The 61,136-nt window shown below is 37.9% G+C and overlaps 2 protein-coding genes across 3 annotated transcripts; one reads left to right on the forward strand and one right to left on the reverse strand.

The window, feature by feature from the left end:
- Nucleotides 1-31,227: 31,227 nt before the first annotated feature.
- LOC115211103 (probable RNA polymerase II nuclear localization protein SLC7A6OS) lies at nt 31,228-42,535 on the reverse strand. 2 transcript variants are annotated; one of them, XM_036501903.1, is made up of 5 exons: nt 42,354-42,535; nt 40,542-40,859; nt 38,169-38,477; nt 35,840-35,933; nt 31,228-31,429 (listed from the first exon to the last, which is right to left on the reverse strand). In XM_036501903.1, the coding sequence occupies exons 1-5, from the start codon at nt 42,510-42,512 to the stop codon at nt 31,383-31,385; spliced, it is 927 nt and encodes a 308-aa protein (XP_036357796.1). In that variant the 5' UTR covers nt 42,513-42,535; the 3' UTR covers nt 31,228-31,382. The 2 variants fall into 2 exon arrangements, with proteins under 2 accessions (XP_036357796.1, XP_029635863.1); XM_029780003.2 differs by lacking the exon at nt 31,228-31,429 and adding an exon at nt 33,294-34,583 and having other exon boundaries at nt 35,840-35,932; nt 38,171-38,477.
- A 1,127-nt stretch (nt 42,536-43,662) lies between these two features.
- On the forward strand, nt 43,663-59,989 carry LOC115210736 (mitochondrial inner membrane protein OXA1L). Its single transcript, XM_029779445.2, has 10 exons — nt 43,663-43,688; nt 44,388-44,484; nt 47,065-47,238; nt 48,667-48,874; nt 49,816-49,959; nt 51,421-51,506; nt 52,923-53,087; nt 54,833-54,937; nt 56,278-56,437; nt 59,712-59,989. The coding sequence occupies exons 1-10, from the start codon at nt 43,678-43,680 to the stop codon at nt 59,861-59,863; spliced, it is 1,302 nt and encodes a 433-aa protein (XP_029635305.2). The 5' UTR covers nt 43,663-43,677; the 3' UTR covers nt 59,864-59,989.
- The last annotated feature ends 1,147 nt before the right edge of the window (nt 59,990-61,136 follow it).

Below are 61,136 nucleotides of genomic sequence, written 5' to 3' on the forward strand. Positions count from 1 at the left end.
TTTTTTATTGCGTTTTACTACATAAATAACTGTGGTTATTTAGTGATTGGTGTTTTCCACAGGGACACTGCTTTTGCATTTGTATTACAGTCATTCTTCCTGTGTGAATTTTGCTGCCACTTTCGCATAGACTGGTGGCTGCTATATAAATAACAGACTCATGAAAATGTCTTCAAGAAGACTGGTTTAGTCACAGGCTGTAGATTTACTTCTGCCTTTATAACATGTAAAGAAAACTTTGTTGGAATGTATGCAGCACGTGTACTACAGCAAGCAGTATCATGTGTAGTTTTAATACTGAGATTGAAAAGCAGGAGTGAATTATGCCTACCTAATCTACAAAAAAATAAAATATTTTGCATTTTGTGCATAATAATCAGAGTAACCTTCATAATTTTATTGTATATTTTGCCATAAAAGGAAAATGCTACTATCAATCTATTTTATTCAGGGTAGGCACTGCCCACCATGCCTACCCAGGTTGCACATCCCTGGTTGTAACTGATTGTATGTGTTTGTTACTCTTTACTCTCTCTCTCTTTTACTTGTTTCAGTCATGTGACTGTGGCCATGCTGGAGCACCGCGTTTAGTCGAGCAAATCAACCCCAGGACTTATTCTTTGTAAGCCTAGTACTTATTCTATCAGTCCCTTTTGCCGAACCGCTAAGTTACGGGGATGTAAACACACCACCATCGGTTGTCAAGCGATGTTGGGGGACAAACACAGACACACAAACATATACACATGCATACATACATATATATATACATATATACGATGGGCTTCTTTCAGTTTCCGTCTACCAAATCCACTCACAAGGCTTTAGTTGGCCTGAGGCTATTGTAGAAGACACTTGCCCAAAGTGCCATCCAGTGGGACTGAACCCGGAACCATGTAGTTTGTAAGCAAGCTACTTACCACACAGCCACTCCTATGCCTATGTTGTATATGTTTTGATATTAACTGTGGTTATTTAGTGATTGGTGTTTGCCACAGGGACACTGCTTTTGCATTTGTATTACAGTCATTCTTCCTGTGTGAATTTTGCTGCCACTTTCGCATAGACTGGTGGCTGCTATAGAAATAACAGACTCATGAAAATGTCCTCAAGAAGACTGGTTTAGTCACAGGCTGTCAGATTCTAATCACTAAATGACTGCAGTTGACCATGAAGTAGTGTCTAGACATCTGCAGGAGGCTTAGACACCTGATATCAGCCATTCCCATTACAATGGGATACAGCCATAATCCCATTCAGCTCAACTGAGTGGGATTTATATGTAAGTGTCACTTGCAAAAAGTCATTCATTTTCTTGAAGAACCAGAGAGCATGCTTTTGATTTGTCATGGCTTAAAAACTGCACCTTTATCAAGTGAAGCCGTGTGGAATGAATAAATAATTCAAGGTTCAGTTAGTTTAGATCTGATTGCAGGATGTTTATGAGACATTGTTTCAGCAACAAATTGAATTTCGACTGTCTCCAGAGAACCATGAAGTGAGTCAATATCATGTTCTGGAGATGTTTTTCAGATGAAAAACTTGGTCCTATTTATCACATCACTGACATCTTGAGAGATATTCTTTTATTCTATTCCGATGAATATTTTGCTATTCAAATGGATACTGATGCATGACAATGAGCTCCAAGCATATTTGTGCATTCGGTCAAGCAGTTTTGTTCTGATAAAATTTGAAAAAAAAAAAAAAAGCCCCAACCAATGTTCTACCTCTACTTAATCAACTAAGCAATCTCTGGAATGAAGCTGATCGTAACATCAAAGCTTAGAAACCATTGAATCTGTTCGAAGAATTCTGTGAACAAATTCCCATTTCTCATTGCCAGTGCTTCACAAATGTTACGCACAAAATCATTGGGAGAAAAATGATATCACATGAGATATTGACATGTGAATATAATATTTTGCTCAACAAGAAACTTTTGTATTTGTAATGTATTCAAATAGGGTGTCTCCATACCATTTTACCATAAGAGAAGTATTTGCTTCTTAGCATTTAAAATATGTCAAACATATTTTAACTTTCCTAAACTTTGCTTAATATCTCTTTCCCTTTCTCTTTTACTTGTTTCAATCATTTAACTGCAGCCATGCTGGAGCACCACCATTAGTCAAGCAAATCGATCCCAGGACTTATTCTTTGTAAGCCTAGTACTTGTTCTATCGGTCTCTTTTGCCGAACCGGCAAGTTACGGGGATGTAAGCACACCAGCATCAGTTGTCAAGCGATGTTAGGGAGACAAACACTGACACACACATACATATATATATATATATATATATATATATACATATATACGACGGGATTCTTTCAGTTTCTGTCTACCAAATCCACTTATAAGGCTATGGTCAGTCCAAGGATATAGTAGAAGACACTCACCCAAAGTGCCACGCAGTGGGACTGAACCTGGATTCATGTGGTTGGTAAGCAAACTACTTACCACACAGCCACTCCTATGTCTATTTATTTTATTTTATTTTATTTTATTTTATCTAGTTTCAGCTCACGAGCTGTGGCCCACTTTTGGTTCTAAATATGTGATTCCATGAATTCTATAACAGAAATATAGTTTAACATATGATTAAATCTTTGTTTTTTTTTTGGTGGGGGGTTAAGGATAGAGAATTAGATAATGCAGGTTTAGTTAATTCATTTATCTCATAGGTCATAAAATTATGCAAATTCTAAAAATTTGCTGAATGTTTTAAACCCATGGTAGCCACTGGATGTATGACCCATCTGAGTCTATGGGTTTGTGTATGTGTGTGTGTATATATTTGAGTGTGTGTGTGTGCACATGTATTGTTGTGTAAGGCATATAAATTATGAATAGTTGTGTGAAGATGGCATAGTTTAGAATTGGTGAATAGAAAAAAAAAACAGCAAAAACCAAACAAACAAACAAAAACTCAGGATGTTGGAAAGTGTACAATAGTGGAAAAGATCAGGTTTCATATATATCAAAGATAATTATGAAGATGTGTTGCAAAGGTGAGAGAACAAGCTTTTCATTCTTTAAGTATGGAACAGGATAAAAATTATGGAATCTGGGATAACAATTTCCTTTTATTATTTTAACATTTTAAAATATCTTTTGCATTTGTTTTTAGATTTATGCTAATATAAGTTGGAAAATTCTTCAAATATGAATATACTGGGGGTGGGCAAAAGTAGACATACAGTTGCTTAATATGGGTGGAATGTTCTTTTTCAATCCTTCTTCATTTTTAAACCTCAGCGATTCAACTAAGCAACTGTGTACCTACTTTTGCTCACCCCTTGTAAGGTACAGTTGTTGTATGATAATTTGCTTTACCTTCATAGGCCTAAATTCTTAAACCTTCTTTACCACCCGGAACATTAGTTAATTCCATGCTTATTTAAAGAATTGGTTTCTTTAACCTATAAAGCGCTGGGATTTGCACTTACATAGCATGGATTGCTGAGCACATTTTGTGAAAATGAGACTATAAAAAACAAAAAAATAGTTAAAATATTGGAGATGTACTTGCCTAGCAAGTGACCTGATCTTAGATCGTGTGCTGAAACAAAAACAATTGCAGTCTGGAAGGTGTTTATAAGCCATTTAAAAACACACAAAAGCCGTTAGATTCACTTCAACATTGAAATTTAATTTAAGATGCAGCACGGAATTTTGTCAGTGAACAGATTGCAGTCTCAAAGCGATGAAAATATTTTGGCAAATTAAATTTAAATGTTGAATCTAACGGTTTTTGTGCGTTTTTAAATGGCTTATAAACACCTTCCATGCTGCAATTGTAGCTAAAATATCTTCTTAGTCTATATTGGTGGCAAGTTTTACATCATCTGAAAAGTCATTAGTTGAACTATTAGTCCTCTTGCATTCTGAGGGTATGGGATATTCGAGCATTTGAGTAACATTAGACTCCAATGAATGCCCATAAATTAAATGCATCTATATGGGCCACAATCGTGGCCTGTCGTGCTTTGTGTGTTACTATATATATTTTTTTTCCATCTGCCATGTGAGTTATCTAATATAAAAGAGCATCTTTTATCTTTTTTGCTTGTTTCAGTAATTGGACTGCAGCCATGCTGGGGCACTACCTTCAAAGATTTAGTCAAACAAATTGTCCCCACCCTACCCTCTAGTACTTACTTTTTTAAGGCTGGTACTTACCCTACCAGTCTCTTTTGCTGAACCACTAAGTTATGGGGACATAAATAAACCAACACTGATTGTCAAGCTGTGGCGGTGATGGGGACAAACATAAGCACACACACACACACAACGAGGCTTCCTTGCTGTTTCTGTTTACTGTATTCACTCACAAGTCATTGGTTGGCTCAGGGCTATTGTAGAGGACACTTGCCCAAGATGTGGTACAGTCGGACTGAACCCAGAACCACATGGTTGCAAAGCAAGCTTCTTAACCACTCAGTCTTGTCTGTGTCTATACAAAATTTTCTGAAAAAGGAAAGTTATACAACATATCACAATGTTTCTGAATCAAATAATTCTCTTTCTCTTTTCTCTTTTATTCGTTTCTGTCATTTGACTGCGGCCATGCTTGAGCACCGCCTTTAGTCACACAAATCGATCCCAGGACTTATTCTTTGTAAGCCTAGTACTTATTCTATCAGTCTCTTTTGCCAAACTGCTAAGTTACAGGGGCATAAACACACCAGCATTGGTTGTCAAGCGATGTTGGGGGGACAAACACTGACACACAAACATATAGACACATACATATATATATATATATATATATATATATATATATATATATACACATATATACGATGGGCTTCTTTCAGTTTCCGTCTACCAAATCCACTCACAAGGCTTTGGTCGGCCCGAGGCTATAGTAGAAGACACTTGCCCAAGGTGCCATGCAGTGGGACTGAACCTGGAACCATGTGGTTGGTAAGCAAGCTACTTACCACACAGCCACTCCAGCACCTATATAAGAAAAAAAAAAGTCATGATGATCATGATATTTCTAACCTTAAGTTAAAATAACTTTGAAAATTTTAACTCTGGGAAAATATATAGATCCAGCATCTAAAAGACCATTATTTTGGCCTGATTAGATTTCATTTAGTTCAACCTTTTAGCGTTTTAACTGACTGTATTTGACCCAAACATTCTACATGTTTTATGTCAAAACCGACCTGATCCAGCCTCTCACACCTTCCCTACAATGTCATTGTAAAAATATACAAACACACCATTAAAATCTTGAAGCTACAAGATTTCATGATTCATTCAAAACTATGTGAATAAATAAGCAATATATCTGACAAAGAAATCTGAGTAAAATTTATGCATTCTTTGTTGTATCTTAGGAGGGTCATTATGCCAATAATAAACACACACTGGTTCTATTTTACTTCTTTATTTGTCATTTGGTTGACTATTTAATCATTTAACCAATCAATTGTTTGATTAATCATTCAGTCAGTTAGTCACCCTATCAGCTAAGTTTGTCAAAGTTCTTTTGTTGCCAGTCATGACATCATCAATGACATGCCCTCTCCTACTCAAAGTCTGCTTCAGGTCTGTCTGTCTCCTAGTTTATAGGTTCTGTATTTATATTTTTATATGTATGTGAGTGAGAAGGGGAGGTGAAAAGAGAGAGAAAGAGAACATCATCATCATCGTTTAACGTCCGCTTTCCATGCTGGCATGGGTTGGACGATTTGACTGAGGACTGGTGAACCAGATAGCTGCACCAAGCTCCAGTCTAATCTGGCAGAGTTTCTACAGCTGGATGCCCTTCCTAATGCCAACCACTCCAGGAGTGTAGTGGGTGCTTTTATGTGCCACTGGCATGAGGGCCAGTCAGGTGGTACTGGCAATGGCCACGCTCAAATGGTGCTTTTTATGTGCCACCTCCACAGGAGCCAGTCCAGCGGCACTGGCAACGACCTCACTTGAATGGTTTTTCATGTGCCACCAGCCACAAGTGCTAGTAAGGCTAGTAACATGTGTGTGAGTATGTGTTCGTGAATATATGCACTTTCCTCTGTGTGTGTGTGGATGGGAATTTGTGTGGTGTAGTGGATTCTATAAGTGTGTGAGAGAGAACTTGTGTGTGTATGCATGCATGCACATTACTTTTACATAATTTTTCTCATACTCTAATACCTATTTCTTTACTACCCACAAGGGGCTAAACGCAGAGGGGACAAATAAGGACAGAGAAACGGATTAAGTCGATTACATCGACCTCAGTGCGTCACTGGTACTTAATTTATCGACCCTGAAAAGACGAAAGGCAAAGTCGACCCCGGCGGAATTTGAACTCACAATGTAATGGCGGACAAAATGCTACAAACCAGCTCGCCGCCTTTTACTCTAATACTAGTTTGGGAATTTATTCTGAATATTATTCCAGACCCTTACTCCCATTTTTTCCTTAGTTTTCTAATTTGTTACCAACCCTTCCTGTTTCTGGCAGTTGTTAGCATTGTTATTGACCCATGTTCTAGCTGTCTCCTCTTCATTTTCTTATATTTTACCTATGTTCTTGTTGATTATCTCCCTTCTTTACTGTCCAACATCTCTTACCTCTCTTTACTCTCTTTTACTCTTTTACTTGTTTCAGTCATTTGACTGCGGCCATGCTGGAGCACCGCCTTTAGTCGAACAGATCGACCCCGGGACTTATTCTTTGTAAGCCCAGTACTTATTCTATCGGTCTCTTTTTGCCGAACCGCTAAGTGACAGGTACGTAAACACACCAGCATCGGTTGTCAAGCAAAGCTAGGGGGACAAACACAAACACAGACACACAAACACACACACATACACACATATATATATATACATATATACGACAGGCTTCTTTCAGTTCCCGTCTACCAAATCCACTCACAAGGCATTGGTCGGCCCGGGGCTATAGCAGAAGACACTTGCCCAAGATGCCACGCAGTGGGACTGAACCCGGAACCATGTGGTTGGTTAGCAAGCTACTTACCACACAGCCACTCCTGCGCCTACCTTGTGACTTTTCTTTATACTTCACTAGTTTAACCTCTCTCTCTCTCTCTCTCTTTCTCCCCCCCCACTTCTCTCACCACTGCAAAACATTCCTCTCCAGCAAAGTGTATTGCCTGAATTGCTACACTTCTCTTACTTTTAGCAAATCATTTTATTTCACGTTTGAACTGCTTACATAAACAATCTGATTGAGAGGCAGCATGCACGATAACAAACTACATTGAAGCTTGAAGATAGTTAACTAGACTGAAATTTCAATTCTTCACTTGCAGAACCTATGTGTGTTTCTCTCCCTCTCTCTCTCTCTCTCTCTCTCTCTCTCTCTCTCTCTCTCTCTCTCTCTCTCCTTCTTTCTCCCCCTCTCTCTCCCTCCTTCCCTCCTTCCCCATCTCTCTTTCCCTCTCTATCCCTCCCTCACCTCCCTCCTTCTCTCTCCCTCCTTCCCTCCTTCCCCACCTCTCTCCCACTCTCTATCCCTCCCTCACCTCCCTCCCTCACCTCCCTCCTTCTCTCCCCCTCTCTCCTCTCTCTCTCTCTCCCTCCCTCCCTCCCTCCTTCTCTCCCCCTCTCTCCTCTCTCCCTCCTTCCCTCCTTCCCCACCTCTCTCCCACTCTCTTTCCCTCTCTATCCCTCTCTCACCTCCCTCCTTCTCTCCTTCTCCCCCCCCACTCTCTCACTCATTCCCAAAATTATTTAAAAACAAGACTAGAAATACATTATTTAGAATTAGACTCTTCTGTACACATAACAAAACCAACATCTGAATAACTTGACTGAACTCCCAGAGCTGGTGATGATTTTCCAATGATTTTGCAGTTCTTTGCATCATCTTCATTAGAAGCATACAGTCCTTCTGGGGTCCATTTTCAACATACATCAAAGAACACTTCATGTGAAAGCAGACCTCACCAGATAGTGGCCGTAGCCGGTCCACGGCTTATATATAAATTTAAGAGTGGAAAATTACTGTTAGACAAAATCTAATCTCGCATTGAAAAAATATGTTCTCTATTGGTAATACATTTATCTGAAAATTATCATAAGAGATTGGCTTCTGAAGTGAAGTTTGATATGAAGAAAGAAGACTTATTGGTAATGTAAGAAGATGCAGGCAGAAAACCATTAACACATCATCTTTATTTAATGCCCTTGTTCCATGTTGCCATCCATTGGACCAGAACTTCTGTTTTTTAAGAATTACTGTATTCTAATGTGTATAAGGAACCCCCTAATTTTGGGGGTTTAAAATTTGGAAAAATGGTTTTGTAAAGGATTATAATATTATCCATGTATAAGGAACTCCCATATTTTTTTAACCTAATTTTTGACAAAAAAAGGGTTCTTTATATACTATTTTAATGTGTAAATTTGAGATCATTTATCAAAACATTTCGTTTTTGGATTTGGTTTGCAAGATTCTTTATATGAGTTTGTGTGTTGAAGCATATTCTGTTGTGTCTGGGGAGAGTCATTTTCTTTTTGTGCCTTATGATATATATAATATAACACACTCACCAGTGAGTGTGTTATATTATAAGGCACAAAAAGAAAATGATTCTCCCCAGACACAACAGATTATCAAAACATAATTTATATGGATGGAAGCACTCCGTCGGTTTTGATGATGAGGGTTCCGGCTGATCCAATCAACGGAACAGCCTGCTCATGAAATTAACGTGTAAGTGGCTGAGCACTCCACAGACACGTGTACCCTTAACGTAGTTCTCAGGGATATTCAGCGTGACACAGAGAGTAACAAGGCCGGCCCTTTTGAAGTACAGGTACAACAGAAACAGGAGGTAAGAGTGAGAGAAAGTCGTGGTGAAAGAGTACAGCAGGGATCACTACCATCCCCTGCCGGAGCCTCGTGGAGCTTTTTAGGTGTTTTTGCTCAATAAACACTCACAACGCCCGGTCTGGGAATCGAAACCGCGATCCTATGACCGCAAATCCGCTGCCCTAACCACTGGGCCATTGCGCCTCCACTATAATTTATATATATGCTTTGGCCACCGATATTTTATCAAGGTGCAGTCCACTGATTCTCCTTTTGACCATTATTCTCTTCTGGAATGACCACAGGATGATAAAAACTGCTGTGTTTAATTAAACATAGGCCATTTCACAGGATGTCAACAAATATACCACAAGAAAAGCTGTTATGTTAAAGTACAGAGAGGTTATTATTACATATTCAACATCTGTCTGGCATGTAATGAAAATTATGTTCAATGTACAAGAATTTTTTCCTTTTTTGTCTGCAACCACTTTAGCATTGCAGTAGCATGTTTTTCTATCTAAAAAGCTTTTAAAGTAAGAATTCTGCCAGCATGCTACCGGAAGGAGATGCCTGTTCTCTGGCTAAAAATTATCCTCTCCTTGTTATTTTTATTTGTTGGGATGAAATTCATGTTCTGATGCCAGCTACATGCTTACCTGGCAAAATGAAATTTTATACAGATGGTACTTTTATTCCAAGACTTTGCAGCATTAAGAATCTCAATGGTAGGTCAGTTTGGAATATTATATGAACACTTCTCTTGACCTAATTCCACTCACTCAAGTACATCTTAAGGCCATCAACAAAAAACATGTAGGTGACATGAATTTTTCTTTCATATGCAGATCCTATAGCATTGCCCTTTGCATTTCCTTAACAAGACTGACACAGAGTAAGGGCGGCAAGCTGGCAGAATCGTTAGCACGCCGGTCGAAACGCTTAGCGGTATTTCATCTGTCGTTACATTCTGAGTTCAAATTCTGCCGAGGTTGACTTTGCTTTCATCCTTTCGGGGTCAACAAATTAAGTACCAGTTACGCACTGGGGTCGATGTAATCGACTTAATTCTTTGTCTGTCCTTGTTTGTCCCCTCTATGTTTAGCTCCTTGTGGGCAATAAAGAAATAAGACTGACAAAGAGTCACTACTTGGATATAAAGTATTAGAGACAGGTTATCACCCTCAAATATTGTTGTCAAATTCTGTTAGTGACTATAGTTGTAGCTTCAGGTCTTATTGATTGCTTTGTAGATTATGTCAGTCTCTTACATAATGGCATCAATTATAGCAACTGGAACTTGGCAAGGCATAGTGGTTCTATTATGTGTAAGAATGGATGTGTCTACACACATATATATATGCATCTGTATTTATTTATGTGTGTGTATTATCCTTCATTGAGGAGCCTCAACAAAAGATGTAAACATCCATTAAAAAACCAAAAGACTGGTACTTCTTGAATGAAGTCCCTTTTGATATTTGTTCTGCATTGAGTCACAAAGACACTCCATTGTCACTCTTCACTTTCACAACTAAAAACTAAAATTGCAGTGAACCAGTTATTGGCCAACCAGAAACCTTGTTTGCAAATTTATGAATAAAATAAAAATAATCCCTTCCCAATGTTTAAGTAAGTTATGTCAATTTGTTTCATCTTGAAATATATGTTTGCTCTAATTTCTTGAATACTCACTGAGTTTTGTTTGCACTAGCTGTATAAACAAGTATCATATGTGCATATGTAGGAATGGTTGCATATGTATATATTTGGCTTGTTTCCTGGTTTCCACATCCTATAAGAGACCGAGATCACAACATTCCCCCTGAATGGGGAGTCTGTTGCAGAGTTCAAGGTTAACAATATTGAGGGAAGGAAACAAATTAATTAAATTGATCCCAGTATTTCACTGGTATTTTAGTTTACTGACCCCGAAGGGATTGAAAGCAAAGTTGATCTCTGCAAGATTTGAAACCAGAATGTAAAAAGTTGGAGGAAACACCACTAAGCATTTTGTGTGACATGCTAAAGATTCTACCAACTTCACGCCTTTTGAATTATAGTAAGAAGTTGAAATTGTATGGGAATTATTGAAGATAGGGGGTTCTCGAGTGGTAAAATTATTATAAGTGTTTGGTAGGACAAAAGATAGTGAGAATATAAGGATAGGATGGTAGAATGTGTTTGAACTGGGTTGACTCAAAACATGTAATAAGGGTGGGAGGAATGACAAAATGTTCAATGGTATTTCTAAGAAAATGTTCATCTTCCATGTGGGTTCCTGAGTCTTGGATGCAATTGTTGTAAAGCAAGAAATCAGAACTTTTAAAGGGGATTTACTTGAGTCATAAAGAGGAAATGGATCTTTATTTTACTTGTTTCAGTCACTGAACTGGAGCCATGCTGGAGCACCACCTTGAGGGCCTTTTAGTCAAACAAACTGACCCTAGTACTTATGTCTTGTTTTTTATTTATTTATTTATTTAAAGTCAGGTACTTATTCAATTGGTTTCTGAACTGCAATGTTATGGGGATATAAACAAACCAACACCACAAAGATAAACTTGTATATGTGACTGGTTTTCAAACTGTTTCCATCTACCAGATTCACTCAAGGTATTGATCAGTACAAGGTTATAGTAGAAGACACATGCCCAAGGTGCCATGTAGTGGGATTGAACCCGAAACCATGTGGTTGTAAAGTGAGCTTCTTTACCATACAACCATGTCTGCACCTCAAAAGTTCCAAAAGGTTCTTAACTGGAACCAGATGTAAAAGTTTGGATCTGATTCTAAAAATTCTAATATCTATTCAGACCATTTTGATTCTGACATAAAATTTCAAGAGATTAGAAAAAAAAAGAAAATTTTTAATTTGTGAATTGTCAATGAATGTTGAGATTTTGTTTACTTGGTATTAGCACTGTTTGTTTTAGTGGTGTCCAACAATTTTTGATGAAATTGAATTACTTATTACAGAATTTGATAAAAGTTCTTATAAATTGCAGATGTTGATATATGATAAATATTTGAATTATTTTTATAGTAGATGTTTGACTTTTGATTAATTCTTCAGTGAAGAACCTTCTTGAACTCCTACATCTGTTTTCTATTTAAATTTAAATACTAACTATATTCTTAACCTTAATTCTAAACTTTCTGAAACTGAAAGTTATTCAATGTTGAATTTTTTTAAAAGATTTATGTCAGACAAGGAAATGCAGTGACCTTTTCCCAAGACTAGTGAGAGGAAGGAAGTTATCCTCAGATCAAAGACCCAACTTAAATGCTTGCATCTGAGAGGGTTCTGCTAATGACAGCCAGGTGTTAAACCAAGAGGCAGATAAAGCTCACTCACAAAACAGGCTTCCAATGGCATCATAACCATTTATTAAAAGGTTGTGTAATTTCTTCCAATTCTGGCTGAATTTGTTAGCACACCAGGAAAAATGTTTAACAGCATTTCGTTTGTCTTTATGTTCTGGGTTCAAATTCTTTTAAGATCGATTTTGCCTTCCATCCTTTTGGGGGTCGTTAAAATAAATACCAACTGAGAACTGAGGTTAAAAGGAAGGAATTTCAACCGTGTTTTGTGGTCTGCTACCGCAACAGCTCCCTTATAGGATCCAGTTAGCTCAAGACATCATCAGGAGGAACCACGTCCGGTTTCGGCCCCTACTCCTCTACAGTTTTGACGTGGCAGCCCCCCCCCTTTCGGAGGTGTCTTCAGCTCTGGTGTTGGGTGCATGTCTTCTTTCTTCTTCTTTCTTCTGTTCCCTAGCCTCTTCAATGTAGTGTCAACGATTGTTGATAAAATAAATACCAACTGAGAACTGGGGTTAATATAATCAACTAGGCTCCTCTCCTGAAACTTTTGGCCTTGTGCCAGAATCCAAGACCAATATTTCTTCCAATGATTCTTAGATTCCATGTTTGTATATTATATAACATATCTTTGTTCCCACATATCCATATTCTTGACAAGGCAAACTTAATAAATAAGTTCACAGAATAGAATGATATATTTTGCCATAAGAAAGTTGAGAATCTAATATTTTGGATAAAATTCTTAATTGAAGAGAAATCACATGTTTTGTAGTAACAGTCATCATCATTGTCATCATTTAACCTCTTTGTTCCATACTGGCATAGTTTATAAATTCGGAGTTAAGAAGGATATCAAATTTTTCATTTTGTTCACCCTAGATTTTGCTCCATGTTTGCTGCCTTTCTACAAACGTTGCTCTGTTTTCACATTTCTTACTTCAGTCATCATCAATCTGCTCTTTATACCCACTAACTTTGACAAAACTTATATTTTTGGAGGATATATTTGGATCACCTGAAGATTGTTGTTATTTAGTCACAGACAGCTCTGATTAAATAGACCAATGATAAAAAATATTCAAGCCATGAACATCTTGTCTTTGGTGGTGGGGTTGGCATTGTGTATCCAGGACTACATTCAATATGTTCTTATTTTTTAAGTTGTAGAGTAAAATCTGGCTGCAGTTTCTAATAGGTCAAGTAACCATACAGCTGAAGCTAGTGGTTGGTAGTGTCATATTTACCCGTTTTTTTTTTTTGCTACATCCAACCACAAAGTAACCATTCCCCAAAAGCTGTTGATGTACAAGAATCGTTCAATTATGTAAGGCGGCAAGCTGGCAGAAACGTTAGCTCGCTGGGTGAAATGCTTAGCGATATTTCATCTGCCGCTATGTTCTGAGTTCAAATTCTGCCGAGGTCGACTTTGCCTTTCATCCTTTCAGGCTCGATTAAATAAGTACCAGTTACGCACTGGAGTCAATATAATCGACTTAATCCGTTTGTCTGTCCTTGTTTGTCATCTCTGTGTGTAGTCCCTTGTGGGCAGTAAAGAAATAAGAAACGTTAGCATGCCAGGCAAAATGCTTAGCGGTATTTCGTCTGCTGCTACAATCTGAGTTCAAATTCCGCTGAGGTCGACTTTGCTTTTTATCCTTTTGGGGTCAATTAAATAAGTACCAGTTACGCACTGGGGGTTGATATAATCGACTTAATCTGCTTGTCCTTGTTTGTCATCTCTGTGTGTAGACCCTTGTGGGCAATAAAGAAATAAGAATTGTTTAATTATGTTCCAATCAACCTACATTATCTAGTTGTTATTTAACCCTAGGAAAGTGGTGAGCTGGCAGAATTGTTAGCATGTCAAACAAAATGCTTTGTGACATTTCTTCTGGCTTTACATTCTGAGTTCAAATTCCACCAAGGTCGTCTTTGCATTTTTTCCTTTCAGAATCAATAAAATAAATAACGGGGTTGATGTAAACAATTTTTCCCTTCCCTCAAAACTGCTGGCCTTGTGCCAAAATTAGAAAGAGTTTTTAACCCTGGTTAGTTCTACTCAAACGGGCCAATGAAAAAATTTCATTCAAGCCACAAACACTTTTTTCTAGGCATTGGACTACATTATTCAATATGGTCTTTTGGTTTTTTTTAAGACAGTAAAGAAGTCATTCTCACTTAGGGTCCATATGTCCCTTGAAGGTCCATACAAAATTTTGTTATTTAAATTCTTGACAGGGTAAACTTAATAAATAAATTCACTGAATGGAATAATATATTTTGCCATGAGAAAGAAAAGAATCTAATATTTTGGATAGAATTCTTCATTGAAGAGAAATGAATGATTATCCTTTTACAATACACAAAACATTTTGACAATTTTTAAAAAAATACAATTCTTAATAATAGTTAATTATAAAAATATAAGAGGATTTTTAAAGCATTGAATGGTTATGAGGTCCAGCTGACTAAAATAGGAGTCAAAGGGGTATACAGGTAAAAAAAACAATGATGGAAAAACATTGCATCATCATCATCATCACCATCATCATCATTGTTTAACATCCGCCTTGCATGTGAGCCATGGGTGGGACGGTACTGCAAGAGCCTTCCAGGCTGATGCCTGTACCAGACTTCTGTGACTGTTTCGGCAGGATTTTTGCTGTTGGATGCCCTTCCTAACACCAACCACTCAGCTGAATGGACTTAGTGCTTTTTACATGGCTCAAGCACAGGCGAGGTGAGTAGTGCTTTTTATGTGGCACAAGCACAGGCGAGGTCAGTTTTGCCAAGGTTTTTACAGCTGGATGCCCTTCCAAACACCAACTACTTTACAGTGTGGACTGGGTGCTTTTAAGTGGTGTGAAATTTGGCTGGTGTTTCTAGGATGCTTGAAAAGCCATATAAAAAAGGGGCAAATGATGGGGTAGCAAAATATTATCCACATTGCCATCTGTCCTGTTTATACAAGATCACACGGTAGCAATTCCCTGAGACCTATTACCATCCTGGCATTGTTCAAATATCATTCAAACCAATCTACATTATTCATTATCTCTGGCTACACGTTTTTAAACTTAACACTTATTTGCTTATGGTGCAGTTAAGTGTAAATCGAACCCACAATCACACCTTGGTTATCATATTAAACTTAACACCAAATAGCAACAGAGAGATTTTATCAAGACTGACAGAAAAGAAAAAAAAAATGGTGATTATGCTCTATTGGTTCTGAGTGGTTCTAACCGATAAACACTAAATACTTTTGCACACAACTTCAATTCTCTTGTCGGCTTTGCAGACTGTAATATCAAATTTATCTCTATTTTTATTACCTCCATATTGTGTTATTGTTCTTATTAGATATTTTATTGAAATGTCTTGTCTGGAACAATATTTTTAACTACGGAACTTTTGGAGCAAAAGAAGAAAAAAAATAAAAGAACTTTTGTGTAATATTTTACAAACACATACATACATGTACAGACACACACATACACACATTTATAGTTATATATTTTAAATTACACATATATACCCCAACACAGACCACACACACATATTCATATATTTACAAAATACACATATATACCCCAACACAAACCATACACACACACACTCACACATTTATATTTATATATTTACAAAGTACACATATATACCCCAACACAGACCACATACACATACACATATTTTTTTATTCATAAAGTACACATATACACCCCAACACAAACTATACACACACACACTCACATTTATACACATATATACCCCAACACAAAAAACACACATATATACCCCAACACAAACCATACATACACACACACACTCACACATTTACATTTATATATTTACAAAGTACACATATATACCCCAACACAGACCACATACACACACACTGACACAATCATGCACACACACACAAACACACTACCATATATATATATATTCATTCCCTCTCTCTGTTTCTTGGAGAGGCACAAGCACCTACACACACATATACACATGCGGCAGTAATTTCCGCCTACCAAATTCAATCACAAAGCTTCAGTTGGCCCAGGGCTATAGCAGAAGACACTTGCCCAAAGTGCTATGTGGTGGGACTGAACCCGAAACCATGTAGCTGGGAAGCAAAGCTTCCTAACCACACAGCCATCCCTGCACCTACAATTTATACATATATATATATATATATATATATATATATATATATACCGGAGTAAACACATAAATGTGAAACAAGGTGGAAAAAAGAGTACTCAAATACCAGTGGTAGAGTAATATGCTTTATTTTAAGCAGCAGAAAATTCAACAAAATCTGTTACTCTGAGTTTCTCGTTGCCGTTCATCAGACAGTTTTTGCTAGAATCTAGCAAAAACTGTCTGATGAACGGCAACGAGAAACTCAGAGTAACAGATTTTGTTGAATTTTCTGCTGCTTAAAATAAAGTATATATATATATATATAAAATATACATGGATGTGTATGATTGCATATGGAAAAATATATTACTCAAATGAATTTCAACTTTGTCTGATTTTCACATTTTAATATAATATAATATAATATAATATAATATAATGAAATGATAGAATATTAAATGTCCATTCTGATTGAACTAGTACTTTTATGCATTAAACTATGTAGTCTTCAGGTTCCTATAGTAGTGGTGACAGTTATGTTTCACAAGAGGTAGAGGAAAACTATAGCACTGGATTTAGAAATTATTTTCAAAGGGCTTGGAAGAGATACCTTGACAATTGTTTCATAATCTGGATAGAATCTCTAAACCAGTGCTTTTCAAACTTTTTGCGGGAGCGGAACCCCAAGGAAACATTCCACTGGCTCGAGGAACCCCCGTGCAATAATTTAATAGTCTTATGCACACATATCTGCATGGGAGAATTAAAAATTACTGCCAATTTTAGCAGTTTTGTAACTGCTTGCGGAACCCCTGCACTGTACTGGCGGAACCCTAAGGTTCCGCAGAACCCTGGTTGAAAAACCACTGCTCTAAACACCCTGGCAGATGTCGTTTACAACATTTCTAAAAGTAGCCCAACAATTACTGCTTTGGCTAGGGTCAAAATACAGGTCTTATGACATGTTCAACAAACTGTGATGCCTAAACCAAACACCAATCAACTTAAGTAATTTAGTAAAATTACACACTGGTTGGTCAGAATACAGTTTGCAAAAATTAACATTCTGGAGCCTATACAAATGTATTTAAGGCACAAAGTTTAGACGTCTCACTACAGTTGTAAATTGTAAAACACAACTGTCACCACTACTGCATGACCCTGAAGATTCCATAGTTTAATGCATGAAAGTACTATTTCAATCAGAATGAACATTTTTAATATTCTATTATTTCATTATATTATATTATTACAAGATTGTAAATAAAATGTGAAAATGAAACATAGTTGGAATTTCTTTGAGTATTATATATATATATATATATATATATATATATACGATGGGTTTCTTTCAGATTCCATGTACCAAATCCACTCACAAGGCCAAAGGCAATAGTAGAAGACACTTGCCCAAATTGCCTTACAGTGGGACTGAACCCGGAACCATGTGGTTGGGAAGCAAACATCTTACCACACAGCCACGCCTGTACCTGTATATATGCGTGTTCTTTCATGCTTTTAATGGCTTCAACCAGATCTGTGGCCATGCTGGGGCACTGCCTTTACAATAAAAAGGTGTTAGTTCAATTATATTGAACAGGCTGCCAGCCTATGATTGTTCACAGACTTGTTCCCACTACTGCCCAACATGGGGTCTTTTGTCTACTGTGTTTCTGCCCTGGGTTGAATCGACCCTCCTTAGACAACCTGGTCCTGATGAACTCCTTTGCCAGCACCATATTGATGCGTGAACACCTTATGACCATAGATGACTGATTACCAGGACTCCCATCCTCAAACTGACCAACCAACGAAGCCTCCGAGTTGCTGGATTACAGGAGCACACTATATATATTTATACATATGTATATGTATGTGTATGTGTGTGTATATATATATATATATATATATATTAGAAATGGAGAAGGGTGGTTTATTGGGTTACCTTAGATTTCCTATCCATAAAGGGTTTAGCTTTATGGTGCATCATCAGATCCCAAAACCTGTTGGCCTACAGGTTTTGGGGTCTGACAACACCCCATAAAGTTAAACACTTTATGGATGGGAAATCTAAGGTAACCCCATAAACAGGCCATCTCCATTTTCTTAGAGTGTGTTTCTTCTCCAGATTTATGTTTTCTACAAATGTTATATATATATAATATATATATATATATATATATATATATATATGTATGTATGTACAGACACACACAGGTGCATATATATGCACCTATATACCCACTGCAGTATTCAAGTCACTAAAATTATCCCCAAACTATAGAACTTAATATTTCGTTTTTGGATTTGGTTTGCAAGATTCTTTATATGAGTTCGTGTGTTGAAGCATATTCTGTTGTGTCTAGGGAGAGTCATTTTCTTTTTGTGCCTTATGATTTAACACAGTTTACACTGGTAGAGTAGAATAGTTTGTGGGCTGTTATGTAGATTGATGTATGTATGTGTGGGTGTGAGTGTGTGTGTATGCACATGCATGTAAGCATATGGATATGAAAATAAACATCAACATACAGACGGATAGGTACATAGGTTATATGAACAGACAAGCACACATACGCAAATGGAGACTGAAACACATAATCATATATACACACATACTTTACGTCACGCAAGGACACATATGGAGACACATGTCCACACATATGAAGATGCACATCCATGCATACAAACATGGTACATAGTTGCATAACACACACACACACACACATGCACACAAAAGGAGACGGGTGCATACATATACAAACACACGCTCACACACACACATACATAAAAAATACACAAACACGGACATGCAAGCGCATGAATATGCAGAATACATGCATACAGATGCACACACATACATACATATATACATATGCATAGACACACATATATACATACACACACATGCAAACATACATACATACATGTATGTATGCATAGGTACACACACTTACCCACACACATGCACACAAACAAACAAAAAGGAATGCAGTGTAAATAACGGGCAGAGTCAAGACTATTGAAAAAGTTGCAAGATGCAACGAAAATTTTCGGAAAATAGAAATAAGTGGAAATTTTACCAGTGAATGTGTTAAATTATAAGGCACAAAAAGAAAATGACTCTCCCCAGACACAACAGAATATAGAACTTAATATTTATATTGAAGAGAAATTACTCTATGTATACTGACAAAATCTAAGCAACCATAGTTTCTCTCTCTAAAGAGAAGCACAAGAAAAATTAAGTTTCCTGAGAAGCCATTGCATCACATTATCATGCATTTTTCATCCCTTGGCCAACCAACGCTGTTGCCACTCGAAATTAGAAAACCATTCTAAAAGACTTACAAAGGTTGTCAACTTCTTTGTGTTCCTACGTCAGAAATTATTGTGTTTGTCTGTATATAAGAGGGAAGAGAGATGAGACAGTGTAAGATGCGGTGTGTGTCTGCGCATGCGATTTTGTGCATGTAAACAGGTAAAATTGGAAGACAAATGTTTCATAGCTAGTGATGGGACACGATTCATGCATTTTAAACTAAACTGGCTTCGGGAGTTACCAAATCTTGTGTTTTTGTTTAATTGTAATTATTTATATATATATACATTTGATATTAATTTCCATTAAAAAAAAATCAATGAAATGAATAAATATATCCTTTATAATATAAAGATACTCTCATATATTATATAAATATATACATGTGTACACTATAAACTACTCATACACACATATTCATACACAATTTCAGAGACTGTCTCTATACAGACTAAGACGCTTGTTCCATTGTAAGATATTAATGTCAGTGACCCAACAATGTTTTATGGAAAAAAGAAAATACATCAAACTGATTTAGAAGCAAAAGAAATGAAAGAAAACAGCCAAAATATTTACTGTAAACAGAAAATATTACAAATCAATAAAAATATTGCAGAAAAATATTTTATGATTTTGTTTTGCTTTTGATTTATTTATACTTGTTTCAAGCCAGAATGAATGGCCATGCTCGGGCACAACCATTAGTGTGATTGTTAGTTTATTTTATTTAACTTCCATGGTCGTCTCACCATGTTTGGCTTCTGAGAACATTGTTCTTATTGTTCTATATTTAAGACATGAGGTATTATTTACATTTGATGGATATTTGTTCTCAACTTGTATGTTGTTAACACAACGTTTCAGCTGATATACCCTCCAGCCTTCATCAGGTGTCTTGGGGAAATTTCGAACCTGCGTTCTCATTCTGAAGGTATTTTTTGATGTTATAATAATTATTATTGTTAGTGCTTGGAATCGAACTTGGAATCTTGGGGTTAGTAGCCATAAGCCCATGGGCAATTATGGAATGAATTTTAGGGCTTACAAATCTAATATTTTTCGCTATCTAGGATAGAGCATAGAGTACAGAGCATAGAAAGTGTTTACAATAGGATGCAAGATGAATGTTCAGACACAAGATGGATTTAAATACCAGTTCGTAGTTAGATACACAATAGTTGAAGTTCTGTAACAAAGAAGTTGAGGTGAAAATGGCAGAACCGGTTACTACACATGTTGTGTAGAGGTTGTGGCTCCTATGCTGTGCCAGGTTACTTGGTACAGGAAATTCTCGCAGGTAGGTCTGGCTGTTAACCTTGGTGAAGTATTCACAAACAGCGTAGAGTTAAACCTTGGCGAAGTTACTGTGTAAGTAGATTTGTTGTTGACGTCAATAAGATGAAGGCGAAGGAGGCAGAGGTCCAGAATTGATGTTGTCTGTCGCTGGAACTGGCTGTGTTGCTGGAACTAAGATGAGTGCTTTGTGTTCAGTGGTCTAGAACCAAAGACAAGATATGGAGAATTGCTGAAGCTTTTATAGCAAATTATAGGCTCAAACAGAGCATTTAGAAGACTGTGTCATGGGACCTTATCAGAAGGTTGCAATTGGTTGGGTTGCATATTGGCGTGTAATACAGCAAGAGACAAACTGCGCCAATACCAACCAATCAGAGTAGTGGACACAAAAGGGTTTCAAGCATCCGAAGGTTAGCTGTTATCTGCTACATCCATATTTATGTTATATATGTCAGAGAGAGAGAAAGAATTTCACTAAGCATCCACTACAGATCTATCCCTCCTTCCTCTTTATAACTATCCATTCAGCTGCTGTAATTATATAATAGCAAAACTGCACATATTCCATCTCCACTTTTGTGCTACAAGTTATCCTCACCTTGGAACCACTTCCTTTGCCAGTCATTATGCACTCTCAACATTGTCCCTTAAGAAAAATCGTTCTTTTTTTTAATTATCTAAATGAAAACTCTCCTTGAAGTATGAGAGAAATATTAAACTTTCACCCAATTGTCAACAGTTTGCAATGAGTGGACAACAACAAAGCCATAGCCGTGGTGTGCCACTTTTAATAACACAGAAACATTAGAGCCAAATGGACAAGTTTTATATCCCATATGGTAATTCTCTTGACCAAAATATAAACAACCATACAGCTGATCTGAAAGAAGTTAAAATATGGTACCCATATAATGTACTTCTTCTTCTTCTTCGTCATCATCATCATCATCATTTAACGCCCGTTGTCCATGCTGGCATGGGTTGGATGGTTTGATCAGGGCTGGTAAGCTGGAAGGTTGCACCAGACTGTAGTCAGATTTGGTTTTTTTTTTTATGGCTGGATGCCCTTGCTAATGCCAACCACTCTGAGAGTGTAATGGGAGCTTTTATGTGCCATTAGCATGGGTGCCATCTGTGTGACACCAATATCTGCCACCACTGCGATTTTGCTCAGCTTGATGGGTATAATGTGTATAATCTTTTTTCTTATTCCAGTGTTTAATTGGAAATAAAGTAACTGAGTGTAATTGAACACATATAAGTGTGGTGCAAACCTAAATGTTGTCTGTGTTGTTGCAGGAATATGGCCACAGAAGAGCGTAACTTTACATATCACAATGGATCCTTTAATGCAAATATCACATGCTCTGCTAAAAATGGCTGTTAAATGTCACTCCACAGCTTTAAGAACAAATTGTTGGTGTTCACAACTGGAAACCCTTTGATAAGTGTTCATCATGCTCAACAATTATAGTAATCCCTTGACTATCATGGGTATTACATTCCAAAACCCCCTGCAATAAGTGGAAATCTGCCAAGTAGGAACAATACTGAACTGTATAGTTTTAAAAATTATTTTTATAATTTGTATATATTTATGTTATTATAAATGCAAAACAACACCACAGAGGAATTGACGTAAGCTTAAATAATAAACCATGATAGGTGAACTGCGATATGGCGAGGAATTACTGTAATACAAGTTTTTGGAATTTGTATGTAGAATTCTGATTTTTTTTGTATAAAAATACGTAACAAAATTCAAGAATGTAAATATAACAATATTGTATTACATGCTTAGATGAGGTTGGGGTGTTTACAATTTGAGCTGAAACTCTTGATGAAGTATAACTCTTAGAAATTTCTTTCCAATAAAAACCTTAAAGAACGCTGCAACACAAAGTGAACAACCTTATCAGACACTAATTAGGTGGCAAAATTTAATAGTTTTCCTATTATTTTTTCCCAGATACTAGTGACCTCCCTTGTTCATATTCATTTATGACTCCTTGCTAATCAATCTCTTTTTCATTGAAATTAAACAATGCCATATAATAGCTTGGGGCAGACCTTATACTATGATTAAAGCATGGAACACTTCAGTTTCCAGACATGAGCAGTTGCAAACAATAACCAGTATTTTGCCATAAACAAAAAGGAATTTGGTCAAAACAGCTTGCAGATGTGATGACATCAGCATAAATCTGACCAATCAGTCTTGTCATTGGCAACTGACAATTGGTAACATATAGCAGATGAAACTGAAGTAAAACAAGATGATCAGTGTGAAGTCTATGAGACAAGATGCTATTGACAAATAAAGACCATAGGAATGAAAAGGTAGTTGTGAGTGACAAAGCATGATTGCAAATGAAATACTTTCTCTAACTGATATTGTAACTGAAAGACCAACAGAATTTTTGCCATGTGCAGGATATTCAATTGGTTCTTTTTTGACAACCTGATTTGTCTGGGAATATATTGGGTTGTCCAGAAAGTTTGTGCCGATCTTTAAAGGAAAGAAAAACGTCAATAAATACATGCCATTACATTTTTAACCAACCAAATATGAACCATTTTGTTGAACAATGCATTTCCATCTTTCTTTTAACTTGAAAATACCCTCTTCCCAGAATTGAGGTGGTTTCATGGCAAGGAATTCATCAAAGTATCTTTTTACGTCATCCAAAGAATTGAAATGTTTACCCTTAAGACTATTCTGCAAAGACCTGAATAAGTGGAAATCCAAAGGGGCAATATCTGGTGAATATGGAGGGTGGGGGTAACACATCTCAGCTGAGCTGCAGCAATTCTTGTCTGGTTCTTAAAGCATCAAGTGCCGAAAATGAACTTTCTTATCTTCCATTTTAAAGGGTTACAGAATTAACAGGTTATAGGAACATAAATCTTCTTCCATGATAAGATAGCTTAAACTATGCTCTAAATGGAGGTGTAGTCAAATCCATGTTCTAAAATAGTAAGCTACTATAAATCGGCATGAACTTTCTGGACAACCCAATATCTATGCAAACACTTGCTGACCATTCTCATTTGCTGCTACACGGAAAAACACTTATGCACCCCAACTACATGTTTTTGTGGAATGAACTTTATCAAACCATCACATCTAGCATTTCTTTCTAAAATAACAATAAATATATATTGTAAAGTATAGAAGCCATCTTATCATGGCTAACCACATTGGGGAGGGGGTTGTTACTGTAGCTTTATAGCCCCAAGAGATCTTCGTCTCTAGCTGGCTCTAAACACAATATCTGTGTCTTTGGAGTATTTGCAAAGGGAGGCCATCCCTTCCTCGCAAGCCTGAGTGATACGCTCGAACTAGTTTCGGGATGGTTGTCCCTCGTCAACGGGCGGTAACCACCAGGTAGCGATGAAAGTGAAGGCTCCTTTGCAAATAGATATAAGTTTTTCTAATGGCGTCTGCCACTGATGTCGAAAAACGAATAAATATATATTGAAGAACTAATTTCATCTCCTAATCATTTTATCAACTGCAACTTATCATCATATTGTTACACAATATTTAGTCTAATTTCCCAAGCCCTTACAGTCTCTGCTATACAATATACTCTTTAAATTAATCAATACTGTTTTTCTTTTTCACAGTTCCATTATACTTATGTAATCAATATTTTCTAATCATTATATTAGATATACTAATTTAATTTATCATATTCTCTCAATTACAATGTTATCTCATATATAATATGATTCCCCACATTTAACACTTAGAAATTAGTAAAATACTTAATCCTCTTATCATTTTCCTTCACACTTGGATATAATGCTACGTAATGTTATTCATTAAATTTCGTATATTATACATTATGTTCTTGCATTTTACAAAAATATTTACTAGTTATGTCCCTTACACTATACATTTAAATCATATACTGTATTTTAACATGTATAAGGACCCCATCCTAATTTTGGGGGCTTAAATTTGGAAAAAACGGTTTTGTAAGGGATTATAATACTATCCATGTATAAGAAACTCCCATGTTTTTTAACCTAATTTTTGACAAAAAAAGGGTTCCTTATACATGTTAAAATACGGTAACTACCAAACGTAAACCGTTCTTTTCTCAAAATTATTTCCAATCCCCAATTTCCACTTTATTTGATAAATGCAATTTTTCTATTCTGCTTTCTGTCCATATTCCACTATTTTTTGTATCTTGTATCTTGTTCCCAAATGATTTTCATAAGATCCTTTTGTCTATTAACTATATATTCTAAAACTAATCATAATTAGTCCATATGGTTCTGGGTTCAGCCCCACCGCATGCCAAGGTGCAGGTGTGGCTGTGTGATAAGTTTGTTTCGCAACCACATGGTTCCTAGTCCAGTCTCACTGCATGGTATATCGGGCAAGTGCCTTCTACTATTGCCCTGGGTTGACCAAAGCCTTGTGAGTAGATGGAAACTGATAGAATACATATATGCGTGTGTGTGATTTGTGCCTATGTTTGTCCCCTGCTTCCACTGTTGGGGTGTTTACATCCCCCAAGATAGTAAAAGAGGCTGATAGAATGAGTTCCAGGCTTAAAAAAAAGTACTGGGGTTGATTTATTCGACTAAAAATTTCTTCCAAGGTGGTACCCTAGCATGGCTGCAGTCTAATAACTGAAACTAGTGAAAGACAAAAGAAGTCCAGTCTTTGAAAATTTCTCTTCAATGAAACAGAAAGATAGCTGTTAGATCCACGTTTCCGTGCATTAAATGTTTTTCTTTTCATTAAGAGAAATTTCTGTTACATTATTATATCAGCCTCGTCTGGCACCCGTGCCGGTGATATGTAAAAGCACCATTCGCTCGTGGCCGTTTGCCAGCTCTGCCTGGCCCCGTGTCGGTGGCACGTAAAAGCACCATCCGTTTGTGTTCGTTGCCAGCCTCGCCTGGTCCCGTGCCGGTGACACATAAAAGCACCGTCCGTTCGTGGCCGTTTGCCAGCTCTGTCTGGCCCCATGTCGGTGACACGTAAAAGCACCATCCGTTCGTGTCCGTTGCCAGCCTCGGCTGGCCCCCGTGCCGGAGACACGTAAAAGCACCGTCGCTCGTGGCCGTTTGCCAGCTCTGTCTGGCAACCGTGTCGGTGGCACGTAAAAGCACCATCCGTTCGCGTCCGTTGCCAGCCTCGGCTGGCCCCCGTGCCGGTGACACGTAAAAGCACCGTCCGTTCGTGGCCGGTTGCCAGCTCTGTCTGGCCCCGTGTCGGTGGCACGTAAAAGCACCATCCGTTCGTGTCCGTTGCCAGCATCGCCTGGCCCCGTGCCGGTGACACATAAAAGCACCATCCGTTCGTGGCCGTTCGCCAGCTCTGTCTGGCACCTGTGCAGGTGGCACGTAAAAAACACCCACTACACTCGCGGAGTGGTTGACGTTAGGAAGGGCATCCAGCCGTAGAAACACTGCCAGATCTGACTGGGCCTGACGAAGCCTTCCAGCTTCACAGACCCCAGTTGACCCGTCCAACCCATGCTAGCATGGAAAGCGGACGCTAAACGATGATGATGATGATGATATATATATCTCTATATATAAAATATATATATATATATATATATAAAATTAATTAATGGTAGAAATTGATATTTATCAATTAAAACCAGTGGTCTAACATATTAAAAAGAATCCGAAGATTAAAATATTTATATATACCAATTAAGGACTGAACACGAAAAGTGGACAGTCAGCTGTTGACAGTCCACTTTTCGTGTTCAGTCCTTAATTGCTATATATATATATATATATATATATATGCATTTATTTGTTTCAGTCATTTGACTGCGGCCATGCTGTGGCACCGCCTTTGGTTGAAAAAATTGGCCCTAGGACTTATTCTTTGTAAGCTTAGTAGTTATTCTATTGGGCTCTTTTGCCAAATAGCTAAGTTATGGTAACGCAAACACACCATCAACAGTTGTTAAACGATGGTGGAGGGTGGGAGGCAAAATACAAACACACAAATGCATACATATATACACACACACACACATATATATATATATCTACATATATCTACATGAAGGACTTCTTTCAGTTTCTGTCTACCAAATCTACTCACAATGTGTTGGTTGGCCTGAGGCTATAGATGATGCCCTAGGTGCCATGAAGTGGGACTGAACCTAGAACCATGTGGTTGGAAAGTAAGTTTCTTACCATACAGCCACATATTTGACAGACGCTATCAAATATACAAGTGGGTGCTGAAAAGTTCCTGACTTCGGGTAAAAGAAAATACAGGAGGATCAGTTAATTATGATTTTATTCAACGTATTTCCCTCTCAGATTCACACACTTATTGCAGGGGTCCTTCAGTTTTTCTAAGCCCTACAAAAGAACTCGGATGATTGGGCCTTCAACCAGGCCTTTGATAATACCCTTAAAATCAGGAATTTTTCAGCACCTCATTGTACACACACACACACACATATATATATATATATATTTGGCGTTAGAAAGGGCATCCAGCTGTAGAAAGATTGCCAGATAAGACCGGAGCCTGGTGCAGCCCTCTGGCTTCCCAGATCCCCGATCGAACCGTCCAACCCATGCTAGCATGGAGAACGGACGTTAAACGATGATGATGATGATGATATATATATATATATATAACAATGTAACAACTGTAGATATTAACAGTCTACTCTGACTTTCACCTTCAGCTGGATAGACTAGCTAAAGGTGAAACACAGAAAAGACTATCAACTTTGATATAATATATGTATATATATGAGTGGCTGTGTGGTATATAGCTTGCTTCCAAACCACATGGTTTCGGGTTCAGTCCCTCAGCTGGCACCTTGGGTGTCTTCTACTATAGCCTCGGTCTGAGCAAAGCCTTGTGAGTGGATTTGGTAGACAGAAACTGAAAGAAGCCCATCGTGTATATATATGTGTGTGTGTGTATATATGTTTGTGTCTGTGTTTGTCTCCCCAACATCGCTTGACAACCGATGCTGGTGTGTTTACATCCCCATAATTTAGTGGTTTGGCAAAAGATACTGATAGAATAAGTACTAGGCTTACAAAAGATTAGTCCTGGGGTCGATTTGCTCAACTAAAAGGTGGCTCCAGCAAGGAGCTAGCAAATTTAAACAAGAACATCCTCTGGATTTGTATACATGTAAATATTTATATATATACATATGTATATATATATATATATATATAGGCACAGGAGTGGCTGTGTGGTAAGTAGCTTGCTTACCAACCACATGGTTCAGTCCCACTGTGTGGCATCTTCGGCAAGTGTCTTCTACTATAGCCTCGGGCCGACCAATGCCTTGTGAGTGGATTTGGTAGACGGAAACTGAAAGAAGCCTGTCGTATATATGTATATATATATGTTTATGTGTGTATATGTTTGTGTGTCTTTGTTTGTCCGTCTAACATTGCTTGACAACCGATGCTGGTGTGTTTACATCCCCATCACTTAGCGGTTTGGCAAAAGAGACCGATAGAATAAGTACTGGGCCTACAAAGAATAAGTCCCGGGGTCGATTTGCTCGACTAAAGGCAGTGCTCCAGCATGGCCGCAGTCAAATGACTGAAACAAGTAAAAGAGTAAAAATATGTCGGAAATTCTGTCTGTGGGTGTGTTTGTGGAGTTGTTAGCTAACTCCTCCTACATCGTTTTATCGATTTTGATGAAACTTGATACATGAGTAGAACTCATGCCTGAAAACCTCAGGGCATACTCAGATTGTTGAAAAAAAAAAAGATAATACATCCCCTGGAAAGGATCCTTATATATATCTAATATATTTTATTTTAAAAACCAAGGGAAATAACCCATTGATTTTCCTAAATTATTTACTAAAAATGAAATTGAGAACGCTTATTTCTTAGTATTTGAACTGTTAGAGTTATTTTCGCAATTTATCCAGTACAACCCTTAAACAAACAAGTAAATAGTATTTTCCTAAACAATAGACCCACTTATTTCGGTAAGTGACTTATTCACATATGTACCAACACTAGTGCCCCTGAGGGTAATATTCTCTGGGAACACACAAAAGCCCTTCTCAGAGTTATTTACTTTGAGTTGTTATTATCTCATACCTAATTAGCTTGTTATCCTGTAACATGCTTCATGATTTTCGTATACATACTGTATTAGTATGCATTAAAGCCCTTTTCAGGGCTACTTTATTTGAATTCTTACTATCGTGTAACTAATTTCATGTGATTACATATTTGACTTCACAATTTGAGTATTCATAACTTTTGGGGAATTCCTAAAAACATGATCCTGTGTAAGACAGTTCAGTATTCTCTGTAAATGCACAAAAACCATTTTAAGGGCTACATACTTTGTATTGTTGTTATTAGATTAGCGAAACAATTATGAGAACGGAAGAACCAAGGGATAAGCCTCGCTTTCCTGGGAATTACTTAGTACGTCAGCTAGTATATATATGTATGTGTGTGTATATGTTTGTGCATCTGTCCCTTCCCCATCGCTTGACAACCAATGTCGGTGTGTTTATGTCCCCATAACTTAGTGGTTCGGTAAAAGAGACTGACAGAATAAGTATTAGGCTAACAAAGAATAAGTCCTGGGGTCGATTTATTTGACTAAAGGCAGTGCTCCAGCATGGCCACAGTCAAATGACTGAAACGAGTAAAAGAATAAATGAATATATGTGCGTGTGTGAGGGGTCATACAAGCCAGGTATAGCAAGGTAAGAGTTAGCAATGAGTTTAATGACAAATTTAGCATGCAGGTCAGGTTTGATCTGAACTAATATCTTAACCCACTCCCATTTATTAAAGCCCTCCAGAACTATAATAAATGGGAGGGTGTTAAGACAGAAGAATTTAAGACCAGCTCTCCATGGAATTACTTAAGTTTTAAGATGTATTTGCTACAAATGAATCTGAAGATCTTCCAGACATGAAAACAAAACCAGGAACTGAAATGTCTCAAAATAAACTTTGCAAAGACTAAAAGTTTAATAAAACAGGAAGAAAGCAAGACTTTATTGTCATCAATGAAATATATAGAAATTTCTGTGGTGGAGTGGGATCACAGTCTTGCTGGTAGAGATTTACAGGTGAAGACAACAGTAAAAGTGTACCTGAACAATGTATATACTTTTTTACTTGTTTCAGTTATTTGACTGTGGCCATGCTGGAGCACCGCCTTTAGTTGATCGAGCAAATTGACCCCTAGTACTTATTCTATTGGTCTCTTTCGCTGAACCGCTAAGTTACGGGGACATAAACACACCAGCATCAGTTGTCAAGCGATGTTGGTGGGGGACAAACACAGACACACAAACATATACATATACATATATATATATATATATATACACACACACACACATATACACATATATACGATGGGCTTCTTTCAGTTTCCGTCTACCAAAGCCACTCACAAGGCTTTGGTCGGCCCGAGGCTATAGTAGAAGACACTTGCTCAAAGTGCCACGCAGAGGGACTGAACCCAGAACCATGTGGTTCGTAGTAATCTTATCATTATTATTTTTTAAAAAGATATTTCTAAATACCCAGATATAGTTGGTAGCTTTAATTACCTTGGTGATCTAATTAGTGGTCAATATAAGTGCTTTGAATACATAGAATACAGAATAAAAATGGGGCAAAAAAGTTCAAGGAGATATTAAGTCTGTTCTTAACAAAGGGTTTCTCCATCAGAATGAAGGGAAGGTTGTATGATGCTTATGCGTGAAGTGTGTTCCTGCATGTCAGTGAAACTTGGGCCTAGCATCACCTTACTGGCACTTGAGCCCCATGCTAGTAGGGTGCTAAGAGTACCATCTGAGCATGATCGTTGCCAGAGCGGCTAACTGGCTTCCGTGCCGGTGGCATGTAAAAGGCACCATTCGAGCGTGATCGTTACCAGCGTTGCCTTACTGGCACCTGTGCCGGTGACATGTGTAAAAAGATTTGAGTGAGGTTGTTGCCAGTACCGCCTGACTGGCCCTCATGCCGGTGGCATGTAAAAGCATCCACTATACTCTTGGAGTGGTTGGCGTTAGGAAGGGCATCCAGCAGTAGAAACTCTGCCAGATCAGATTGAAGCCTGGTGCAGCCATCTGGTTCGCCAGCTCTCTGTCAAATCGTCCAACCCATGCTAGCATGGAAAGTGGATGTTAAACAATGATGATGATGATGAACTTAGAAAATCCAGAAACATACGAAGCAAGCATGCTCCACTGGATGTTAGTGTACATGAATGGTAGAGGACAAATGAACTGAGAGAAAACAGATATAAGAGAAATCAGAAGTTCTGTGCAAGAGAGAAGCAGCATGGATATGTTCATGATGAATATAGAATAGGGTAAATTCTTCTAGTTTTAAATATCATTTTTATTTTTGGTAATATTTCAATATAGGAGTATAAATTACAATGCTTAAGAACACAGCCAGTTAAAGATAAACAGTATTTGCATATAAAAAGATACACAAAAATGCAGTGTATTTGAGAAAAAGCAAGAATATTTTCATTATGGAACCAAGCAGGTAGAAATATAAAAATGGCTCTCTTCATAATCTTCAAAAAGGCATTTAAAAATGATTGATTGGTTGAAAATTAACCCCCAGTCACATGACTTGTTTATAGAGTTGTCTGCTATATCTGTGCATACAAGTCATGTGATGCCCACTGATAAGGGAAAAGGTAAAAATAATATTTCATGCTTCTGGAGATGAGTACATGCACATCTGTGTGAAAGACAGAATCAGAATGTGAACGGGTGAAGTAAACTTAGAGTCGTGTTCTCCTTATATAAAGGATGTGAGGTGAATTGTGGTGCTGGAGAAGACACACCTATGCTGTAACTGATTTTGTGCTTAGTTGGAGGTGAACACTTATGTGCTGAGGGTGTCTTCAAATGCTAGAGTCAGTGTGTCATCAAGCAATGGCGCAGGAGTGGCTGTGTGGTAAGTAGCTTGCTAACCAACCTCATGGTTCTGGGTTCAGTCCCACTGCGTGGCATCTTGGGCAAGTGTCTTCTGCTATAGCCCCGGGCCGACCAATGCCTTGTGAGTGGATTTGGTAGACGGAAACTGAAAGAAGCCTGTCGTATATATATATATATATATATATATATATATATATAAGTGTGTGTGTATATGTTTGTGTGTCTGTGTTTGCCCCCCTAGCATTGCTTGACAACCGATGCTGGTGTGTTTATGTCCCCGTCACTTAGCGGTTCGGCAAAACAGACCAATAGAATAAGTACTGGGCTTACAAAGAATAAGTCCCAGGGTCGATTTGCTCGACTAAAGGCGGTGCTCCAGCATGGCCGCAGTCAAATGACTGAAACAAGTAAAAGAGTAAAAGAGAAAGAGTTATAAGTGTTTTGACTGCTTCCATCATGAGACTAGAGCTACCCACTGATGTAGGTGACATGATTCCTGACACAAGAGCACAAAATTTGAGTCAGATATTCTGATCTAAGCCAGATGTATCAGTCAATGCTTGTTCATACAGAACTGAAGTTCCTTACTGTATTCAACACACCGCTTGTCTTCACCCTTGAACCATATGTAGTGGCTCACTTTCTCTAAGACTTTTGATTATTCCCTCAAAAAATATTTTCTTCCTTTGCAACTTGTCCAAGACATCTGAGGAGTTAGTGAACCCTGGTTCCAATAAACCCTCTAACGCCCTACCTCAAGTATTTTTTGCAGAGTTCAACCAGTTCATTGTACCGTTTGTTTTTTCTGTGAAATGCAACATCACCAATATTTGCCTCCCTTACATTATATGACGATTAAATAAATTCTAAATTCCTAAGGAATGAGTAAAAGTTGCAAGTGTGTGGTAAATATAAGGCAGAACAGGAGATAACTGTAAATATTCTTTTTTACTCTAAGCAAAAGGCCCGAAATTTTGGGAGAAGGGGTCATTCGATTAGATCGACCCCAATATACAACTGGTATTTAATTTATTGACCCCAAAAGGATGAAAGGCAAAGTTGACCTTGGTGGAATTTGAACTCAGAGTGTAAAGACAGACGAAATACTGCTAAGCATTTCGCCTAGTGTGCTAATGTTTCTGCCAGCTCCCCACCTTATTACGTTTGTATATTCTTTTCTACTCTAGGCACGAGGCCCAACATTTTTGGGGAGGGGGCCAGTCGATTAGATTGACCCCAGTATGCAACTGGTACTTAATTCATCAACCCTGAAAGGATGAAAGGCAAAGTCGACCCTGGCGGAATTTGAACTCAGAACATAAAGACAGACGAAATACCACAAAGCATTTTGCCTGGTGTGCTAATGTTTCTGCCAGCTCACCACCTTAACATAACTATAAATATTCGCAGGGTTGAGGGGTGATCAATGGTTCAAATGAGTATCTTCCCAGTTTTTAATTACATAGTATTTAATAGCATTTATCAATACCCTTGATTGTTAGAGTCACATAATTCAAATAAAAATATGTAGTTTTTTTTTTTGTTTTTTTAAAACTCTGTACAGGTGTGTGGCCCAGTGGTTAATATGTTGTCCTCACATCTTATGATCATAGTTTTGCTTCCTGGACCAGGGAGTGTATTGTGTTCTTAAGCAATGCAAAACAAGCCACTCAGCCATAAAAGAATTCCGGTGACAGCTGAAGTCAACTTGGTGTCTCATTCAGAAGAATGTGTTGTAATCTCAGTACTTAAGCATAATGAAATCTGGGTTAAACTACAGCTGTATGAGCTCTAGAACTCATGACAGACCCCTCAGAAATTTATACAATATCCAGCTTTATGAAAGAATGTTAATACACGTTACCAAGTGAACAGTATCTATCCGTGGTTTTTGTAGAGAGTTAGGGTCTTTGCCAACTGTACATTAAACCAGTGTTGAGCTGTGAATCAATGACTGTTTGCTAGTTACACCTTATTCACTCACTCAAGTGTGATTCACATTCAATAATGCATGTTTTACTCTCCCTCTCTGTTTTCTGAAGAGAAATAATAGTATTTCTACTAACAATATTGACAAATGAAATTCTTCAGATTTCTTCTGACTATAAAGGAGTTATATAAATGACATTGCTTTTAGAATTATGTACATGAACAGGACAATCATTAATCTACCATAACTGGTATTCATTTTAAATGCAATTATTCAGTATGGCCAATGAAGGAGCCTCTCAGCAGTCATTCTATATGCCAGAAATGGCAGTGAAATCTTTCATTTCACACCACTACTGCCTTGAAAAACGAAAGAATACATTTGATAAAGTAATGCCTTGATTGCTCTGAGGCTAAACAACAATAGAAATATTCTCTGTATAATGGAATTTTCCAGATGGACTGTTAATATTTTCTCAAAGATGTACAATAATTTTTAGTGAAATGAAAATCATGCTGAACAGCCCCATCAATATTTAAATATATACTTTACTGACCCAAGAGAAAGGAAAGTCAAAGTTAACCAATATACAACTTCGTCCTCTCTCGATATCAAGTTGTTGCTGACATTAATAATAGAAACAACGCTATTAAAAGTTCATTCCGTGTTGGTCTACGTGTTGTTCATTTGTTTTAACATGTCTTTCTTGTATTGTTCATAGGATCGTCCACCAATATTTTGTCCTTTACCCACTGAATATTCATCATCATCATCACTATCACCACCACCACCACCACCACGACTATCCAGATGCTTGTAATATTCCCGTTCTTCTTCTTCTTTGTCTTCTTCATCTGCAATGAATAATACTTAATATTGAAGACAAATAAAGCAAAAATCAAGTTCTTAGTAAGAGGTTATCACTATTTCTAGTAATTGTAACAAAGCTTAGTTCTCTTTGGCTTACTAAAAATTCAGCTTCAAAACTAGGGTTATTCACCAATACTGTCTATGCATCTATCATGAAGATAATGTTTCAGTCTCTAATTAATTTTAGTTAATATCAGTTTAAAGGTAGAGTGGCATTAAATGATAAAAATGCTGGACAACTAACCTAGGATTATAATAAAATTTTCGTTGCATCTTGCAAAAATTTTAAGAAAATAAAAATAAGAAATAAGTGGAAATTTTACCGGTGAGTGTGTTAAATTATAAGGCACAAAAAGAAAATGACTCTCCCCAGACACAACAGAATATGCTTCAACACACGAATTCACATAAAGAATCTTGCAAACCAAATCCAAAAACGAAAGATAAGTAAGTTATTTTACTAAATTCTTTGTTATATTTAAAACTGATTGAAAGAAACACAGAGCATCTCAAAATAAATATGGTAACAAAAGGGTTAACAAATGATTAAATTAACCCTTTTGATACCAACCCAGCTGAAAGTGCCTCTGGCTCTGTAGTACAAATGTCTTGTTTTCATAAGTTTTGAATTAAAAACTTCCACCAAACCTTAGTCACAATTTACGTTCCTAATACTAGCTTAATGATAACTAAGTTCTGTTGTGTCTGGGGAGAGTCATTTTCTTTTTGTGCCTTATAATTTAACACCCTCACCAGTAAAATTTCCACTTATTTCTTATTTTTTATTTTTATTTTCCGAAAATTTTCGTTGTGTCTTGCAACCTTTTCAATAGTCAAGACTATTGAAAAGGTTGTAAGATGCAACAAAAATTTTAGGAAAATAGTAATAAGAAATAAGTGTGAATTTTACTGGTGAGGGTGTTAAATTATAAGGCACAAAAAGAAAATGACTTTCCCCAGACACAACAGAATATGCTTCCACACACGAACTCATAAAGAATCTTGCAAACCAAATCCAAAAACAAAAGATAAGTTATTTTACTAAATTCTTTGTTATATTTAAAATTGATTGAAAGAAGCACAGAGCATCTCAAAATAAATACAATAATGAAAGGGTTAAGCATCAAATGTCTATGAGAGTCCAGTAGAATAAAATAGAAACCAAAGAGGTTGACAGATAAAAAAGGTGACTGAGATCTGCTGTGTTAAACTAAACAATTTAAAACACTTAATAACTTACCCAGAAAACATCTTTCAATTCGGTGTGCCAACATATCCGCTTGTTTTTCGTCATCAGAACAAAGACCAAAGTTTTCATAGCCGTCATAATCATCTAAAAATACAAAACAGAGGGAACAAAATTAATAATACATGGAAACATATCTGGATGATTCTATCAACACAATAAAAATGGGGAAGCATCTTTTGTGGTCATTACATTGGTTACAAATGGCAGAGAATTACCTGAAATCACATCAAATTATTTTAAAAAGGAACGATGAATTGATAACTGGCCCCTTGTTGGTTATGACAACGAGGGCTCCAGTTGATCTGATCAATGGAACAGCTTGCTTGCGAAATTAACTATGATTTCACTTGACTGAGCCCTCCATAGACATGCATACCCATAACATAGTTCTCAAGGAGTTTCAGCATGACACAGAATGTGACAGTGAGGTCATTGCCAGTGCCGCTGGACTGGCTCCTGTGCAGGTGGCACGTAAAAAACACCATTTGAGCGTGGCCGTTGCCAGTACCGCCTGACTGGCCCTCGTGCCGGTGGCAAATAAAAGCACCCACTACACTCTCGGAGTGGTTGGCGTTAGGAAGGGCACCCAGCTGTAGAAACTCTGCCAGATCAGATTGGAGCCTGGTGCAGCCATCTGGTTCGCCAGTCCTCAGTCAAATCGTCGAACCCATGCTAGCATGGAAAGCGGACGTTAAACAATGATGGCATGTACTACTAATTTTTGCTAGCTGAGCAGACTGGAACTGTTGAGTCAAGTGAAATTGTAGTTGTGGCCGATGCCAGTGCTGCCGGACTAGCACCTGTGCTGGTGGCACATAAAAGGCACCATTTGAGCATGGTCAACGCCAGTGCCAGAGGCACGTAAAAAGCACCATTCAAGTATGGTCAATGCCAGTGCTGTGTGACTGGCCCTTGTGCCGATGACATGTAAAAAGCACCATTCAAGCATGGTCAATGCCAGTGCTGCCTAACTGTCCCCAACATAAAAAGTACCACTTGAGTGTGGTCAATGCCAGTGCCGCCTGACTGGCTCTCATGAACCATTCGAGTGTGGTCAATGCCAGTGCTGTCTGACTGGCCCCCATGTAAAAAGCACCATTTGAATGTGGTCAATGCCAGTGCCACCTGACTGGCCCCCATGCCAGTGGCATGTAAAAAGCTCCCACTTACACTCTAGGAGTGGTTGGTGTTAGGAAGGACATCCAGCTATAGTAACCAAGCCAAATCAGACTTGAACCTGGTGCAGCTCTCCGGCAGCCTGTTCTGGTCAAACCATTCAATCCTTGCCAGCATGGAAAATGGATGTTAAAGGATGATGAAAATGATGCTTATTTTTAGAACGACACTGTAAGAGAGGCCAAATCTGGCTAGTTTGAACACAAAGCAGGTATAATATTCGGTTTAAAAAGCTAAAATGATAATAGGCTAGTTGGGGTTTAAAAAGCTAAAATGATAATAGGCTAGTTGGGGTTTAAAAAGCTAAAATGATAATAGGCTAGTTGGGGTTTAAAAAGCTAAAATGATAATAGGCTAGTTGGGGTTTAAAAAGCTAAAATGATAATAGGCTAGTGGGGTTTAAAAAGCTAAAATGATAATAGGCTAGTTGGGGTTTAAAAAGCTAAGATGATAATAGGCTAGTTGGGGTTTAAAAAGCTAAAATGATAATAGGCTAGTTGGGGTTTAAAAAGCTAAAATGATAATAGGCTAGTTGGGGTTTAAAAAGCTAAAATGATAATAGGCTAGTTGGGGTTTAAAAAGCTAAAATGATAATAGGCTAGTTGGGGTTTAAAAAGCTAAAATGATAATAGGCTATTGGGGTTTAAAAAGCTAAAATGATAATAGGCTAGTTGGGGTTTAAAAAGCTAAAATGATAATAGGCTAGTTGGGGTTTAAAAAGCTAAAATGATAATAGGCTAGTTGGGGTTTAAAAAGCTAAAATGATAATAGGCTAGTTGGGGTTTAAAAAGCTAAAATGATAATAGGCTAGTTGGGGTTTAAAAAGCTAAAATGATAATAGGCTAGTTGGGGTTTAAAAAGCTAAAATGATAATAGGCTAGTTGGGGTTTAAAAAGCTAAAATGATAATAGGCTAGTTGGGGTTTAAAAAGCTAAAATGATAATAGGCTAGTTGGGGTTTAAAAAGCTAAGATGATAATAGGCTAGTTGGGGTTTAAAAAGCTAAAATGATAATAGGCTAGTTGGGGTTTAAAAAGCTAAAATGATAATAGGCTAGTTGGGGTTTAAAAAGCTAAAATGATAATAGGCTAGTTGGGGTTTAAAAAGCTAAGATGATAATAGGCTAGTTGAGATTTTTCCAGCTTACCCTCATCACTGTTTTTTTCATTAGGGTCGTAGAAGTGGGGATCTTCGTCAGGATAGTCATTTCTCCAGTTGTTTTCGTCATTGCTGTCTGAATCTTCCTCGACATATTCATCAGAATCAGACAATCTGTCATCCATCAAAATCTGCTCATACAGTTCAATGGACGAGGTGCTCTCAAGCCAGCGATAATCAAATCCCGAACGGTTTATATAATACAAATCATACACATATTCTCCGTTTGTGGTGTAATGTACCTTTTCCCTTTCCATGGGGACTGAATTGCAGGTGACAACATCCTTCTGCTGGGGCTGAAAGATAAGCAAGAAAACTACTAATGACTCGAAAACTCATCAAATGATCAAATACAAACTTTGACAATGCTTTACTAATCAAATGGAATTTTCAATAAAGCTTTAATATGGAAATACTAGAATGTTATACAAATTAAGATATTTATTATTTTGTTCTTTTACTATTTTTACTCATTAAATTGTGGTCATGCTGGGGCACAATGTTCAAGGGTTTTAGTGCATATATAAAACCCCCAGGATTGGACTTTTATGTATGGTTGAGTTAATCTACATTAAAACTCACAAAAGTGGAGGGATATATATATATATATATATTGATTGATTGATTGATTCTAGTTTCAGCTTATGAGCTGTGGCCATGCTGGGGCACCGCCATTTATATATATATACATATAAATTTTTTTTGTAATGTGATAAAAAAGCAAGGCTGTGTAGATTTTTATATATATATATATATATATATATCATCATCATCATTTAACGTCCATTTTCCAAGTTAGCATGAGTTGGACGGTTCGACTGCGGTCTGGTAAGCCAAGGAGGCTGCACCAGGCTCTAGTATGATTTGGCAGTGTTTCTATAGCTGGATGCCCTTCCTAACAAGGATAAGCATATTAAAAGGGGTCCATGGGGAAACTCATTTAAATGAAAGGGGTCTTTGGTAATGAAAAGGTTGGGAACCACAGCCATAGGAGGGCACAGCTCTTGAATGCAGAACATCACCATCATCATCATTTAATGTCTGTTATCCATGCTGGACGGTTTGACAGCAGCTAGCAAGCTGGAGAGCTACACCAGGCTCCAATTGTCTGTTTTAGTATGGTTTCTATGGATGGATGCCCTTCCTAATACCAACCACTTAACAGGAATTTACTGGAGTATTTTACAGGGCACCAGCACAGGTGCTGTTTACAAAATTAAAGGTAGGTAACTCTGAAAGAAGATTAACTCAATCACTCACTAAACTGAGTCCAACATTGGGATTGATATAAATGCACTAAATATGTAGAGAACAAATGTTTCATTAATTTCCAGTGCTTAGTTCAAGGCGAATGATAGATTGCCACCAGTATTTGACTGGTACTTAGTTTATCAACTCTAAAAAACTGACAGGCAGAGCTGACCATAGCAGGATTTGAAGCCACAAACTAAAGAGTCTTAGTGAAATAATACAAACCATTTTGCCCAATAGGCTATCAATTTTAACAAACCCAAAATATTGATTTCAAATTTTGGCACAAGGCCTGCAATTTTTGTGGAGTGGGTAAGTCACTCATATCTATCCCTGTGCTCAATAAGTACTTATTTTATCAACCCTGAAAGGATGGAAGGCAAAGTCAACCTTGGTAGAATTTAAACTTAGAATGTGAAAATGGACAAAATGCCGCCAAGCATTTCACTTGGTGTGCTAACGACTCTGTCGGTTTACTGCCTTCTATTCCCCAAATATTAATTTATAATATAGTTACAGAGCCACAAATTTCGTGGGTACTGTTCATTGTCGTCGTTTAACATCTGTTTTCCATGCTGGCATGGGTTGGATGGTTTGACCGAGGATTAGCAAGCCAGAAAGCTGCTCTAGGCTCCAGTCTGATTTGGCAAGGTCTCTACAGTTTGATACCCTTCCTCACGCCAAACTCTTCAAGAGCATAGTGAGTGCCTTATATGTGCTACCAGCATGGGAACCAGTCAGTCAGAACTGGCATAGGCCATGCTCAAATGGTGCTTTTTACATACCACTGGCATGGGTGCCAGTCAGGTGGCATTGGCATCAGTCACACTTGAATGGTGTATTTTACATGCCAGTCAGGCAGAACTGGCATTTCCACACTCAAACGGTCCCTTCTACATGCCACTGGTACAGGCTTAATTGATTAAATCAAATTCTATATACTTAATTTTATTGAGCCTGGAAGGATGAAAAGCAAAGTGGATCGTAATGAAGTTTGATTTGGAAACATAAAAAGGATGAAAATTCAATGGTGCAAAGTGACATTTTATGTAACATTTGTTAAACCATGATGAAAGAAAGAAAAAAAAAAAGACTAATGGAAAACTCACATTTGCAGCAATGGGGACCACATCCTGTTCAATATCATACAGAACATATAATTTGTCACTGACAGGGTCAGTCTCAGTTTCTTTGGTAGCATCTTGCGTTTTTTGTGAAGTAGTTTCATCGTCAACATTTACAGAATCAATTGTATCCAATTCTGGGCTCCTGTGTTTTGAAACAACAAAATATCGTTTGTTCTTTGATGATGCCTGGGAAATGGTGCGGCTTCTAACAGTAGGATCCTGGCAAGCATGACGTTTATATTCTTTCTCTAGTTTTTCCTTCTTGATTGCTTTACGAATGTGCTGTGAAATAGCATCTGTCTAAAAGAAAGGAAATATATATATATATATATATATATATACACACACAGATATACATATACACACACAGATATACCGTATTTTAACGGGTATAAGGAACCCCTAAATTTTTTAGGCTTAAAATTTTGAAAAAAGGTTTTGTAAGGGATTATAATATTATCCATTTATAAGAAACTCCCATATTTTTTAACCTAATTTTTGACAAAAAAGGGTTACTTATACACGTTAAAATATGGTATATATATATATACACATTTATTCACTCATTGTACACTGTACTTGGTGTTTTGCTTACTTAGTGCCAATAAATATAAGAGGAATCAGAATAATACTCACCAAAGTGGAGGGATTTTCTAACTTTGAAGTTATGATATGTAAAAAGGGTTAATATCTAGATCCGCACCCGGTGGGAAAAATGGAAACGAAATGTGTAACAGTTGTAAGGCATCGTATATTAACCGTAAAAAGTACCCCAGTTCAGAACTGTAAGTCTTGGATTAAAACCTGTGAGAAATAGAGCTAAACCACCTTTAAGGTACACCTTACCGTATTGAAATGGAACACATTGGGTAACATAGCCCTAGATTCAAAATACCCTTCAAAAGAAGGGCAAGATAGTTACGCTTTGAATAACTTTGATCGTGGATCGGCGCTTCTTCGTTTCCATGTCTCCATGAAAGTGAAAGTATTGTGAGAAGTCGCTGTTTTCCAGCACAAAAACGGAAATAGTTTCCATGAGTGAAAAGTTAGAGTTTTATTAAGATAATAAATGCAAATGATAAACGGACCAAATACCTATTCCTTTACTACCCACAAGGGGCTAAACACAGAGGAGACAAACAAGGACAGACAGACAGACGGATTAAGTCGATTATATCGATCCCAGTGCGTAACTGGTACTTTTTTAATCGAGCCCGAAAGGATGAAAGGCAAAGTTGACCTCGGCGGAATTTGAACTTAGAACGTAGCGGCAGACGAAATGCCGCTAAGTATTTCGCCCGGCGTGCTAACGATTCTGCCAGCTCGCCGCCTTAAACGGATCAAATACCTTTAAATAATTGTTCAAACACGATCTGATCTATTTCAATAGTGATAGCAGTGGTTTGAATTAGATTTTGAACAACACGCAAATAATATAGGAGATCAATGAAATGCAGAAAGAAGTTTGTTTTCTTTGCGAAAATGTATGTTTATACATACATCGGTAAACTGCATGTTAACATGGTATTTTGAATCGAGGGCTATGTTACCCAAACAGATCCATCAGTGTGATGCGAATCTTCAGTGAGCTTTATTTCTTCACCATAACAAGGACAAGTAAATTATGCCTTTTACTTTCACGGAGACCTAGAAACGAAGAAGGGTCCATAGCCAACCTAAGTTGGGGGCTGACCAGCGACAAAATAATAACAACAAAACCTGCCAACATCGATGTTTGTGTTTAGGCCTCACAAGAAAATCACATGGTTACAAGTTTTATTCGAAAGATCTTACCTTATCAACAACAGTTCCGGCAAACTTTAATTCTGTAGTAACAATATCCTCATTAGGTGTATTCACATTCTCAATCAAGCGATTCTTTTTACAAGAAACAACAATATTTTCCAAAGGTCCATCGGAAATACGACGTTTCACACGAATAATCGCCGCCATGATTCTAAATTTGAATTCCGAGAATTCAGGAAGGGAGATAACTTCAATTTCTTCCCATCACATGGACGCGTAGATTTTCATTTATAACATAGGAACGTGGGTACTACTTGAGAACAGTGGTCCCGGTGCGCGCACTCGCATACTCGCTAGCTAGTCACGACTAGTTGATCATTACTTTGTGTTTTTGAGTGTTATTTACTTTGTTTAAAAAATTATTCACTTTGTGGGTTTTTGTGTTTTATTTACTTTGCTAGGTAGTCGTTGTAGGATCAACTAGCTAGCGCTGATGCGCGACTACGCGAGTGCGCGCACTGAGACCACTGTTCTCAAGTAGTACCAGGAAGGTGTACATCTTTTAGAACATTGTCATTTTATAAGATTTTGCTGACAATTTTTTAAATTAACATAAACGTTCATTTACATAAAAGAAAATTACAGGAGAACTTTCATCTAATTCTCCCAAATCTTTCAGTTAAAACTATTGAAACGATTTGTGGGGAATTATTTTTTTTATTACAGCGACTGGTCGCACGCCAGAAGGTTTAAAGGAACCTACTAAAGCAAGCCAGGACGCTAGCAGCATTACCACGGGCGATGGCGAGGCTAAGGCGTTGGAAAACCCAAGCGCCCCCACGGGCATCACCTGATACCTCGCTGAGGCGAGCTGCCAACGTTGACAAGAGCTTCGCGGTTAGTGACCCAGTCCCTCCGAACGGCTCAAACGTCACAAGCTGGAAAAGATAGTTCACTGTCTGGTCCCGATACTTCAGGGTTTTCTTCCGTTCGGCTACGGGAGCAGTGACCCTTTACATTAACTGCAGCATCCGGGATGTGGGATGGAGCAAAGGAGTCGCAGACTGGTGTCCCAAATGAGGCACCTACCTCTAACCGAGGGGCAGAGGGTAAGACCATCTGGTCTCTTTCCATCACTTCTGGATAATCCCAACGGTTCCAGAACTGAGGAGATATTTATTCATTTATTCGAGCCAGGACCCGCTTAACGATTAGGTTTAGCTCGGTAGACCTCGGTAGACTGAGTACACCTCTAATGTTGGCAACAGGCAGGGTATCAATCCAGTCCCCTGAGAATTTTGTACTAGCTGAAAGTAGGCGACACCTTGAAAATTGATCAAGGAGAGTGTTGAAAGTGGTACCCGAACGCAGAATGAGGCGTAAGTAAGCAACAAATGAATAAAACTTGCAATAAAGTTGTAATTTAATCTACAATTTATGAATGCTATATACTGACTTCGTTCGTGGTGAAACGCATGTTTATTCATTGTTTTAATTCGTTGAGAACTGCGCACTAATGCTAGAAAATGCTTTCCAGGACGTGTTCCGAAACTGATGTAACTTTTAGTTGTTTCTTCGGATGAGAAAGAATGGGAAAGCAATCCATTATTAGAATTTTATGAACTTATGAATATTTAATAATATTTTTGTGTATAATATGGCTTCAACAAATTCTTTATTATTTATATGAGACCGTTTGAGTCAATGAAAGAACCCCAACATGGTCGTTCGATCTGCTGGAAATAGTCGTCAAATCTTCGAATCTCGCCCTATCGAATTAAAAAAAGACTTGTTAGATAATGTTTTGGGTTCCCTGGAAACGGAAAAAAACATGATGAAGATTGAGATGTCTTCATAGGTTTGTTCAATCAGAGCTGACCTGCGGCTTAACAACAACACGAGACTGTAAGTAAGAAACAAAATCAGTTTTTTTAACTCATCAGATGTAAACCATCTGCACTCACAATCCTTCACGTGAAACGAAATTTTATACAATCCATAGTTTCGCTCACCAGTCTTCGTAATTCTAATTCCAAGTTTTTTTAGGATCGTTTCATTTTAATTTTCTGTTCCATATTTTAGATGTAACCTGTTATACAACATCATGGCTACCTGCATGGGGCATGTGCGTTTATTTGATATAACGAGAAGAATTTCTCGAACAGTATGGACTCAGAAGGTAATTATCTGTTACAAAATTGATGATTCCTACTTCTGGAAAAGCTATGATTTTAAATGAAAGAATGTCGTCTTTTTTTTCTTTTAACTTTATATATGACTTTGCTGCTATCACAACCGGTAATCTCTTATCGTTACTGTATTGCTTATCTAACGGTAAAAAGATTTCTGAGTAATTATCTTCAGAATACTGATCTCTTGTAATATATCATTTATATCTTCTATAAAATATTAGTTTATATTATTTTAGGGTAGAAAAAACCGTTGTTTATTCACTTGTTGGGTTCGTTACCCTTCCTGTTGACCTTCAGCGCACCGTCTGTCGTCATATGACGCTAATACAATTGTTAAACTGTTTTGTTTACAATGTCTCGCTAACACACTTCAAATATAAATATTAGGTATATTTGCAGTTCATTGATACAAATTGTTGCAAAGATACTCTTGTTATTCATAGCGATTCCTTAATTATTGCAAAGTTATTGAAACGAAGAAGTTTGTTCGTTGGTTGCATCAATGACGTCTTAGCATTTATTTTAAATATCTATTAAAGCGTGATAATAAATGTTAATATAAGAAATTGGAAGTTTTTTTCTTAATTAATTGTATGTGGTAGAAGAGTAATTGACCCGAAAGGAAAAAGAGGGACCTTCGCAAGAAGACCGGAAGGGGACGAGATGAGGTCACGTCGGCCAGCAATAGGTCAAGTCTTTCTTACGATATTTGTGGGCGAAATAAGACGTCGAGGTCTGCCACGGTGCAAGGGTAGGTGGAGTGGAATCAGTGATCACCAATCGGAATAATATTCACGCGCAAGGGGCTGCGGAAATGGTGATTAAGCGTCGCCTGGGAATCCTAAGGGAGCTAGCTGCCGAATTTGGCCTGGAGTTGTATGTGAATTACGTGCCCTTGGAAAAGAATAAGGCGGACATTTCAACTAGAGTGAAAAAACACTGGTTGGAAAGAGTAGAGGATGTTCCAAGTGGAGTAGCAGCGGTTTGTTGGCTGGAGGACACAGAACTGAGGAGGCTGCACAACATGCACCACATAGGGGAGTTGACAGGATGTTGTTTTTGGCTAGGACAGTTGACCCCAATGTCACCGGGGATAGCGTTTGGAGGATAGTGGGGAATTGCAACAGGTGCTAATCCATCGATCCTGCCCTGTGTACACACGAAACCGGAATAATTCAAGTGGAAGGACTCTGGAAGAGGCTTGCTGTTGACGTGACACACTGTCGGGGAAATGTGTACCTTTCAACGGTTGACTATGGACAGCAAATGGCTACATGGAAAGAAATCAGGGTGGAGACTGCTGCTGAAGTTGCAGAAGTGCTGAATGCTGTGTTCTTGGAAAGGGGATCCATAGATGGGTTGTTGATGGACAACAGCACAGTTTTTCTTTAGTCTTGGTTTTGTTCTTATTCATGTCTGACTGGTTCAGAGCTGCATCGATATTTTTCGATATTATTATTATTAACCACTAAGCTATATACCTTAGGAATGAGAACCCAGGTTCGAAATTTCCCCAAGACACCTGATGAAGACTGGAGGGTATATCAGCCTAAATGTTGTGTTAACAACAAACAAGATGAGGACAAATATCCATCAAATGTAAATAATGTACATAATTCCCCATCTCTTAAATATAGAACTGTATTACCCATGTTTTTCTTCGTAAACATCGACAATCTATTTATCACCACTGCCAACAACATCTAATACTGTGCATGTGATGCCACTCTTCATTACTCTTTAATGTTCTATATTCAAGCAGGATTATCCATGTGCTGGGCCTCTTACATCAAATCTACTCTACCTCCATGAACATAGATTTCAGAAGCGGTCTCCAATGGGGGTCATATCAATCTTGTTTCGGTCAATAGTTAAAAAGCACTATCACTGCCCTTATCAAGGAAACACTCATTTAGCTTCTTTCTAGTCATAAATAACACACAACTAAACCCTAAGTTGCTACAAATGCTAAACCTCACTGTCTCTGATGATCTCTCCAGAACTGTATTTCCAAAGATTGGTCTTTCCTCTTTAGGGCTAGAAAATGCTTTAGTTGCTAATTCTCTAAAAGGTTCAAGTAATGCTCCAGTGTGTGCAGCATCCGCATCTTTCTGATTCATCCCCTGAAAAGACATGGATGCTCAGTAACACTTCAGCTTATGGCCCCATATATACTGTGTTTTTGCTCTGCCTTTTTTATTTTTTTACTTTGGATTATCAGTCAGTTTTGTGTTGCCTCTCTGCAGGCTCTCTTAACTCAGGTACCTAATCCTATTTAGTATTGGTACCCTCTCTCCTGATCCTGCATTAATTACTACATTCCATTTTCCTTTTAAATATGTCTGAAAAAGTGATATGTTCTTTATGAGTAAGTGGAGACAGTGTAAGGAAGGTAAGATAAATAATAAAAAAAACTGAAGAAAACTGTGGTTGGTTAGTAATTAGTCTGATCTAACTCTGTTAGGGTTTGACCATAAATACCATACAAGTTCATAAATTAAAAAATAAATCCATCTTTACTTTATTGCTGTATTAATTTTGTTTGTAAAATTCTTTATATTTTGTAGATGAACATATCAATGTTAGCTTCAAGGGAATACACAGTAGCTTCTCTCAACCATCTCTGCATAGGACGCTCTTCATTGAATAAATTCAGTCTTCGGAGACCACATATTGCTCTTGCATCACCTTCTTTATTTAATTCTACAGATGCTGTGAACCAGGCTGCTCCAGCAACAACAGTAAGCTGTTCTTTTGTTTGTATATTTTCCAGTTTGTATTTAGTTATTATCGTATGGTTATACGTATTTTAAACCCTTTTGATACCCACCTGAAACCATCCTGTGCTACAAACTTCTTGTTTTGAAGTGAGCTAAACAAAATCTTACATCAAATCTTCAAAGTTAACTTACATTCCAAATAAGGGCTTCGAGCTGGTAGAACCATTAACACACCAGACAAAATGCTTAGTGACTTTTGTTTGTCTTTACATTCTGAGTTCAAATTCTACCAATGTCGACTTTGCTTTTCATCCTTTCAGGATTGATAAAATAGGCACCAGTTGAGCCCAGGGGTCAATGCAATTGACTTAGCCAGTTTCCCTGAACTTGCTGACCTGGCGTTGAAAATTTGAAACCAGTTTATGTTCTAACTAACAATTTAATATCAACAAAATTATTTAACTAAATTTTTCATTATTTTCAAAATGAATTCAAACAAAAGCAACGTAATTAGAAAAGAAATGGTAGCAAAAGGTAGTCAGTAATTTTGATTAACTTTCATCATTATACGTCTGTTTTCCATGCTGGCATGAGTTGGACAGTTTGACTGAGGTCTGGAGAGCCAGCGGCTGCACCAGGCTCCAATCTGATTTGGTAAGGTTTCTACAGCTGGATACCCTTCCTAACGCCAACCACTCTGTGAATATAGTGGGTGCTTTTTATGTGCCATGGGTACAGGAGCCAGTCGGGCGGGCCTGGCATCAATCACATTTGGATAGAGCTTTTTACGTGCCACTAACACAAGAGCCAGTCAGGGGGCACTGGCATTGACCATGTTTGGATAGTGCTTTTTATGTGCCACCAGCACAAGAGCCAATCAGTGGGTACTGGCATCGGCCATGCTGATATAGCTGCAAGCTTCTTTTCCCATTACTCTGTTCAATAATGTTTTTCCACAGACTGTTACAAATTCTTATTCTTGAGATTCTGTAACATTCAAAGTAAACTCTATCTGGAAAATAGAACTGTTTTTCCAGAGAGGTTGATATGTCTTTTACTTTATATACTTTTTTCAGTCATTGGACTGCGACCATGCTGGGGCACCACCTTGTAGAGTTTTTTTAGTTGAATGAATCAATTATTATTCTATCAGTCTTTTGTGCTGAACCAGTTGCCAAGTGATGGTTGAGGACAAACACACACAAAGGGCTTTCAGTTTCTGTCTACCAAATCCATTCACAAGGCTTTGGTCAGTCTAAGACTATAGAAGAGGACACTTCAAAGTTCCACACAGTGGGACTGAACCCGGAACCATGTGATTGGGAAGCAAACTTCTTACCACACAACCATGCCTCAGAATATTTAATGCTTGAACTCAATACTTGTTGGTCAGAATTACTTCAATATAACTCTTACCTCTTATTAATATATAATAATATTTCTTTCCAGGACAGTTTAACAAGCAGCTTACCTGCAGGGTACATTCCAGAACCACCGCCTCTACCATTACCACCAGTAGAAACATTGAATGCATTAGGAGAACCTACCTTCACTAGCCTGGGCCTGGCCTCCTGGACACCAAGTGGTTTGGTACAAAGTGCTTTGGAAACGCTTCATGTCAGTGTTGGTCTGCCATGGTGGGGATCAATTGTTCTAGGTAAATCCTTGTCTCTTTCTTTAGCAACAGAAATATTTCTTTCCTTGTGTGGCAAGTGAACAGCATGAGAAGTGCGTAAGGAGTCTGGTGACGCTTGGTTCAGTGAGATAAAAGATATTGAATGTTGAAGGCCAATGATTCAGTGGATGCATAATTGTTAGCCTCCCTTTTCCCATCTGATGTCCTTTGTCATCATTGACTACGATGGATGAAGTAATGAAATGTGAGCCTGTCGATCAATGATGGATGAAGTAATGAAATTTGAGCCTGTCGATCAATGATGGATGAAGTAATGAAATGGTCGCTATTTCTACACAAATTGCACGTTTTAATTCATCAATAGATCGAGGGCGATGACCAGATACTTTTTGATTTTAAATATCCCCACAAGAAGAAATCACATTTCACCATTCCAGAAGAAATGATCCATAGAGTTATTGATAACTTTCATGAACGTCTCCAACAGTGTGTTGACAATGATGGGAAGCATTTAGCTGATTTAATTTTTAAAATTTAATGAAATAAAATGGCATTATATGTTCATTCAGAAAATAAAACTTTTCTTTTCATTATTTCTTATTTTATTAAACTTCCAAATGTGTCAGATCATTTTGGTCCACCCTGTATTTCAATTAGCTGAGATAGTTGACATCTGCAATGTTTTTACAGAACTCATCAGACCTCTCTTCATAGTTTTTATGCTTTGGGACCTAATTACAGCAAATGTAGGGAGACCTCTAAGAAACTAACATATATTAATACCATGAATGTAGCACAGGTAAATCCAAAGACCCAGTCTTCAGTAAAATGATTTTATTCTCGTTAAACATTTCAAGATTTATTTTCCCTTGCATTCTCTAAATGAGGAACTTTTATGTTCCATATTCTTCATTTGAAACTAATTCCTGTTGCAATCTTTTTCATTTGTTTATTTTCTTTAGGTACAATTATTGTTCGAATGTGTATGTTCCCTATTGTGGTCATGGCTCAGAGGAATTCTACCAACATGAGCAACCACATGCCTACTATTATGCGTCTACAACAGAACTTCTCTGATGCTCGCTTGAGTGGCAACCCTGTTGAAGGTAAGCTCTTCCCAGATCACTATTAGTGATTGAACCCATAATTCCAACCCTTATTTAACATGTCTTCCTGATATGTTGTATTGCCATAAGGTTTCAATTAACTTGAGCATCATTATTTCTGTTGATTAAAAATACAAATGTCTATACCTGTTTGTAACTACAAAGCTATGCAAATGTGATATGATGACATGTAGAGTTGAAAATTAAATTATGAATTAAAAGCAGTTCCAGTAATGTAAACATTGGGTGCACATACATAAGTGTTTGAGTTTTATTTACATTTCCATTTGCTGTGGGATAGTATCTGGGGAAAGCTCTCCTACATGGCACTAAGTGTCAATGGCTGAGGTCATTCGAAGCAAGTTGTCTCACCTGATCTGGGACATTTGATTACCGTAAATCCTCGAGTATAGTCCACTCTTGAGTATATTATGCATTGGATTTTTAGGGGGCTGTGTCTCTGAAAAACCTAAACCCTTCTCTAACTTGAGTCGTGCGTAATTAAGCCAGCAGCACCTAGTTGAACAAACACTTCGCGCATGCGTAATACAATAATGGTGATGTTCTTAACTGTTATATGGGAATGTAAATATGTTTGCAAATTGTTTTTGTTACATGTTATTCTGTGTTCTGAATACTTTTATTTTAATAAATGTTGCTTACTGCAAGTTATGGATGATTCTTTTATGACTTCATTGCTTTCAGGCTTAGCTTAAGGTATTTTCATACCCGACATCACAAAATGTGTCTGAATAAACATTGCCAGACAGCAAATAGAGACTCGGACATTGCTTAGAAAATATTTTTCATTTTTAACCACATATATAGTACACACTAGGGATTTTGACCTTTAAATTTTGGGAAAAAAATGTGGATTATACTCAAGGATTTACGGTATTCTTTAACTTTCAGCATCTTGTAGTGAGCTTTTTCAAATGTTGTTGTGCAGCAAATAGGTACATAAATAAACACATACACAATGTATGTGCAATCAATATACTTTATGTATAGCTTTATTGATGCAGTATCTGTTATGTGGTAGAGGCTTATGCCAGTGATGTGTAACTGGTATGTAAAAAGTATCGTTTGAACGTTGGACCTCATGGAGGTGATGACAGGCGACCGAGACCTTTGGCAATACACCTTTTTTGAGAAGACCTGTCAAGCCAAGTGAGATAGCAGTCATGGCTGATGCTGGTGTGACGTAATTGGCACATGTGCCGGTGGCACATAAAATGCACCTGTTACACTCTTGGAATGGTTGGTGATAGGGAAGGGCATCTAGCTGTAGAAACCATACCAAGTCAGATTGAAACCTGGTTACCAGTTCTCAGTCAAATTGTCCAACCCATGCCTGCATGGAAAACGGATGTTAAATGATGATGATGATGATGAATATTGCTTGATAATTGCAAGGCACATTCTTTCTAAAATTCTTGTACTATTTATTTTACCCATTAGCTACGCTTGCTGGCAACGAACTAATGGAGTATATGAAACGCAACCAAGTGAAACCCTTTCGCAACTTTCTTGTCCCATTAGCACAGGTATGTAAAATTAACGATAATACTGTTTCAAATTTATTATTTTTAAAATATTTTTTTTATGCTATTAATATTTGCCACTTTTTAAAATTTAATTTTATATCACACTTGGTGAACAATAAGTTCATTGGCAAAGGTTTCTGATGAGGTAGTAGCTGGTTCACAGTATTTCCAAAGTTGAGTGTGACTTGGGAGTGTCTGTGTAACTAGGTGCAGAGCAAATATCACCAGGGACCTCATTGGATAAGCTGCACTTTTCGTGTTTTTTAAACCTATCTTTGTCAGTATACATCTGTGAAATGTATACATATATATGATGGCCTTCTGCCTACTTTCCATTTATCAAATTCCGCTCTTAAGGCATTGGTCAATCTGACATTGTATTAAGCGATACCTACCCAAGGTGCCATGCAGCAGGATTGAACCTGAAACCATGTAGGTGTGAAACGAATTTTTTAGTTCATCAAAAAAAAAAAAGAAATCAAATGGAAATTGTATTTGTGATACCTGTGCTGGTGGCATGTAAAAAGCACCATCTGAATGTGGCTGATTCCAGTGCCGCATTGACTGGCTTCCATGCTGGTGGCACATAAAAAGCACCAACCGATCGTGGCCGTTGCCAGCCTCCCCTGGCCCCTGTGCCAGTGGCATGTAAAAAGCACTTACTACACTTACGGAGTGGTTGGCATTAGGAAGGGCATCCAGCTGTAGAAACACTGCCAGATCAGACTGGAGCCTGGTGCAGCTTCCTGGCTTCCCAGACCCTGGTCGAACCGTCCAACCCATGCCAGCATGAAAAATGGATGTTAAACAATGATGATGATGAAGATTTGTGAGATTTTGTTGGTAGGTATCTATATATCTATGATAAGGTGCAATTCATGGCTGCAATCAGTGGGATCACTGTATGTCTGAAGAGTGCTTGGTTAGCAATATAGATTCAATGAGTGAATAGGTGCAGGCATGGCTGTGTTAAGAAGCTTGCTTCCCAACCACATGGTTTCAGGTTCAGTCCCACCGTGTGGATCCTTGGGCAAGTGTCTTATATTATAGCTCTGAGCTGACCAAAATCTTGTGACTGGATATGGTAGACAGAAATTGAATTAATCCCATTCTATGTGTGTGTGTGTTTATCCTTCTCTTGACATCATGTGGTTGTTGTAAATGAGTACCACTGTCATACATGCAGTGTCATTTATTTTCAGTGTTCTGGCCATGGGGAAATATTAACTGGCTTGGAAAACAGGTAAGGATTGGTTCCAGGAAGGACATTAAGCTGTAGAGAATTTGCCTCTGTAAACTCTGTTCAATCCATGCTAGCATGGAAAAGTGGACTTTAAAAACAATGATGATGATGTTGATGATCTGTCTTTTGATTTCCAATTGTAATTGTAGTTTTTTTTTTGTTTCTTTATTTAGATGCCAGTTTTCTTATCTGTCTTCATTGGTCTGCGAGGGATGTGTAACCTTCCCGTGGAAAGTTTGACCACTGGTGGCATTCTGTGGTTCACTGATCTCTCTCTGGTTGACTCCTATTATGCTTTACCACTGCTCACTGTGACAACATTCTTAGCCACCATAGAGGTATGAACATTTCTTACTTTGTCTTCATATTAGATTCAGTTTTGTGGCTTGCTAGAGTCCTCTGCTGGTGCCACATAAAAATGCTCTTGCTGGTTCCACGTTTAAAGCACCCAGCACACACTGTAAAGTGGTTGGCATTAAGAAGGGCATCCAGCCATAAAAACCAAGCCAAATCAGACTGGAACCTGGTGCAGCTCTCCGGCATGCCAGCTCTGGTCAAACTGTCCAATCCATGCCAGGATGGAAAACAAATGTTAACCCTTTCGTTACCAACCTCGCTGAAACTGGCTCTGGCTCTGAGTACAAATGTCTTGTTTTCATAAGTTTTGAATTAAAATCTTCCACCAACCTTAGTCACAATTTATGTTCCTAACACTAGCTGAATGATAACCAAGTTATTTTACTAAATTCTTTGTTTTATCTAAAATTAATTGAAAGAAACACAGAGCATCTCAAAATAAATATGGTAACGTAAGGGTTGAGCAAAGTCACATTCACAGTAAAATAGTAAACTTAGTCACAATTTATGTTCCTGACACTAGCTGAATGATAACCAAGTTATTTTACTAAATTAAATGAAAGAGACACAGAGCATCTCAAAATAAATACAGTAACGAAAGGGTTAAAGGATGATGATGATGAAGTACAAATGGATGGAGGAAAAGTATGATAAAGCAATACCCAGCTTTACCTGATTTATAGAAAGTATAAAAAAATATCATATACCCTATGACCGTAAAAAGATGTACCACCATGCAAAATTTCAGCTGTGTAGCTTGTAGGTCACAAAACTGTGACCTACAACCTAGGTGAAAATCTAAAACTTCTAAGAAATGTGACTGTCAAAGCTTTTCTAGAGCAAAAATCTAGATTCTTTTATTCAATGGATTACTCAAGAATGCCAATCTCTAAACTGTTGTAACTTTCTATGCCAACCAGTACATTTACTCTGATTCTCTCTTCACTATTTTGGCTAAGGTGAAGTCCATTCTTAACTGAGGAGATCATAATAAAACAAAGATATCTAGAATAATTTTGAAATTAATGAAGAATTTAGTATTAATTTGGTGTTTGTAACATAAATTTATATGAAATTTTGATTGCAGGTTCCAACTTACATAAATTTAAATAGGAAGTTGGCATAGTAGAATCAGGTGATCTCAAGTTGCTATCAAAATGTTAATGTGATTGTCAGTGGCTTGTGTATAAGAATAGTTAAGAAGTTGGAATGTAAAGTGTAGCTGGAACAATAGAGATGTGAAACGAGAGATTTAAGTAGATGTGTCCTAGTGTTAGGAGGTGATGAATGTAGTCAATTAGATCAAAGTCTTAGAGGAAGAATACGCTTGCAGAAGGCTTTTCAACGTTGAACAGACATTGTTTCTTGATTCAAGTTTTGATATTGTATCTGAAGACTTTTACAACAGCAGTTGTATGTCTTATTTTTCAAGTTGATTTTAAGAGTTTTATTAAAAATCTTTTCGACATGCCTTGAAAATATTATTTTTGAAAGTGGAACTTATTCTCCACTTTCTCATGAAATAACATATATTCTTGTTTGTTAATGTTCTAATGAGTTATTGAGGAGTAGTGTTAAAGAATCTATGTATATAAATGTAGAAACATACAATTTTCATTCAAGCTTGTTTGATGTATGTTTTGTTATTTTATGCAAATTTTGTGAGTTAGTAGTTTTTTGCCTTCATGTCTATATCATGCTAATTTCCAAATATCTCTTATTGCAGCTTGGTGTTGATGGTGTGAAAGCTGGAACCATGTCTCACACAATGAAGTGGGCCTTTCGACTGATGCCTGTTGTTCTGTTCCCCATTATTTCAGGATTTCCATCGGTTTGTACTGAGATATTTTTCTATATCTTCAAAATCTCTGTTTACATTTCATTCAGTGATATACTGTAGACTTTATCTGAGTTAGAACCCCACTGTTCTATTTACGAGGTCATATGTGCCTAAATATGTCTGGAGAAGCACCTTCTCTTTTACTCTTTACTCTTTTACTTGTTTCAGTTACACATACACACATATACTCACACAGTTGAAATGCTGATTTTTTTTTCACCCCTTCCTTCCTTATTCATCTATTACCCCTTCCTTTCTCATTACTATTACTTTCTCTCACTACTTCTCCTTCACTGAATTACTATTTTCTCTCCTCTGCTTCTGATGTGATTCTGGAAAAAAAACACATACACACACATACGAATATATAAAAATACTACGCTCAATATTATGTTAAGAGATTGTATAAAATTTGTCATGCTTGTTGTAAATTCGTTTTGATCAAGAAGGGCAAGGTTGTGTAAATGGGAGCAAGAGAGTTGATGAAGCAGGGCCGTGGGGGACAGAGCACATTAGAGGAAACTGTCATGGCACCTGCTAACCTCTGCTTTAGTCAGAGAAAATGATCTTAAAATGCTTGATGTGTTGTACATTCCTTGTAGCTATTTCTGTAACTTGGAAGATATGGATTAACAATCTGCAATGTTTCTTTAACCCTTTCGTTACTCTATTTATTTTGGGATGTTCTGTGGTTCTTTCAATCACTTTAAATATAACAAAGAATTTAGTAAAATGTGATTGTTACTACGAGTGTGATCGTTACCAGCATCACTTTACTGGCACCTGTGCCAGTGGAATGTGTAAAAGACTCAAGCGAGCTCATTGCCAGTACCGCCTGACTGATCCTGTGCCGGTGGCATGTAAAAGCACCCACTACACTCTCGTAGTGGTTGGCGTTAAGAAGGGCATCCCGCTATAGAAACTCTGCCAGATCAAGATTGAAGCCTGGTGCGGCCATCTGGTTCGCCAGCCCTCAGTCATTTGTCCAACCCATGCTTGCATGGAAAGCAGACGTTAAACGATGATGATGATAAACTTAGTTATCATTAAGCTAGTGTTAAGAACATAAATTATGTCTAAAGTTTGGTGGAAGACTTTAATTCAAAACTTACGAAAACAAGACATTTGTACTGAGAGCCAGAGGCGGTTTCAGTCGGGTTGATAACGAAAGGGTTAAAGAAAAGTGAAACTAGTAGTTAGATTCAAGTTGTTGACAGTTTTGTTAATTACAGAGCTTAATTTTTCCATAAAGGGAAAATGTGTAATTAAAGAGTTGAAACAGTTATTGCAAAGGTACCTTTGATGTATTTTTCCTTTTTAATTTTTTCCAGGCTATGCTGTGTTACTGGTTTACATCTAACACATTTTCACTGATCCAAGTTTTATTTCTCAAGATCCCATCTATCCGAAGTTATTTGAATATTCCAGTGCTTGTTAAACACGACCAGTCAGGCATCCGGAAGAAGGGATTTATTGAAGGATTCAGAGAAAGTGAGTATTCTTTAGTATATGATTGTATGAAGAACTGTTGACTTTTAAAAGCAATTTAATAAGGGCGCGTGACTTAGTGGTTAGGATATTCGGTTCCTGATCGTAAGGTTGTGAGTTTGATTCCCGGCGACACGTTGTGTCCTTGAGCAAGACACTTTATTTCACGTCGCTCCAGCCCACTCAGCTGGCAAAAATGAGTAGTACCTGTATTTCAAAAGGGCCAGTCTTGTCACACTGTGTCACGCTGAATCTCCTTGCAAACTATGTTAAGAGTACATGTGTCTGTGGAGTGCTCAGCCTCTTGCACGTTTATTTCATGAGCAGGCTGTTCCGTTGATCGTATTAGCTGGGACCCTCGTCGTAACCGACGGAGTGCTCCTAATAAGGGACAGAACTCATGTCTTGTGCAGTCACTCCTACACATGTACCAGGTGTCTAGTCCAAATTCTTACAACAAGCCACCAAGCACCAAGTAGTGGAGTTAAACCACTTGGTGTGTGTTTGGGTTTCACTTGAGAACTGAATTGACTTCAATGTCAGTGGTTCTGGCAGTAATATCTGAAGAGTAATAATATAATATAATGAAATTATTGTATACAGTGCTCAGGTGCACCACGACTTGTCAAAAGTGCATATAAAGCATATGCAGTAATTTACAAATGTCTGGGAAGTGAAGACTGTATGAGTCAGGTACATGCTTGCGTGTGTATGGAGGGGAGAAAATCAGGTGTAGTGTTGGCGAATCTCAGGAAGCATGGAAGTTTTGCAGGATGCAGTGCTCCGATAACTAACAACTGATGCCGGCAGTTTGTTCCATGCTTCAGCAACTCTTAGCGTGAAAAATTGTTTCCGAAAGTCATGGGAGCTGTGCTGTTTTTTGACTTTGTAAACATGTCTACGGGTGTTAGACAGATGGAGTTTGAAAAGGTGCTCAGAGTTATTGTTTGTAAGATGGTTAATAATTTTATGGGTGTCTGCCAAGTCAGCTGCCAGACGTTGGAGTTTCAATGTATCCATGCCCATGGAAGTAAGGCGTTCAGAATAAGAAGGATGATGACTTACTAATTTAAGATGAAAGATCTTCAGTAAACCTTGCTTACTAAGGAGAACTTGTCTCAAGCAATAGCAATAGGTGCAAGGGTTTATTGTGAAAATTGCTGTTCATGTCATCTTCAAAACAGAAGTCCCTTCCTTCTACATCGAATTGCCAGTGCCACATGACTGGCTTCCCATGCCGGTAACACGTAAAAAGCACCATCCGAACATGGCTGATGCCAGTGCCGCCTGACTGGCTCCCGTGCCGGTGGCATGTAAAAAGCACCCACTACACTCTCAGAGTGGTTGCCATGAGGAAGGACATCCAGCTGCAGAAACATTGCCAGATCAGATTGGAGCCTGGTGCAGCCTCCTGGCTTCCCAGACCCCAGTTGAACCATCCAAACCATGCCAGAATGGAAGCTGGATGTTAAAGCTGATGATGATGATTTTCATGCTGGCATGGATTGGACAGATTGACCAGAGCTGGAGAGCTGCACCGGGTTCCATTTATCTATTTTGGCTTGGTTTCTATGGCAGGGTGCCCATCCTAATGCCAACCTCTTCACAGAGTGTACCGATTGCCTTTTACATGCTACCAGCAAAAGTGCTTCTTACGTGGCACTGGCTCAGGTGCTTTTCTTCATGGCATCAGGACCAACAGGGTCGCTAAGTAAAACAAAAGCAAGACAAAAACCCCTTCAGCTGAGAGGGGAGCATTAACCAAGGTGATTTAGGAAATCAATTCTGCTGTGATAGACGTGTCTTCTGCTACATTCTCAATAGCGATTGTTGATAAAATATATGAATGGTACTTCTAGTTAGGTTGGCTCAGTACAAAAATATTCTGTTCAGCAGCACCATGACCATCTCTGTGGCTAATCTATTGCCATCTCATTTATTGGCACATCATCATCATCATCGTTTAAGGTCCGTTTTCCATGCTAGCACGGATTGGACGGTTCGACAGGGGTCTGGGAAGCCAGGGGGCTGCACCAGGCTCCAGTCTTATCTGGATGCTCTTCCTAATGCCAACCACTCCATGAGTGTAGTGGGTGCTTTTTACGTGCCACCGGCACAGGTGCCAGGGTAGGCTGGCAATGGCCACGATCGGTTGGTGCTTTTTATGTGCGACCAGCACAGGTATCACAACTACAATTTCCATTTGATATTTATTTTGATGTTGGTGTACTCAATAGGTCTCCTCAAGCACAGCAGGTCTCCTCAAGCACATTAATGATTATCATCATCATCATCCTTATTTTAACATCACTTTTTCCATGCCTGCATGGGTCAGATGAAATTTGTTTAAGTAGATTTTCTGTAGCTGGATGCCTTTCCTGTCACCAACTCTCACATTTTTCCAAGCAAGGTAATATTTCCTCAGGGTCATAAATGTTTTTCATGGAAGATTAGAAATGTGCACTGCCTGTATGAGGGTGACATTTGTTTACATCTATCATGCTATGTGAACACACATGCAACCACACTATCTCTCCTGCTCTCTCTCCAGCCATGCCAGCATAGAATGTTAAATGATGATAATGATGATGATAATCATCATCATTATTGTTTAACATCCGCTTTCCATGCTAGCATGGGTTGGACGATTTGACTGAGGTCTGGCGAACCAGATGGCTGCACCAGACTCCAATCTGATCTGGCAGAATTTCTACAGCTGGATGCCCTTCCTAATGCCAACCACTCCAAGAGTGTAGTGGGTTATTTTACGTGCCACCGGCATGAGGGCCAGTCAGGCGGTACTGGCAATGACCACACTCAAATGGTGCTTTTTATGTGCCACCTGCACAGTAGCCAGTCCAGCAGCACTGGCAACGACCTTGCTCGAATGTTTTTTCACGTGCCAACAGCACAAGTGCTAGTGGCAGTTTCCATCTACCAAATCCCATCACAAGGCTTTGGTTGGCCTGCTGCTATAGTTGGAGACACTTTTGCTCTAAGTGCCATACAGTAGGACTGAACCCAAAACAACACAGTTGGGAATTGAAGCCCTTAACCACACAACCATGCCTGCACTATTTTTTTGTAACATATTCAGAATCACACAAAAACGAAAAAAACCCAAAAAACTCTCTGCTAGATAACTTGGTACTTTCCTTTTTATCCAAGTTGCATGATGTCGATGTGTGTTGATATGCAAGAATGCTTGATCTAATAATGATTAATCATTCAATCATTGAACCTCTAGTTATTGATAAAATATTGATTTATTTTCCAGGTTGGAACAATGCCAAAACTGCTGCTGAAATGGAAGAAAGAACAAAGGTCGATGCTCTTAAATTTAAAGAAGCTGGTATGGGTCCGATCCAGAAGACCTACGCCTACAACCCCAAGGCCATTTCTGCTAAATCAGCTGATAAAAGGAAGTGAAATGAGTTTTTGTTAGTCGACTGGAATTGAAGGCCTTCATCCATTTTTGTACATAGTGAGATACTGTTTGTTAGTTGGTGGAAGAACTTCAAGATATTCATAAATGTTCCATATTTCAATGAAAAATGTCTTGTTTTATTTAATTATTTATTTATTTATTTCTGTGTTTAACCCTTTTGTTACAGTATTTCTGTTGAAATACACAACTTTTGTGGCACCCATCATCAAGTTGGGTATTGATGTAGATGGTAAACCCCTTCAATGTAGCTGCCTATATAAGCTCATCTCTCACCGCCACAGTACACACTATTCCTGCAACCAAAGGGAGAGCTCTATATTGTTGTTTGACCTACTAGAAATGACAGCAAAATCTCCTTCAGTCTCACATTTCCAGCTACACAATTACTGCAACTCTACTGAACCACCCAAAAACCTGGCTTCAAAATAGAAGGGGCTGAAGGGGCCATGTAGCTGCCATCAAATGCAAGAACTCTTTTCTTGCTAGCAACACCAGAGAACATCAAATATAACCAATCATTGACAACAAAAATATACCACACAAGTAACAAGCAAAAAGAGAAAAGATTATGTGGCCACTAATGGTTGCTAGAAGTAGCCACCAAATTACTGTCTTTGATAAAGAAGGATACACGGAGGCAAAATGGTTGTGATCTTTTTGAGTGGTGGGCCTCATGGAGGCAATGACCGAGATTTTTGGTATTATTTTGTGCTTGAGAAGACCCGTCAAGCCGAGCAAATTCACAGTTGTGGTAGATACTGGTGTCACACAAATTGGCACCTGTGCTGGTGGCACGTAAAAGTACCTATTACACTCTCTGAGTGGTTGGTGTTAGGAAGGGCATCCAACCGTTGAAAACCATGCCAAATCAGACGAGTCTGGTACTGCCTTCCAGTGTGCCAGTCTGGTCAAACTGTCCAACCCATGCCAGCATGGACAACGGACATTAAATGATGATTATGATACATTGAACAGTATAATCTTAGATAGGATGGCCACAACTAGCATATTTTTGATCATACATTTAAGGCTGACTTTGATTGAAAATCCGCAACAACAGATCCACAGATATAAAGTAGACAATAGAGAGAGCACAACATGTCCAGACTCACTCGCTCTACTCCATACAATTACTCATTGCATGTTGGAATGTGCATTGCTTTTGAACTGGATGGAGATATTAAATACGAGGGTGAGTCAAGAAGTAATGCCATTGTGTTTAGAACAGGTATAATGACCAACACAGGAACATGT

The sequence above is a fragment of the Octopus sinensis genome, linkage group LG4, assembly GCF_006345805.1.
Source record: "Octopus sinensis linkage group LG4, ASM634580v1, whole genome shotgun sequence".
Lineage (NCBI taxonomy): Eukaryota > Metazoa > Mollusca > Cephalopoda > Octopoda > Octopodidae > Octopus > Octopus sinensis.

Bases quoted from the DNA above. Each gene is read 5' to 3' on its own strand.
- LOC115211103 (XM_029780003.2), bottom strand. From the start codon at position 42,512: ATGGCGGCGATTATTCGTGTGAAACGTCGTATTTCCGATGGACCTTTG. The intron at 38,478-40,541 runs GTGAGTTTTCCA...CTTATCTTTCAG, and splicing joins TGGTCCCCATTGCTGCAAAT to CCCCAGCAGAAGGATGTTGT. The intron at 35,933-38,170 runs GTAAGCTGGAAA...TTGTATTTTTAG, and splicing joins TGAAAAAAACAGTGATGAGG to ATGATTATGACGGCTATGAA.
- LOC115210736 (XM_029779445.2), top strand. The intron at 44,485-47,064 runs GTAATTATCTGT...TATATTTTGTAG, and splicing joins GAACAGTATGGACTCAGAAG to ATGAACATATCAATGTTAGC. The intron at 51,507-52,922 runs GTATGTAAAATT...TTCTTTATTTAG, and splicing joins TTCTTGTCCCATTAGCACAG to ATGCCAGTTTTCTTATCTGT.